This window comes from Marmota monax, unplaced genomic scaffold, assembly GCF_021218885.2.
Source record: "Marmota monax isolate L192 unplaced genomic scaffold, Marmota_monax_Labrador192_F-V1.1 WCK01_AAM20220418_F8-fsc00021, whole genome shotgun sequence".
NCBI lineage: Eukaryota > Metazoa > Chordata > Mammalia > Rodentia > Sciuridae > Marmota > Marmota monax.
Window position 1 is genome coordinate 12,645,904 of NW_026695228.1, and position 72,089 is coordinate 12,717,992.

At 39.9% G+C, this 72,089-nt stretch overlaps 1 protein-coding gene and 1 non-coding gene across 3 annotated transcripts; one reads left to right on the forward strand and one right to left on the reverse strand.

Moving 5' to 3' along the window:
* Window positions 1-8,425: 8,425 nt before the first annotated feature.
* Mobp (myelin associated oligodendrocyte basic protein) lies at window positions 8,426-55,416 on the forward strand. 2 transcript variants are annotated; one of them, XR_009226038.1, is made up of 7 exons: window positions 8,431-8,581; window positions 18,441-18,518; window positions 34,694-34,903; window positions 44,604-44,820; window positions 52,472-52,574; window positions 54,882-54,961; window positions 55,074-55,416. XR_009226038.1 is itself a non-coding variant. In XM_058576600.1 (4 exons), the coding sequence occupies exons 3-4, from the start codon at window positions 34,698-34,700 to the stop codon at window positions 35,470-35,472; spliced, it is 462 nt and encodes a 153-aa protein (XP_058432583.1). In that variant the 5' UTR covers window positions 8,426-8,581; window positions 18,441-18,518; window positions 34,694-34,697. The 2 variants fall into 2 exon arrangements, 1 of the variants encoding a protein (XP_058432583.1); XM_058576600.1 differs by lacking the exons at window positions 44,604-44,820; window positions 52,472-52,574; window positions 54,882-54,961; window positions 55,074-55,416 and adding an exon at window positions 35,217-35,472 and having other exon boundaries at window positions 8,426-8,581.
* LOC124088229 (U6 spliceosomal RNA) lies at window positions 31,639-31,746 on the reverse strand. The gene has a single exon (XR_006850300.1). It is a non-coding gene; the product is annotated as a U6 spliceosomal RNA (small nuclear RNA).
* Window positions 55,417-72,089: the final 16,673 nt, after the last annotated feature.

Sequence of the window (72,089 nt, forward strand, 5' to 3'; positions counted from 1 at the left end):
GTGATGGATATCTCAAACTTTGGAATCAGATTCTGACATAAAGGTTCTTGTTTCTTGTTCCATGTTGATTTTATTGTGTTGCATTCCTTGCGTCAAAAACACTCAGGGTCACTCCAGGGGAACTGGGCTGCACGAAATAACCACACAAGAGACAGAGATACCTTTTTCTTTGGAGGTCCTGTGACGGTTCCTCTGACCTTAAGCGTCCCCATAAAGAGAGAGCGAACCAGTGAGCAGGTGCTGAACCCTTTTATTGAGGAGAAGCCATTCAAATGAGTCCAGGGGTCAGGTTTCAGGGGGTTGAGTCTAGCTTCCTGATGTCTGCTGTCAGCAGGTTGACTGTGGCAACTAGGAAGGTCACACTCAAGGGCAGAGTAAGAGAAAGGGACACACAGAGTGTTTCCATGGAACATTCTATCCAAAACAGGGCAAAGGGGTAATACCACAAAGGAACAGGTGAGTGTAGCTCGATCCATGGGGCTGCAGGAAGGCATGCCCATGCATGAAGACATATTCTGCTACTTCAAGGATCGGGGAAGTATCCAGGCCACTATAAAAGTGACCAGGTCACTACGAAAGTGACCTACAGAGCTTCTTCCAATCATGGGAAGGAAAATGCTAGTCATTCAGTGCAACCGCCTCCCACATTCCTGCAATACTTGTTTTGCTTTTAAAAACAAGTAAACGTCTAAAAATTCAGCTTCATAAAAATTTGTCATCATCCAAAGAAACACCATATAACTTGCTGTTGAAATGCTGAACTATCTCAAGACAGTGGATCCGAGGGTCCTGGATAGAAGTTGGCTGTTCTGTTCTTCTTGCGTGGCATCCCAGGAGCTGGCTGTGCCACACCAGGACTTCTGGGCACCCCATAGCTGGTCTTGTTGGCTCCTACCATTAACCACGACAGTGTGGTTTAAAATGCGTCCAGCTTATACCTCTTTTAAAGATATGGTAAAGTTATTGGCTGGTAAAATAATTAACCAAACTTGGCAGATTTTGGGTCATACATGTCATACAGGCCAAAGTGCTGTATGACATGTCATCTGAGCTTCATCTTTGTGGCATATCATAGGGTGTTGGCTTAGGTGAAGGAAACACAGTACACAGGTCACCAAAGAGGGGTTGAGAGGAGGTGGTGTGATGGACCCACCTTTTTTTCTGAAATGTCTAACATAACTGTGAAATAGGATAGCCCCACTTGCCATGGTCACCGTGGGATATGGTATGGAACTTACATGTCCTCCCAAGGCTATGTGCTGAAAGCTTGATCTATCAGGGGGTGGTACAAACTTTAGGAGGTGGGGCCTAGTGGGAGAAAGTTAGGTTCTTGGGGGCATGACTTTGAAGTGGATATAGAGACCCAAGCCTCCTCCTCTCTCTTTTTGTTGCCCTCCCTCCACAAGGTGAGCAGCTTCCTTTGCCTCATGCTCCCACCACATTGCTCTGCCTCACCACAGTCCCCAAAGAAACAGAGCTAACTAACCATAGATTAAAACCTCTGAACTGTGAGCCAAAATAAATCTTTCCTGTTTTTAAGTTGTTTATCTCAGGTATTTTGTCACAGTAATGGACATCTAACTGATTGTGAAAATATGGATTGATCTGTGTGGAAAGGGCAGTGTCACAGAATGACATGATTCAACAGATGATACCTGAAACAAATTGAGACGTTTCCTTACAAAATAGCAGCTGGTTCTAACAAATGTTTAGTATATTGGTTTGATCAAGGACCAAATTTCATTCTTGTATTTTCATAAAGTGGAAAGATATTATTTTTTTTTCTTTACTTAAAATATGGGAAGTTTTCTTTATTGGTAAAGGCTTTCAAGTTATATGAATTAGGATTTTCAGAAAAGCCAGAACCAATAGGATATATGTATGATGATATATATGTATAGGAAGACATTCATTTTTAAGATATCAGCTCATTTGATGATAGAGGCTGAGAAATCCCCAGATCTGCCACCAGCAGCCAGGAGACCCAGCACAGCCTGGTGCAGCTAAAAAGGCCTGAGAACCGGGGAGCTGATGGGTAGATTCCAATCTGGGTCTGAAGGTCTGAGCTCCAGGTACTCAGAAGGCAGAAGATCCATGTCCCAGCTCAAGCTTCCAGGCAGAGGGAGTGCAGATCCAACCTCCTTTGCTTTTTTGTTCTAGTCAGGACTTCAGCAAGTGGATGATGCCCACCCAAATTGAAAAGGGAAGTCTTCTGTACTGGGTCTATTGACTCAAATGTTAATCTCCTCTTGGAAACACCCTCACAGACACATGCAGAAATAATGCCTAACCAGCCATCTGGGCACCCCATAGCTGGTCTTGTTGGCTCCTGCCATTAACCACGACAGGGTGGTTTAAAATGCTTCCAACTTATACCTCTCTTAAAGATATGGTAAAGTTATTGGCTGGTAAAATAATTAACTGTAAACTATCTGAGAGAAGTGATATAGCATTTTCCCTTCACACAGCCCTTTACAAGTGATGTTCCATGTGACTTTGTTCCCTGGAACCAATGATGAATCCTTCATGTAGATGTTGCTGAATTTGCCTGGAAAGAAAAGTCACTGGCTTGGAACTCTTGTGACAGTTTTACTTGGTTGGGACTGTTTTTATTAAAAAGAAATCTTGCAGGAGTTGTTGTGCTCAGGGCTATCTTTGAGAAATCTTTCCAATGCCAATGGAGCCAAGGAGGCAGGTGCTGTTGAGAGGAGCCATGTTGGCCCAGGAGAGAGCGAGCCTGAGCAAGGTGTGGGCTGGTTCTACCATGCCATAAACGGGATAGAGATCTTTCTAAAATCATCTTACCAGCTGAGAAACTCCTAGCAAATGGGAGAGAGTCATTGGCAAATTTGGATAAAAATAAAGAGTACATTAAAAACAGATCTGCATGAAGGATTCACCGTTGAGTCCCATAAAAGGAAATCACTTGTAAAGGGCTTTGTGAAGGAAACATGCTAAATCATTTCTCACAGAAAGTTTGCAACTAATTATTTTGCCAGTCAGTAATTACCATAGTCTAAGGGAGGTATAAACTGGAAGCAGGCTAAATCGTACTGCAATGGTTGATTGTAGGAACCGACAAGACCAGCCACAGGGTGCCTGGATAGCTGGTAAAGCATTAATTTCAGGTATGTCTGTGAGGCTTTTTTTCTAGAGGAGATTAACATTTGAGTCAATAGTTTGAACCAAGAAGACTTAGACACATATGCTGTCTATACCTTATTGTGCACCTCAGGTCAACAAGTTTAGAAATCAGATTTTTACTTTACCAGGGGTAATAACTTAGAGACAGCAGCTTCTATTTATAGATATCTGATTGTGTATAGGCCATGTATAGGTATAGTCTAAAACAACAGAATGTGGTCATTAGTTCCAATCTATTAACTCACATTGGCAGCATGTTTCTTGAGAAAGTTTTCTCAAGGCACTTTCTTAACTAAACACTAGATGTTTGGCTGCCTGGTAAACACAGAATTAAGACAACAATAATTCTTTTTTTTTTTTTTTTTACAAAGAGTCTTTCCATGAATGCTGGGTCCTGCTTCACGGTGCATATTTCTCTGGGTAACCGATGTCAGGAATGAGAGTCGGAGCTCCTTCCCTGAAGCATACCCACAGCACACTGGCACATTCTCTTTCTAGCTCTCTCCTTCTGCTAGAATCCTTGCATATTGCCACCCTGCATCCACATTTTCCTTCCCCAGTGGTAACATTAAACGAATCCAATACATGGATCGCGTGCTGGATGTTTAATAGCAGAGGTATGGCTGAGTGTGTTTCAACACAGCAAATTGGAAAAAACCCAGTCCCTTACTGAGGGAACACGGCGTCCATTCTTAATGCCAGTCATCACTGGCCAGAACACAATTGTGACTGGGCCCTAGCAGAACAGAGGGAGGCAGACAGAGACGTTGGGTGTGGAGCTCGGGAACACACAGAGGCTTTGTCTGGGTGACTGGCAGCTCAGTTGGTATCACATTCCCCTGTTTATCTTTGAAAGTGGGGAACCATGTAGCTACAAATCTGTAAAGTCAAGGTCAAAATCTTGGATGAGGCAGATTTATACCAAAAGTAAAGATGGAAGGGCAAACGAGGAACCATTTAGACTTGTTTCTCTCAGATTTGATCGACAGACTCATTATTATATACCTCCCAATCACTCAAAATGGCCTTATAGTTGCTTATTAAACAAAGCACTCATTTTGCTGTATTTATACAGCACAGCATGGTCGTTGAAAATCTCTGGCTTGTTTTTTATCTTTTTTGATCAGATGAGACTAGGCATTTCAAGGTAGTATGATTGTAGGATATTTTAAAATTTAAAAAACAAACCTTTTACAACATATATTTTGATATACAGTTTTTCTAGGTAAATGACCATTGACTAATTGCTGATATGACTTTATGTGTGTCCAGGGGTCCCCTTATCTTACCCGTGTCACACACATCTCCTTCCTTAAGGTAGTTTTCCTCTGTAGATCATTTATTCATTTATACTAATTTTCAATAATCTATCTGACAAAAGGTTTGCCTTTCCCTTATGCAATTGTGATTGTCCCACATTTTAGGGGGGAAACTATGTGCTTTAAAAAGAAGAGACACCAAACAAGAATGAAGTTTTAGAATTAAAAAATATGATTTTTCAAAACAAAGTGTTTCAAAATTCAGTAAGAGGGATATAATGAAGCAAATAGGAAAGTCTGATAAGAGAAAAACAGAGCTGGGAGCTTGGAATGAGTGAGAAGAATAAGAAACAATTCAGATCATCATTCGAGACAGTTAAAATGACAGAGATTTCAGAAAGAAAGAAGAAAGGAGAGGAACAAATCTATAAAAATATACAGAAAAAAAATTTCAAAATGGAATATTATGAATTTCCAAATGAAAATGGTCCCTCAAGTGGGAATGAAAAAACAAAACAAACAAAAACAAACCCCTCACATTGAAGAATAGCGTGGTAAAGTTTCAAAGGACTTCGGGTTAAAATAAGACCCTTAATATGCAGATGCTAATTCACAATAAGATGGTGGGGGGTCAGTAGGGAAGAATAGCATTACCTTAGATTAGGTAGAGGGAAGTGATGGGAGGGGAGGGGAGGGGATGTGGGGATAGGAAAGGTAGTAGAATGAAACAGACATTATTGCTGTATGAATATATGTGACTGCATGACCAATATGATTCTGCAACATGTACACTCAGAAAAATGAGAAATTATACCCCATCTATGTATGGTATAACAAAGTGCATAAATGCATTCTACTGTCACGTATAACTAATTAAAACAAATAAAAAATAAAAAAAGACCCTTAACATTTCCAAAGTTTTTGGAAAAAAAAAAGTTGTAGGCAAAAAAACAAAACAAAAACTAAACTACTCTCACACAAACAAAAACGAAGCCACAAAATAAAATAACTCAATATAAAATCCACTAAAAACTTAAAAAAAAAATAGACAAATGAGATTCCGAAAGGTCTAGAACTTCTCAAAACAGAAATGGAGAAAAAAAAATAGAGAAAAGAAATATATTCATAATACTGTTCAACCTAGAATTCCATATCCAAGTAGGCAACCAGTGTGAGGATAGAATACAGCAGCTTTCAGATAAGCAGGCACTTGGAAAAATCTTCTTTATATATACCCTTTCTTTCTAAGGAAGCCATTGGAGGGCTTATCTCAGAAGAATGGGCGGGGGCAAGCCACAGATGAGAATGTTCTAGAGTCCAGAACAAGGTGACTCCATCTTAGCAAAGCAATGGGAGGAAGAACCAGTGCCCCAGGACCAGAGAGCGGGTGGCCTAACACCAGAGAGGAGGACAGAGGATTACAGAAGACCAGAGACGTAAGAGATTAATGCATCCGAATGCCTGAAAATCACTAATCAGTATTTGACAGATCTGCTGGAGTATTTGGAAAAATGAGTGATAAGTAGATTTTAAAACCTAAGCAAATTAAAATAAATAAATGAAAGCAAAACCAGGACAATTATTAACTTCAGGGAAAAGAAAGTCATACAAAGAAAAGGAACAATTATGGTTTATCATAAGACTGTGGGCACGAACATTCACGTTTATAGTAATATAAACACTGACTGATGTAACTTCACTCAGTGGGGGAGGGGAAGGGAAAGGAAGAGGAAGAAGTGAAATGTAAGAAAAATAATCCTCAAAAGGAAGCCAATAGCCTTCAATAAATCAGCATATAAATGGCTGTGTGAATAACGTAGCAATATGGAAATACACAACTAAAAAATAGTTAAATGATGGAGTGGGATGAGGTGGCACCATGAACCGTTAGCATCTCTCTCTCTCTCTCTCTCTCTCTCTCTCTCTCTCTCTCTCTCTCTCTTTCTTCCACTGAGCTACATCCCTAGACCTTTTTATTTTTAAATTTTTAGACAGGGTCTTGCCAAGTTGCTGAGGCTGGCCTTGAACTTGCCATCCTCTTGCCCAGCCTCCTGAATCACTGGGATTACAGGTGACTATCCTGTGCCAGGTTTCACAAGTGTTTGATGAATATAGAAATTATATCAGCAGCAACATATTTTCTTACAATTGTCCAATTCAGAAGCCTGAGATCAGGGTTTTAGCAGTGTGGGTTCCTTCTGAGGACTGAGGGAGGAATCTGTTCCAAGCCTCTCTCTTTGGTTGTAGATGGCCATCTTCTCCCATCTGTCCATATATGTCCTCCCCACCCCCATGTGTGCAAATTTGTATAAAGACATGGATCATGGCCTACTTTAATGATTTATTTTAGCTTGACTACCTCTGTGAGGACTCTGTCTTTAAATAAGGTCACCCAGAGAGGTGTTGGGCATTAGGTTTTCAACACAGGAATCTGGAAGGCAAAGGGACACAGTTCAACCTTAACATGTGGGGATTGTCAGTTGCAGCCATAGATTCTATGAGGAAGTCTTCTGAAATGTTAGCAAGTTATAGCATTAATTTGGGCTGAGTCCACTTGAAGTCCTGGGAGGTCTTAATCCCATGTGGAGCACAAGGCTGCCATTCAACAGGAGTGACACTGACTCAGATGTGGCCTCCTAAGCAGTTTTTCTGGAACTGAGAATGCTGTTGCATGAAGGGCAGACAACAGAATTAAAGAGATAGTGTAATGAGCATTTTGTGGACCCTTCATAATTTGGTTGCATAAATGGTATATCACTCCATTTATTATGGGGTAGATTGAAGATGGGACTACAAAAATTTGCCATTAAGATTTGAGAAGCAGAGGAGTCCTTTAGTAAAGATGGGTTTTTATAATCTATGATCTTGCGTTTTTAAATACATCTTGATTTCCAGTAGTTTGGGGATCAGAAAGGAAGACTTTGCAAGTGCCACTCACTCTTGTTTGTAAGTTTCTTTAGGGCCCTGACCATGAGCGCTAACGTGGTGTGGCACTTACTACTACTCATGTGTGGGATGCACCATTTGAACAAGTGTACGCCTCTCAACTGATTTAATCCTCCCTCTGGTCCGATGAAATTTAATAGAGCACAGAGGGTTATGGGACTTGATAGCGTAGCTCCCTCATTTTAAGAAAAGGATAAGAACATATTGAAGATTGCAGTCAACGCCATCATGTTAATTGAATGATATTCACTATTTACCAAACCATTTACCATAATAGATGGTTTATAGAAGTTTTAATAAATTTGAATGCATAAAGGTGACTGTCACAGAATCTTCCAAATTCAATCTCAGTTGTGATTAGACTAGATTAGACTTTCGTTAAGTCAAGTGTGCAAAGATGTGTGTATGTGAGGGTTAGTCTTGGTGTGTATGTGTGTGTGTGTGTATGTGTGTGTGTGTGTGTAGGTGGGAAGGGAGTGTAAATGGGTATTTATCTGCCTAGAGTATAAAAATAGGAGCCCAAAGACAGGAATTTGTTGGTGTGACTCCAACACAGTTCATGGCGGAAGGCTATGACTTGGGATGTATGGGGTGAGGTATGATGTGCTGGGGTGAGGTGGTTACTGTGCTGTTGTGGGCGTGTGGGTAAGAGAGCTTGGTTGTGTGGGGTGAGCTGGTGCGTGGTGTGGATGGACTTAGCCTGTGCTTGCACACGGGCTAGAGCTGGTTGGAAGAGACCTTGGTGATGGGGGAGGTTTCTCATGGGTATTGATTACATGGGACGTGGGAGTTTGAGCCTGTGAGTGTGTGTGGCTTTAGTGTGGAGATGGGTTGTGGGTGCGTGCATGTGTGTGCATGTGCGATATAGCTGTAGCTTACTTTAGCTTTTGTTTAGGTTTTCTTTTGCTCTTTGTTTTGGTCATTGTTTTTGTCTTTGTTTGGCCTTTGTTTGTCTTTGTTTCACTCTTTGTTTTAAACTTTCTTTGGCTTTTGTTTGGTTTTTCTTTAGCCTTTTGTTTACACTTTGTGTGGCCTTTTTGTAGTCTTTGTGTAGCTTTTGTTTTAAAGTGCATCTTGGCCGGGAGGACCCATCAAAAACACCTTGTGTAATGAAAAAAACCCAGATATATAATCTCTCCCTATATATTCTGCATGCATTGAGGTAGCCTCAACCCCTCAGGGACCTTGGTACAGAAAAGGAACCTGTGACACACAGCAACTGCTATCTGAAGGTAAGAAAATGTCTCTGGCTTTTGTCTTTTACTTCCTTTTGTACCTCATCCTCAAGTGGCAAGTGAACGGTCGTATGGACCATTTTGTTACAGCGGATTGTAATAGCGGTCAAGGTTGGAAGGACAGAAAAGAATGGAGAAAACGAGACTGGAAGAAGGAGCAGCAAGTTGCTTTCTGATGTGGGCAGAGAGCCCTCCTGGAATGTTCGTGTTAATGTTTGGGATTTGTCTGAGCCTGGGGAGAGGCTCTGAATCCTAACTCAGGTTTCCTCAGATTCAAAGACCCCTGTTGTTGCAGTGAGATCAATGGTGCTACTGAGTTCTTTTTTTTAATCCCTATTTCTTCTTTGATACTTTGTCATGATTTGAAAATGAGGTTTTCTTTCTTATCTGAGTGCAACTGCTTCCCCCATACAGCTGAATTTATGTGTGTGGGATATTCATGGAGCAACAAAGACCAAATCTTAGCATTGTGCTCCCTGTAGACCAGCAAACTTAAATTGAAAGACATGGATGCCTTGTCACATACAGAATCTCTTAGAAATCACAGGGAGTCTTTCAGTTCTATAGTTGATTAAAAAAAAAAAAAAGCAAAGAAAAGATTATGTGTCAGGGGAATACAGTCATGAACTTGGCTACGGTACTAGGATGAAAATGGAGAAAAGGAGAATTTTTAATGCTCTGTGAATAAAATAGGGAGACAGAAAACAGATTGCAGCCAGATGTGCAGAGATGCTGGTTGGTGATTATTTAGAATGACAGGGGAATTGTTGGTGAGTGGATTTCAAAAATTGCTTCAGAGTTACAGAAAAATTGCAAACAGTATGAAAATTCCAGACTGCACCCAGTTTACCCAAATGTGAACATTGTACCAGATCTGCTTTAACATTCTCTTTCTATAGCAACAAATAATACATTTTATATTTTGCTGAGCCATTTGAGATTAAATTGCAGGCATCATCAAAATCAGAAAAATACTTTGATTTCCTCTAGAGATATCTAGACTTCATCAATTGTCTCTGCTGTCAATCCAGTGTGATTGACTGACTTCAGTTGTTCTGTCTTTTTGGTGTTCTTTAATCTGGAACTGTACCTGAGATAGCTATTCTCCTTCACTGACAGTGACAGTTTTGAAGTGTGTAGGCCAATTATTTTGTTAAATGTTCTTTCGTATGGTTTTGGTGTGAAGTTTTCCCATAATTGAGGTCACAGTTTTTGAAGGAATATGATTGCATTTTGACTGTGAATATTCAAATTGAACCATTTCTATCAATTTTTTTTTTTTTTGGTACTGGGAATTGAACCCAGGAGTGCTTTACCACTGAGCCATATCTCCAGTCCTTTTTATTTTTTAATTTTGAGACAGGATCTTTCTAAATTGTTAGGGCCTCACTGAATTACTGAGTCTCGCCCCAAACTTGCGATCCTCCTACTTCAGTCTCCAGAGTTGCTAGAATTATAGATGTGCCCCACAGTGCCCCACTGATCCTAAAAATTTTTAATTCAAGGTCTTATTTATCTGAGAGTCTCTCAGATTTTAAATCGTTGATTATCTATAATCTTTGTACATGAAATTACAAAAAGTTATAAATCCAGAAATTTTAGAGATAATTCCCAAGCATTTACCCTGAGTGTGTCAGAGCTGACCTTTGATTATAAATGGCAATTGCCATGATACGTCCATGAACTTGGTAAGCTTAGATTGGTATTTCATTTAAATTATTTTCATGTGTTGGGCTCATGTCTACTGCACTATGAGTGTTCCTTGCATAAATGTGGCCCTTCCTTCCTAAGCACAGCCAACTGCTGATACTGTTCAAGGAAGAGTTGTCCTGAGGAGCCACCCAGCTCGCTGGCATCCTTTAGCAGGTTGGCAGGGTGTCTGCAGTAATGGAGGAGGCATAGCTCTGCCAAGGTTGTGAGATACTGATCAAGTATCTCCTGTGTCCAAGAAACCACATACCAGCAAAGAACTCTCCCTTTGTATCACCAGGAGTCAAAATTCTGAGATCACCAGTCATTCTTAAAATATTCTCTACATAATCTGTGAGGTAGGAAATATTATCCACATTTTACAGATGAGAAAATTGAGATCCAGGGATCAGCCTATGATTGATTATACATGGCTAGCAAATGGCAGAGCCCACAACTCAAACTAAGATACTTACTGAATTTTATGGATGACAAGTATTATTATTATTATTATTATTATTTTACTAGTATATTGCACACATTAAAGTTACAAAAATTAAAATTAAAAAGGTGGGCTGAAAATAAACTACTTCAAAAATAACTTTATACCCTGATTTGGACATTACATGTAGACCTGATTTCCTTTCAGGCTTCCTTTATTTTTTTTTAAAGTTATTAAAACAAATTCCTTAGATATGCAAATAAAAGCATTCATTTCTCCCGGCCCCCTCAGGGAAGATCCAGGAGTTAACCAAAATCAGAATGTTGAGGTAGTTGATTACCCTGCTAAGTGAGCTTCCTAGTAAAGTTAACAGGACCGTTCCCTGAGGGAGATGAGGGAGATCAATGTCTTCTTACCTAACAATGAAATTAAAGGAAAATTTTTGGGGTTCTGCACAGTGTGCTATTTAAGGCTAAGAAGCTTGGCTAGTGGGAAAAGGAAGCATTAACTGTTACGACTGTCTTATCTGGGCCATGGAAGTCACCCTGTGGTTTGGTAAAGTGTTTTACATACTTAGAGGATTATGTTTTCCCAAGACGAATCATCTTGGGGAAAATGAAGGCATGAAGACCCCTTTTTTCTCTTTCAGTCAAAACAATTGGGGGTCAGGACGTGGAAGGCTCAGAAGGCCAGGAGGGAATTGTGGATGGGAGTTAATCTTCTGACAACCTAGAAGTCTGCTGGGCTGGGACCACAGAAGGAGGCTCTGTACCGTGGGCTCCAGCAGTGACTTCTTCCATTGGCACGGAGGCCACTCCTGCATCCGTTGTTTCTGTTATCTTTTAAGCATTAGAGTCAGCTGGGCTCTGGGTGGCTAAGGAAGCACCCTGTTTAAAAACATACTTGAGATTTTGTTATTGATCAGATATGGTGAGGCCAACAGATCAGGAGATGAGTGACATTGGAAAGTTTGTTACAGTTCCTGTTTTAGTCAGATTTTTCATTGCTATGACTAAAAGACCTGACCAGAACAATTTTACAGGAGTAAAAGAGGTCTCAGTCCATAGATAGCTGGCTCCATTCCTTGGCTTGAGGTGAGACAGAACATCATGGCATAAGAACGTGGCAGAGAGAAGCAGCTCACAAGATGATCAGAAGGGGGGGGGAGAGAGAGAGAGAGAGAGAGAAGAAGAAGAAGAAGAAGAAGAAGAAGAAGAAGAAGAGGAGGAGGAGGAGGAGGAGGAGGAGGAGGAGGAGGAGGAGGAGGAGGAGGAGGAGAGGAGAAGAGAAGAGAAGAGATTCAGAGACGGAGACACTCCACTTGCCAGATACCAAATATAAACCTCAAAGGCACGCCCCCAGTGACTCACCTCCTCCAGCCACACCCTACCTGCCTTCAGTTATCAACTCAGTTAATCCCATCAAGGGATTAATTCACTGATTGATGGATTAAGGCTCTCTTAACCCAATCATTTCTCCTCTAAAACTTTCATTGTTTCATCTGTGAGCTTTTGGGGGACACCTCACATTCAAACCATAACAGATCCCAAGAGGAGGGGGACATGGGGACATGAAATTAGAGGAAAGGGGCCACATGAGGAAGTACCAGTTTCCTTGGTCAGGAGTCAAGAGGAGAAAGGGGGAAGCAGGGGTGGAAGTCTTTATTGTGGTTTTGTGGGGAACAGTAGGAAATGCAGGATAAGGGACTAGGCAGGTTTAGGATTGGCTAGTGTGAATAATTTCTTGGGACTCTGGGATGTAGAATCTGTTCCAAGTTAACTGGGATCTGGCCCTGGGGACATCAGGACAGAGGAATATTTGTTCATCCTGTGAGAGCTTAATGAAGGAGGTAGTTGGAAAATCTGGGCTCTGGATTGGTTGATTTCCATATGAAAGGTGAGCTCACAAAGGAGTCACTGGCTATCTCTAGGAATTAACTAGTCCTGGGGAAGGCAGCCTCTCCAGGATCAGCAAGACCCCCAATGCCAGAGCATTATGAACACAGAAAATAAGAAAATACAGTTAATACAGTTAGTGTCCACATTTGGAGTGAATGAACATGGGAAAGGAGAGCAACATTTAGAGGCTGGAATAACAGCATTTAAGATCCAGGACATCGGATACAGAGGCCTTCATGGAAAGTGTAACTATTTTTTATGGGAGTTCAAAAATTAATAAGGAAGATAGAGGAATGGATTCTCAGAAATCTACAGAAGTGAGTTGTGTAGTAAACTATCATAAACATAGTTTCTTAAGACTGTTCCCATTTATTACCTCACTGTTCTGTAGATCAGAAGTCCTGTGGGCTTGTCTATATCTTCTGCTTTGGATCTCACAAGGACACGAAGTGGTTGTCTGCAGAGCTCCTGTCTAGAAGAAGCTCTGAAATCCAGGCTCAAGCAGGTTGTTGGCAGAACTCACTCCTTGTGGTTGTTGGGCTCAGGTCTCTGGTTTGCTCCAGTCAGTAATGGTGGGTTGAGCTCTTCTCAAGCTAGGAGTAACTCTGGCCTCGTCTTCTGTTGCATTTCTCTGACCCCAGCTAGAGAAAGTTCTTGGTTTTTAAGGGTTTATATTATCCGACTCACCCAAATCATCCAGAATAATCTCCCTGTAAAATCCTTGGCCTTCACTATGTCTGTAAAGTTTCTTTCGTTACATAACATAACATAAGGTATTCAGAAGTTTCAGTGATTAGGATTTGGAAATTTATGGGGCAGTCCATTCAGCCTACTGCAGGGGGCTTAGGGTCAATGCAAATGTGAATATTAAATATACAGTGAGCACATACATGTTCTATGTATAGTCTAGAGTTTGCATAGAAATCAGGGAGCAGTATAAGTAGCAGTTACCAATCAACCAAGGCATAAGACCTGGCTTAAAAAATCTGAAATAATACTCATATTATACTCATTTAAAGTTTCTCACATGGGATAATAATAACATTTACCCTCAGAGACATATTGAAGGGATCTTCACAATACCTTCATGCAAAATGTTTTCAAGAATAACTGAAGTCAATTACTTAAGTTTAGAAACTGGTTTATTATATTTTAAAAGCAAGGTATTAAAGGTCTAACGTGGAAGACAAACATTTTTTTTGAGGGGGGAAAGGGACTCCATCATGTTAGGTCCTTGATGTGGAACTTTGGTGACAGAATCTCACATTTCACTTCCCCTCTCTAGTCAGTAGCCAAGAACAACTGTCCAAGAATTCTGGGTAAACGCAGAGCCTCTTGGTTAAGGAGGCTGGAAGCTAACTTATGACATGGAGTTGTACTGAGACTTCCTTCTTCCTTTTCCAAATCCCCATTTACTACATCCCAAGTCTGAAGATCTGTTTGTTTTAGAGGAAAGGCCAAGAAGGTCCATCTATGTTGCCAGAGGAAATCGAGAGATACAGGAACAGGGAAGTGTGTGTTTTCTCCCAAGACTGGTGTGGGTCCTGAGCCTTGGCCACTTGGCTTGTGGTCTGGGAAGGCCAGGCTGTCCCAAATGGAATAAGGAACCATATCTCTGGAGAGAGAGAAGGTGAGGGAAAGAGAATAGGGAGAAGAAATGGTAAGATTCTGGCTCTCTTACTGATCCAAAGGCAAAAAGTAAATCATGAGCAGGAGAAAATATATGTACAGCCCACAGGCATAGGAGATCTTGCTGATTATGTTATAGAAAGTTGGCTCTGGCACTTGCACATGGAAACTTATGACTTAGAGGAGGCAAATATATCGGTATAGAAGGCTTAAGAAATTTTAACTAAAAGTAATAATGGACAAAACTGTAAGTTAAGCAGGTAAACCTCAAATATTAAATTCCAGTCAGAGGGAGTAACAATTGCCTTTTATATAATTAAGATAAATGGTGCATTCACAGTCTATTTCAGACTCCCTGTAGGAAACACAAGGGACCAGACACTGGTACTGAGAGACACGGAAAACCTTCTTAGGGCTTCAGTTCACTGGAAAACTAGACTGTACTTGGGCATCACCTTCTCTTTATAGTCAATATTTATTTAAGATAACTTGGTTCTCAGATAAAGCTACTAAGTTTTCAGAAGTGAATAGAATGGTAGAAGCTAACTAACTTATGTTGAATAAATTGGGGACTTCAGAACCACAATGTCTTCTGTAGTTGAAAAGCTTTTTTTTTTCTGTATGGTTCTGTCTTACATATAACTTTTTAAAATGAACATTCAAGTTTCCAAGTAGTTCCTTGGTGCCCACCAATGCTATTAGCTGATGTTCATTAATTATGAGTGTATAGATAACTTAGTGTCAACATCATGTTAAATAGAGGAAGTTGAGGAATTCTGAGTTAACTGGAAGCCTCCATTCAGGTATTTATTCTCAGTTCTTCACAAGCTTGTGACACATTTCATTCATTCATTCATTCACTCATTCACTCACTCATTTACTAACTCAAATATTTATTGAGAGTCCATGTGGCAGGCACTGAGCTAGCATCTGGAGAGTTTACATTTTTGTGGTAGTGGAAAAAAAATCGTATGCAACCCCAACAATAATAAAAGCAAATGAGAAGCACCCCAGGAAGCTATATAATTGTGAAATGATGGTGTTTATTGTTAATCTAACTAAATGACCAGAAATTTTTTTCTCTGAGAGAGGGGTGTTTGACTTGAAATTTTCTATTCTCAAACAGGCATTGCAAGAGGAGGGCATTTGTGGAAAAGAGACTATTATTATCAAGTGTCCAGGGTAGGCAGAACCATATTTTATGGTTATATTTGAATAAGGAGAAGCACAGAGAGCTAGGGGCTAAGTATCTTTTACAGCTCCCCTTTTCCTGACTTGGCTGGTTTTTAGGAATCCTCACAGATTAAATAAGTTATTATCATGAAACAGATGCTGACATTAAACAAAATGCAGACTCCGAAATTATCTGTACCACCTCCAGTATACGCATCGTTCCCTTAGGAGCCATTTATTCCCTAACTGCTTCTCCTTCTTCATGAAATTTTAATTCTGTAGATATACGACATATTGTTTATGCATTGTACATATCTCTATGCTTTGTTAATAAAAAGAACAAGATGTTTTTAGTCCCCTGCCCCACTTTTCATGCTTTTCACCCATCTTCCTTTAATGTTAACATTTTACACAACCATGCAGTTCAATTAATAAAACTGATAAGTTAACATCAATACAACATTATTAGCTAACTACGTCTCTCATCCACATTTCACAAGTTTTACCCACTAATATCCTTTGTCTATGTCAGGATCGAATCCGGGATGCCCCATTGCATTTATACTGTAAATTAAAAAGGAATCTTTAATTTTCTTTTTTCTGTGATGGTTCCTCAATCTTTCTTTTTCTTTTATGACCTTGAGACTTTTAAAGAACACGGATAAATGATTTGTAAAATGTATTTCCATTTGAATTTTTCTGGTGCCTTTTCACAATTAGATAGATCATGTTTATGAATTATTGAAAAGAATCCCAGAGATGATGTTCCCTTTCAGTGTGTTGCATCTGGGTAAATGATGATGATCTTTCTTATTACTGATAATGTTACCCTGCTTCATATTATTAAGGTGGTATTTTCCAAATTTCTCCACTATAAAATTATTATTTTTTATTTTTAATTAATAAATATTTCTGTGGGGAAGAGATATTTTAAGACTCTGCAAATATCCTGTTTTTCATTGACCTTTCACTTATTAAATTTAGCATTCATTAGTGAATGCTGCTTGAAGAAATTATTATTGTGTTCTAATGGTGGTTTATTACTTTCTCATTGCATATGCCTTCATTAATTGGAATTATCCTTTCAGAAATAATTTATTTCTTTTCTCTTTAGCATAGTTATATGACTAATTTTATATATTAGTCATAGTTATATGACTAATTTTCATTAATCACATTTATTTGTCACCATCTGCATTCCATCTTGAGTTCCCTCCTATTCCCTATATCGTGATTGGTTTTTTAAATGATGTATTTTTATTCCATATTGAAATTTCTCATCTTCTCATCCATTGTGCTCATCTTTTCTCTAATTTCTTTCACATATTGATAATGGTAATCTCTGGGTCTGCTTCCATTGATCATTTTGTCTCTTGATTTTTCAGTTTCCTTTTGTTTCTTCAAATGTCTAGTAATTTTGGTTTTCAGTTTATTTTTTGTAAGACGTTGTAAATAACAGATTGTAGAGTTTCTGGTTTATGTTAAATTACAGATGGATCACCTTGTTAGGACATGCCTATTTGATCTTTTCTTATTCCTAGGAGTGGTCCCTATCTGGGTGAAATCTCCTGGTGTCTCAACTGAAAGCTTGGGGTGTTCACTAAGGTCTTACAATGTTTCCCCAGTCGTGTGTGAACTCTGAAATCTCTTCTCAGTTATCAGCCTCTTCAGAGATTTTTATTCTTAGGTTTCACACAGTATCCACCTGCATTTGCACAATTTTGGATTTGGCCAAGTAGCTGAGAGAAAGTATAAATATCTCTCCCCCTTTCTGTTATTCTCTCCTTCACCCTTTTATGTCTTAGCATCCCCTAACTCTTGTGTCTGTTTCTTCCTCTCTCTGCATTGGCTCTTTCTCCCTGCATAACAGTTTGGAAAATATCTTTAGAGAAAAACCAGTATATGTGTGGTTCACCTCCTTTGCTTCCTTCCTCTCAAGGATTATATCCCTGATGTGTTTACTGTTCAGTGCTTGAAAAAATTCTTTCGTGTATTTTGTTGAGTTTTCTTGTTTTTCACTGGGAGTGTAAATTTGAGACCTGCTCCTATGTACTGTATCATGACTGACCTTGTTTTTTTTTTAAAAGAAAGTTTGCAGATTTAGAGCTAGGCATGATGGTGGTTACATGCCTGTAACACAGCAATTTGGGAGCTGAAGCAGAAGGATCACAACTCTGAGGCCAGCCTGGGCAACTTAATGAAACCCTGTTTAAAAACAAACAAACAGGCAACAAGAATTTCAATTATTCTACCAAGTAGGTGGTAGAACATACTAGTAATTCTTACCTGATTTGAGTTAAAACTCAGAAAGACATATGTGATTAGTCATTATACAGGGTTACCAATTACATCTTTATTACTAGAAGAGCAAATTATCTACAAAGATAATCAATCCACATTACAAATTTCTTTTGGGCATTATTTTTATGTCTAAAATCTTCATATTTTTTAAGACCCCCTTTGTTCAAATGAAACTTCCAAGATCTGCTATATATCAAGAGAGGAAGAGGATAAGTTTATGATTAATCACATTAATGTCCATGTTGCATAGGAAAACAAGACCGATACCTGTCAAAGTTTTCACATCTGTCTTCTCAGAGCTCTAAGGGAGAACTTTCCTTTAACCCATTACTGATTCCTTTGATTGTGAATATTTGCATTTTTAGAGCCAGACTCTAGAATTTTATTAATTAGTATAATAAGCAAAAACCAAGCTTGTGGAGCTCAAATTCACTAGAAGAAATGGAAAAAAGACTAAAAACGTTTTATTTAGTTATAGTAAATTAATTGGAAGTATGTCTTTTTTTTTTTCTTGATGGTAAGGTGGCTTTAAAAAGTTTGCATGTGATTTTGTGACTATGTCTTTCTCCCAACCCCGACTTTCAGATGACATCTAGATCAAACATCATGATCCTTCCTAGGATGGCGAGAGTGGAGCTCCATACAAAATCTACTTGAATTATTTACAACTTGAGTAACCAGAACACTAATTAACCAGAATGCATTCTACTGCTTCATTTTTTAGGACAAAAAGAAGCCAATGATACCAAGACAAGCTCATAACAGAGATTTAATCACCAGATGTGTACGCATGAAAATACAGGTACAAATGAATCTCTTCACCTTTGGATCTGCATCTAAATTGTTGCATAATGAGTACGAGTATTCAGAATTTCACAGTAGAATCAGCAAAAGAACTTGCAAGAAGAGTTAAACACTTTTGCAGTATGCCCAGGAGTCTCACAGCATTCTAGATTTGGGGAGTAGAAATAAAACAAACAAACAAACAAAAAGAAAACAACTCTGTATCAGAGTGTTTTTTGGCCCAAGCCACCATTTTTGTTCACACTTGACAAACCTATGTACTGTGCACGACAGTCATCCTATGAACAAGTCTAATTTTCCTTATGTCCTCAGACTCCACTCGGGGAAATTCCTTCCATTTCTTTGTCTTAACTGAATCTCCCCAGTCTTCTGAGAATAACATTCTCGAATGGGGCCGTGTTGTGCTTCACGTAGCTCCAGGTTTGAGAGTTTGGTCAGTGTCTTCCCCTGCCCCCTTTCAGGCTGCTAGACTTTCACTCTCTAGTTAAATCTCTACATTTTGAAGCTTGTCGTCCATTTCTTATGGGGGGCCTTCACCTGATCTCACTCGGTCACTTCTCCTCCTTATTCACTGATGGTTTTATTATCAGAGCCCTCACTTCTTTTCCACTGCCAACTCCATTTGTCAACTTGGATGACTTTAATAGTAATGCCAATGAGCTAACTCAACCCTCCAGTGAATTATATTCAGTCTCCTCCATCCATTGTCACTCTGTGGACCTTGTCAATACTTGAAACCACTGCATCCATCAAATAGCACAAACATCTAGCATTTCATTTGCAGCCTTCCTTTTTTTTCCAAATTGCTTTTTTAAGTGTCCCACTACAACCATTCTTCACTAGGTGCTTCTAGTTGACTTGCCTTTCCATTTCCCCTGTCTCTTTATGAATTTGTTCACCAATGTATTCATCAATCACTCTTTTATACCTTCTCTTTCTTTCTATTACTGGTAGATTCTAAGATTCATTGTTTCAATTATTCTCTTGCAAATTAACTGGCAAATCTCAGCCCTGGATCAACCTATCTATCTTCTCCATGTCTATGCAAACCGCTGAGAATAATTGGAGAGAAACGTGGTGGAGCAGACTACCCATCAGTGGCCAGTGAGCTCATCTAGACCCTGAAAACTTCCTGGTACCCTGGCACATTTCTACAAAATCTCTTTAAAACTTATTCAATTCTCAAATCTCCTCCTCTCATAGCTGTCACCCTTGCTTCCAATTTCACTGGAAAAAAATGAAGCTAATAGATAAGTACTTTGCTCAGCCAACTGTTTTCTCTCTTCTAACAAAGGCCAACCACTCTAGCTCCTCAAGGTTGTCCCTAGAACATTGATCATTCCCTCTTTCTGATTCAATTTCAATTTCCTCTTTTGTAGCTGGACCTTTTCCATCGGCATCTATGCCTGCTCTCAAGTGTCTCATTGCCTCAAACTAACCCATCACTATAACCAACCAATCACCCCTTTGCCCCCACAAAAAGCCTTCTGGAAACCACATGCATCTTCAGCTACCACACTCTCCCTTACTCCCTTCTCAAACTTCTGGCCCGCATTGTCTGTAGTTTCTCTCCAAATCTTTAGCCATTATTCCTTTAGCAAACCCTCAAATCGAACTCTTGTTTCCACTGCTCCATGTGAACAACTTTGGTTAATGTCACCAATTCTCTCCACACCACACAGTTAAATATGTTTTCCAGTCCTTACATCACCCCACCTCTTGGAATCATTCTACGAGGCTGTTGACTCCCTCTTTTGAAACATTCCTTCCCTTTGGTTCCCGTGATGACACATGTTCCCCACTTCCTTCCTACTCTTCTGACTCTTTTATCTTTTGCCATTCACTGTGCTGCAAACTTGGAGTGCCCCAAGGCTCAGTCATAGTTGTTTCTCATTCCACATCCTGCTCTCAAGACAGTGCCATCCACCCTCTAGGCTCAACTGGCACCCACACTCCATCAGCTTTCAAACTCCATATCCAGCTATACTTCCTCTCTGACTGTCCATCTAACATCTCCATTTGGATACCTTTGATCACTTCAGAAAGACCCTCCCACCTGCCAGCCCTGTAGAAAATCACGGGATTATTCATCCCACACAATAGCAATGTAAATGCTCATGTGCATAAACCAATCTTTTATATATAAGAAAACAAAGCATGTCATGTTATTTGTGTATCATTTAGCAGAGTACCATAATTATTGGGTGCTTTTCTGCCTCCACTATAATGCCTGAGGTTTTGACTCCTAAAACAGCTACTAAAATATATTATTTGTGTGCTTGGGACACCAATCTTTCATTCTTTCCCCAGAATGGCCAGAGTCAAGTAGATCTTATTTATCAGAAAGGGGTTCTGCTCGGTTCCAGGAAGTAGTTGTCTACAGGCCACTAAAAGTGGTCCCTGGACCACTTTAGTTTGTCCTCATTGCCCCAAAACAAAGCAAAGCAATGAGAGCATCCAACAAGCCTTTGTTTTGGGTCCCCAAATGGGTAGTGACCTCCAATATAATTAGAATCCTCTTATTCAATTACTTTTTCATAGTCTTGGCAGGTCCCCAAATCAGTATTGGATTTTTGGCATCTTGCTGTCCTCTGTGGAAAAGCACCCTGATTCCAAATAAATATTTGTAAGAAATTTTCCATTACCTGTCACTGGTTTGTTACCAATGATCTATTGTTCAACTTTTATTGTACTCATTTGTAAACATAATCATCGCCAAGGAGCCAAGTGAATAAGCAGGGACAAATGGAGAAGATGATCTTTAGAAACAGCATTTAGTAGTTAGGACCAATGTTCAGGTCCTGCCTTTTTGTATTTTTTTCTGTGCTGGACTGATTAACACAGAAGCCATTGTCATTACTGTGTAACTCTACACGCCTCCAAGGAAGGCATTAGCCTCTGGCCTGAGAGAAGATTAGCAAGGCTTTAGGGACTACCACAGGCCTCTAAGGGGGTTGGTGAATGTGGAATGAACTTCCTCTGCAGTGAAAATCAATTGCTTTTGTCACAGTTGGAGGCATTGGGGCTGAGCAGTTTTTAGAAGCCTGTAGTGGGGTCATGTAAAAGAAAACCAGAGCCTGGAGTGGAAGGTTTGAAGCACCCCCACCCCATGATCGTTCTGGAATAGCTCTTCTGCCATCACACCTGTGCGTTATTCCCCGACAGGAAGCCAGGGGTTTTATTGGCAGCCAGGGGCTCACCACCCTATGATGGTTCCTGGTGCCAAATGCAGAGGGCAATCAGTGTTTGCTGAACCGATGAGCCCCCTTAGGACTCTGACTTCTCCATCTCTCTCACTTGCAAAAAAGGAGCTATTGTGAGACTGGAGGTGAAAGGAAGTTAAGCCCTTGAATAGTGCTGGTTTGTGTTTCATGCCCTGTCTTTGCTCTTATGATTCTTACTGGGACCTTTGGTCTAATTTCACTTTGTCGTTCTTTTAAGTAGTCCATCCATCTCCTAATCTATTATGACAGGCCACACTCCATACGTGGATGTTTCTGAGCTTTCTATCCGGCTCCATTGATCTGCTGGGTTTTTTTTTTCCAAGCCAATATGCTATTATTTCAATGAGTGTAATTTATGGTGAGTGTTGATATTTGGTATGACAAGATTTTCTTCATGTTCAAAATTATCTCTGTTAATCTTGGTTCTTCATACTTTTATAAGACCCATGGGATCATCCTGTCAGTTGTGTGAATATCTGATTTCGATTAGAATTACATTAAATCTGTAGATTTACTTGCACTGTATTGATGGTGTTGCATATTTCTCTTTCGGCATTCAAAAATATTTTGTAAATTTTTTCACGAGGCTCTTGTGTTTCTTTTAGCTGATATATTTCTCTCTCTAGGTGCCCTGTGGTTTTATGGTATGATGGTCTCTTTTATTTTATATTTTCCGATTGGATCCTCCTGATCTATGAAAATGACAGTGATTTTTATATGTTGATCCATGTCCAAAAATCTTGTTGGATTCTTTTTTCTTCTTTTTAATTCTAATTTTTTTTATGGGTTTGTGTTGATGATGATTTCAAGAGCAGGGTTGACCAATAATAATAAATGGTAGGTGGTTTCCTTTTTGGAGAATCTGATTTGGATGGAGTGTTTCCAAGATTTTACCAGCAGAAGGCAATTCCTTCCCTTCCCACTATGCTAAGAATATTCATCATGAATGGATACTGAATTTCACGGAATGCTTTCTTAGTATTTAGTACTGATCATATTTTCCCCTTTCATTTATTAATATAGTAAATTATATTTACATGCCTTTCAAATTTAAACCAGTCTGAGATTGATGTCATCTGGTTTGTATTACAAAACGTTTTACCTGTTGGATTGGAAAAATGTTTGGGTTTGATAACCCACTTTATTGTGCCTTGGGGAAATGGTCATTTTCATATATTGCCCGTAGAATGATGATTTTGCAAACTCCATGGAGAGCAAGTTGGCAAATCTACCAAAATGCATGGTATTACTTTCTGTCACATAACAAACACACACAGATAAAGACATGGCAATTGACAGGGAGGAAAGCAACCAGCTTTAGAGATTTCAGTTCATGATCAGTTGGCCCTACTGTTTTAGTTCTGTGTGGCATATGGAATGGGGTGTTGGAGCAAAACTGCTCACTTCCTGAACATGAAGTGAAAGAGACAAGGAGAAATGGATTGAGGTCCCACTATGCCCTTTGAAGTCATGCCTCCCAATGACCTAAAGACCTCTCATGAGGCCCCGCCTCTTAAAATTTCCACCATCTATCAATAACACCAAACGGGGGACCAAGCCATCTTAGTGAAATGATTTGCCATCTACCTAGTTTCTCTTGGAAATTCCCTGGATGTCCTTGCTTCTCTACCTGTCCTGGTTAATCTATCTACATGTCCTGGTCATCACTGGGCTTCCTTCCTTGCTCACTTTATACTGAGAACCTTAGAAATTTTGAAGCGTATGCTGATGCTTCTAGCCGAGGCAAATCTACTGGGTGGTATCATCAGCACGTTAGGTCCTTAAAAACATCTTAGACTTAATATGTTTGGCATATAATAAGTGCTCAATTAATATTTGAATAAACAAATGTGTAAAACTGTACTTTCGCTCCCCTCACCCAGCCTTCCTCCCCTCAGCACACTTCTCCATTAGGCATTAAGCCCTGAGTCTGGCAGTCTTCCTGTCAAACCCCAGGGCCAATGCATCTTTAAGTCCTCTTAATTTGGCTTCCAAAATCCACCTTCACTGGCCATGCCCTAGTCAGATTCCCTGTCATTCTCCCTGATTTCCTTGCTTTCACTCCTGTCTCCCTCCAGTTTATGATGCAAGGAACCTGAGCCATCTTCACCGGATATAAATGGGAAGACATTCATCTTCTCTGGTCAGACCTTCTAGCACCTTCCTATTTGTTTTGCTGCTTAGCTCACCTTCGAGGCGCTGCTTGCTCTTGCTTGATGGACCCCCTCTACACACCCACCCCTTGTGCTCTAGTCATCCCCCTTCTTCCTGGCTTCTCAAGCACATCGGGTCTTAGGGATTCTGTCTGGAACTCTCTCCTCCCCCACATGTGAATGGTTCCCATTTATCCTCTGGATCTCAAATTAAATGTCACCACTCCAGGAATCCTTTCTTAGCCCCTCAATCTAAATTTGTCTCACTGTTGGATTTCCTCCTAGAGCCTGGTTCCTGTCCCCCAGAGCCCTAATCACTCTTCAGTTATATGTGCAGTAGACTAGTCATGAGGTGACAGATGAGCTGGTAGCACCTCCTTTTCAGTCGCCTAAGCTTCAAGAATATAGGCACCCTCTTTGTCTTGTCTACGGCTGGCGCGGCGCGTACAGGTACTCAGTACATCTTCCAGCAGGTGGCCGAGTGTTAGTACCCTACGTTGGCATTTGCTTTCAGTCATCTTATGAGTATATTCTTTACACGTGTAGCCCAATGTCATGGAGCTTTTTCTGTTAATGGGATCTGTTGTGGGGTCACAAAGAAGTTGTCTTAATGGCTCCTATCTGTAGAGGGCCTTCATCAGTCTTAAAATTAGTGCTGAGAATGGTTCTCCAGGGCACGAATGTCTCACCTATTTGAGGCAGGATCTGGGTGTGGCTCTTCCCTTGCTGAAGATCCTGGCTTCTGTCCCAGTCCCCTGCTGCAGATGCTACTCCTGGAGGTGCGTCAGGGTACCTGAGGGAGCTGAAAGCACTCTGGAGGTGGACCACCACCCTGACTCTGCTGGCTTTGGCTAGGATGGCTGGCTCTCCAGAGGTGCTGCCTGCAATAAGTGATCTAGCCTCCTGCTGCATTCAGTTGGTATTAGTAAAGGTATTTGTTAGGTCATTCCAACTCCCTCATAAGCACCCTTTAAGAGGGCTGCCTAATATCAAGTTAGTCTTCAAATGAGTATGGGGTATTTCCAGGACTAAGGACTTACAAGAAATGCTAACAATTAAATAAAGATCAAATTGTTACTGATTTCATTGCATCTTTATGGAAATGCACAGATTTCCCCACTCACCTTCTCTTCTTTGAAAAGCTAGGCTGATTTTAGGAAAGATAAAATATAATGAATACTTCACTTTTTTTTCCATTCTGGTCATTTCTTTACCATCTCTGTTTCTGGCAAGTATGCAGAAGTTAAGCTTGGGATTTTCCTACATCTTCCCTCTAGTAAGTAAAATTCCACTTACTGTTTTCCATGCATATTCTTCTATCATTACTGGAAATGCATTTCATTCCTGTGCCCCCTCACAGAATGAAAGGTTAAAAGATCAAGGGCATTGATTTTTCAGACAGTAAATATTAAATTGTGAAATGGAAACACGGCTTAGCAAAAATCCATTTGAGATTTATAAATATTTTAAGTGCTTGAAGTGAATTCTTTCATGCTTCAGGATGATTTGGTATTTTAAACGTTTGGCCTTTCAGCTTGCTCTTGCAACCAATATGTGGGACTTGCAATTCCTAGTTACTTTCCCTCCCTTTGCAGTTATTCCTAATCATCTGAATGCACAGAGGGTGGTAGTGTGGGCGTTAAAGAGAAGTTGCTGTCATGGACAGGAAGGACTCAGAAAAAAGAAAAGGGAATACTTTGGGAAGAACATGATCTCATTTGCTCAAGCTTTATGCACTTTGTAAATTTATGGGGGATTTTGTGCCCCACGGAGCACCTTCTTAGTTGTTGAGGGGTGACTCCTTTATTATCTGTCTCTTAAAGTGGGAGCAAAGGAAGAGGCCTGGGATAGATAATTTATTATAACCATCCTCACCCTTTCTCTAGTGTTAGGTATGCTGTGATACTGTCATTCTCTGGACTGTGAATGACCAGTCAAGTTGTTGCCAAGATCCCCCAAGCTGTATGGACAGGTGTGGGTCACCCTAGACAATTGGTCTCACTGGCCACTCATGAGTTATACTAGCTCTTATTCACTTATCTTCTCTGGACCTGTCTCCTTATCTGTTAAACAAAGATACTCGTGATAGTATCTAAGACTATTGTGAGGGTTAAATGGATTAATAAATGTCATGCACTGAGAAGAATGTCTGACTCACAGTGAGTTGTCAATTCAGAGTGCTATTATTAGCCATCATTAGTAACCCATGTTTCCCAATAGGTGTGATTTTAGGGATGTTAAAGTACATTTTTGTTCTTTGTTATCCTTAGTTCCAAATGGTCTGGCAGCTCACACATCAAGAATCATGCCAGGCTGGGCTTGGTGGTGCACACCTGTCATCCCAGCAACTTGGGAGGCTGAGACAGGAGGATTGCAGGTTCGAGGCCAGCCTCAGCAACTTAGAGAGGCCCTAAGCAACTCAGGGAGACCCTGATTCAAAATAAGAAAATAAAAAGGGCTGGGGATGTGGCTCCGTGGTAAAGAGCCCCTGGATTTAATCCCCAGTATCAGAGAAAGAGCCCAGTATCAGAGAGAGAGAGAGAGAGAGAGATCCATGTCTTAGAATTTCCTTTACAGTGTAAATGATTATCCCTTCTGCCAAGAAAACCAAGTCTTATGCTTTGTGTCCTCAGGTAGAAAAAGAACATGTTGGAAGGGAGTTTTTGCCAAAGAGAGGGAGGAGGAAGTGGAGACAGTCCTTCTAGCTCAAAGGAAAGGGGAGGGAGAGAGCGAAAGCTAAAGAGGCAGATGTTCAGCCCTGGGGCTGAAAAAGATTCTGTGTACCATTTACTGATCCCAAAGAAAGAGCTTAGGGGACTCAACAGAGGGGTATTGGACATTTCATTACTCATGCATTCTTTTGGGGGCAGTCAGCTGGGACGAAACGGAGGGCCATATCATGCCTACAAGCAGGGGGAATGTATGCAAGCTTAGGAATATACCAGCAGGTGGTGTGCCCACTGTGAAGATGGATTTCTTTCATTTTAAACCAGATTTGCTCTGCTTTGATCAAGGAGACAAGGGAAATGGCCAGTTCCCCTCTCCATTTCCTTCACTGTCACATTCTGAGGAGTCCTTCTTATCTCAACACCAGCAACAACACCGCTCCCTGCACACTGACTTGGGTTTACCCCCAAAGTAGATGTGCATGTTTTCTCTTTCCTCCAGATAAAACCTCAAAACCATGGTGAAGATGTGCTCAGTGTGGTAGAGTCATCCGGATGGGTTTGCAATCGTGTGCATGTGTGCAAGAGGGATTGACGCACCTCAATGGAATAGTGTGGCTGGGCTGCAAGCCCCTGGGGGGAGGTCTGTCCTCAGCCCCATCTGGCATGGCCTATGAGTGAGGGCACAGTGTGGCTGGATGAGGTCTAGGCCAGTGGCCCCAAGATACAGCTCTTCATTCCCTATGAGCAGTACATGGCTTGCATGGGGACCAGAGGTTTCCTCGAGTGGATGTGGAAACTATTGAGGAGGAAGCCTGTTGACCAGTGGCCTTGGTCAGGTCAAATGGTTAGCAGTGTATGTCATTTACGCCAAGTGAGGCCCGACAAGACTCCCAATGGCAGAGTCCAGCAGAGAAGACCACCACCCAGAATGGCCACCCCTTTGCTTATTGTCTTGAGTACACTCAGGTATCTCCATACTCTGTTCTACTTTGAGAAGAAATGGAGGGAGGTGAGAAATAGTCCTTTTAGGGAATTGAATTCTAGCTACTCACTAGGAACAGATGGTTTAAACCAGACGTGATCAAGGCACCATAAATTCAGAGGTGCAACTCTCTCCCTTCCCCTTCCTTTCCCAACCACGAGATGAGTTGTAATCATCACTGCATTGATTTTATAATAAGGAAATTTAAAAGTTACATCCCTTTTTTGTATATTCAAGCTGAGTTTGAATATATTTGATATTTCTTGCTTCATTTGTCTACTTAAAATTTTTTCCCTCAGTATAAATTAAACATTCAATCCATTCTTTTCTTAATTCATGAAATTCATTCATTTCTTAATCCATAATATATTAAGAAGCATTGCAACTCACCGTGGCTCCATTTGTCAGCCACGATCCAAGATGGCAGCCACACCCATAAATAAATTGCTAGACTGTAAATTGTGCACATTAAAACAACAACAACAACAAAACTTCATCAGATAACTAGCAAATTTTTCCAGAAAAAGCAATCTTTAATCACACGTGGAACATTAAAAAAAATTGACTAGGTACTAGGCCATAAAGCAAGTCTCAAAAAATACCAGTCAAATTATCAAACATTATTTTCTCTAAATGCACTGAAACTTAAAGTTAATGTAACAAAAATAACTGTATTCATTTGGAAATTTTACAACAGATTTTACAGATTCATTGATGAATTCAAGGAGAACTCATCCATATTTGAAAGGAAGCAATTTAATATTTGGGGAAGAGGAAAATTTAATATTTGTGGTGGGCTGCTTAAGTTGTACTGAAGGGAAAAGTTGTAGCCATAAATGCATGTGTGAGAAACACTTATTCAAGAATGAAGAAGAACAAGAACATAAACCTAAAGAAAATCCAAGAAGAAAAGAAATAATGAGCATATAAAGAAATTAACAACCAGAAAAGAGAAAAAAGAGAAGACATGAAAACCAAGAACTTGTTTTTGAAAAAAATAACAAAGTAGATATCCCCTGTCAAGATTGCACAAGAAAAATGGGAGAAGATATAATAAAATAACTATAAAGGAGGTTATAATTATAAATTTATCGTGGCTGGGGTTATGGCTCAGTGGTAGAGCACTTGCTTTGCATGTGTGAGGCACTGGTTTCGATCCTCAGCACCATACAAGATGAATACATAAAATAAAGTATTGTTTCCATCTACAACTAAAAAACATAATAAATTTATCATAGATTTAAGCAACTATAAGAAAATACCACAGATAACATTTTGTCTATAATTGAACACTTAAAAGAATGATTTTCCAACTCTAGTAGATAAATTTGAACAATAGGTAAGTTATAGCCTACTTTCTATTAACTATGTATTTACATGTAAATATTCATAAAGAAATAGTTGTTCAAATAATTTCAAGAGGTTAACTATGGGGTAAGAATCCAGGAGTTTGTATTATCTTATCCATTCAAGTTTTCTGAGTTTCAGCAGTGAATGTAGATTTTTAAAAATTCTACTAAAGGACTGGAATACAAGGAGCTGTGAGAGCACCTCCAAGCTCCATTCCAAGTTCACATCCTAGTCCTGCAAGTTGAGCCTTCTCGCCCTGGTAGGAAGGTCCTGGCCACCATATTGTTGTGAAGTCTCCAACTCCATTTTCCATTTTTCCCTTCCTGTGTGAAGTCTTTCTCCAGCTTTCAGTCTTCTTCATTTTAGGACACTGAGCCATGAGTCTCTGCAGCCTTAACCCATCTCCAGGTCCTGGGAGTCCAGTCTGGGCCTCCCACTTGAACATCTGCTCCACAGAGAGTGGGGTTGAGGAGAAGGAGTACAGATCAGTGTTGGAACTAATTTAAGAATTAGGAAGGCGGAGTCCACCATTGTGGACTCAAATCCCCTGCCTCTTACTGGCTTTTTGAACTTAGTCATGTTCCTTAGATTCTCATTTTGAGTTTATTGATCATAATTCCACATTATGAAAAATAAAATATATAAAACAACCACCATACAGTAGGTGTTCAGTAAATGCTACCTCTTTTCTCTGCTGTTAGTTATATGCCTGTATTTGTAACTAACCTACTGGTTTGTTGGGAAAGAACGACTTGTGTATGTTGCTCTTGTTTAGCATGTAGAGCTTAACTTTTCTAAGCTGGAGGGTGGTGTGGGGTAGAGTTGGGAAGGAGTATACATAACCAATTAAGCATGTACCCACAAAATACCATATTTCTGCTACTGGGAGAAAGAGTTGGTATGCTAGAGCTTTCCACAGAATACAAACATTTGACTTAAGGAAGAGGAGGAATGTTCTTTTAAAAGCTGGATGAATTTCTAGCTGGTTGTCCTAGGACAATGGCAGTGTTCTTTTATTTATTTATTTTTTTTTATTTTTTATTTTTTTTCTGGTTACTTTTTTTTTTTAAATTTTTTATTGTTGGCTGTTCAAAACATTACATAGTTCTTGATATATCATATTTCACAATTTGATTCAAGTGGGTTATGAGCTCCCATTTTTACCCCATATACAGATTGCAGAATCACATCAGTTACACAGCCATTGATTTACATATTGCCATACTAGTGTCTGTTGTATTCTGCTGCCTTTCCTATCCTCTACTATCCCCCCTCCCCTCCCCTCCCCTGCCCTCCCCTCTTCTCTCTCTGCTCCCTCTACTGACATTCGTTTGTCCCCCTTATATTATTTTTCCCCTTCCCCTCACTTCCTCTTGTATGTACTTTTGTATAACCCTGAGGGTCTCCTTCCATTTCCATGCATTTTCCCTTCTCTCTCCCTTTCCCTCCCACCTCTCATCCCTGTTTAATGTTAATCTTCTTCTCATGCTCTTCGACCCTACTCTGTTCTTAGTTACTCTCCTTATATCAAAGAAGACATTTGGCATTTGTTTTTTAGGGATTGGCTAGCTTCACTTAGCATAATCTGCTCTAATGCCATCCATTTCCCTGTAAATTCTATGATTTTGTCATTTTTTAATGCAGAGTAATACTCCATTGTGTATAAATGATAAGATGATTTCTTTGTCCCAAATTTAGGACCATGCATTGATGGATAGCAAGAGGTGAGGCCTCCCCCTGCTGGACATGGTGGGGAAGGCAGGGGGTGAAGGAAGCCAGGAACTGAGAAACTGAGACCCCTCCCATGGTGTGCTGGGAGAAGAGATGGGCATAGAATGAGTGAGTCTACACTCGCCAGCCAATGGAGAATTCAGTAGGAATTCAGAGTCACAGCAGACTCAAAGTCTTCCTCTTCCCCCATGCCAGTCATTTTTTAGAAAGTTGGGGCACGTGCTCGATTTTCTGTTGTAATGGGTACCAGGGCCATTTGGGAAACGATGACCCCAAGAAGGCAGGGAGAATTGAGAATGTCTGAGATTCCTGTTGAAAGCACAGTGACAGTCCCTGTGTGCTTGGTACCTTCAGAAATTGCTACTGCAATGGCTAGACCTGAAGTGTTTTACTTTAGCAATTTTCATGGTGGGAGACACTTGATCTGAACTTTGCAACATGTATGAGATTTGGGTAGGATATGGCAGGTCTTTAGGATATGAAAAAGAATATACAAAAAATGTTTGGTTTTGACTTTTTAATTTTTTCATGCCTTTCTTTCTTAAAAACATTTTTCTTTTCTATTTATTTTGACATAATTGAAAAATCATTAAATATAATTTGCTCATATTCAGTCACCAGTATTTACCCTCTTCTCTCTTTCCCTGTTCTCTTCCCTCTACTCTACTGATCTTTCTGTTATTTACTTTTGGATTTTTTTTTTCTTTTTGATCAGTGTCTTGTGAATATACCTGATGGTGAGATTCACTGTGGTATATTCTTATATTTAAACAGGAAAGTTAGGTTAACTTCTCTGTTCTTCCCTTACCCCATCTCTTCCCCTTCAGTTCCCTTCATCTAGCCTACCTGTCTTCCTCCTTTTTGATAGAACCTTCCACCCACTTCCCTCTCTCTCTCTCTCTCTCTCTCTCTCTCTCTCTCTCTCTCTCTCTCTTTTCCTCCTTATTTTGGACTAGCTTCCATATATATGAGAGGAAACATTGGACTTTGGCTTTCTGAGTCTGGCTTTAAAAATATGGAATGATTTATGAATTTGCAGGTCCTCCTTGTCCAGGGGGCCATGCTCATCTTCTCTGTATCATTCCAACTTTAGTATTTGTGCTGCCAAAGTGAGCACTCTTCAGAAGATGTATAAGGAATTAGATGCTGTAAATAAGCTAGAGTTTCTTGTTGGTCTATGAATGCCTGTTGGGATAAAGGGCTTCTTTGGATATTGCTGGCTAGCTCCTCCTTCTGAAAATGGGGGAATTTCTGAGAGGTTATGGATCGTCCTTCCCCTCTGAACATCCCTGCTACTTCTTCCTTGGCTCCTCTTCTTAGCTTGAGGGTTGACCCACCTCTCTTCCAGGGAGCCTTCCCTTGTCTGGCTCCTCACTTACTTCATGAGCATCTCATCCATCCCAAGGTTGTGCCTCTTTTTTTTTTTTTTAATAGGTGAAGGATCTCAAGATGGCAGCTTAGCTCCCCACTGTTGGATGCCCATCTCTTCATGCACGTCCTGGACACTTTAAACTCAGGGTGTCCCAGACTGATGGGATGATTTCAATCATTAGGGTTTGACACTTTAGAGTGACAGGTTGGTCCTTTCCTTCCTCATCACCTGCACCTTGGTGCTATTCCCTTGCTTACACTCCACTCTGCATTTCAGGGAAAAGGCTCTCAGAGATACTACAATTCATCCCTATGTGTCTTTGCTTAGGTGACCAACATTTCCATCCCTCCACAAGATTTTATGTCTGATTGACACAAATCTTAAGGCCAGATGAAATGTTTCTTTCCATGAAGTTTTATCTGGTTCTGTTGCCCAGTATGTTACCTATTGCTGTGCCAGGTTTATCTGCATATTCTCATGTTCCGGAGCATTCTGTCTTTTCTATTGCTTTTCTTGATATCTGTGTTACATTCTTCCCTCAATGCTCTGAGCTCATTGTGAGCAGGATGTTTACCTGATTCATTCCCTTACACTTCTCAATGATATTTACATATTTGGGGTCAATAAATTAGTTTTGTGGTCACTAACATACTATGTGCATCCTAGTCACAAATTTGTCTATATCTCCAGCTGATGGAGAAATTTCTTGAGGTTGTGACTAAACATGATTTAACTTTGTGTCTGCTACATCAACTGAGCACTGTGCCTGGAGCAACCTAAATATACAATAAATGTTGAATTGAATGGTTGATGGGAACTCCACTAATGATTTAGTATTTATTACACCTTGAAGATGGGACATTAAATTTTTGCATAAAGCAGGTGAACCTATAAGGGATATTAAGAAGGGGTTTGGGACAGAAATCTAGGAGAACATGGTATCACAGAAAAGGGAAGAATTTATGTGGAGAGAGGACCAAATAAGGAGACAACTGTCTTAGCAGTTGGAGGTCTTTGGGGATCCATTTCTTTTGAGAAAGGAACAGAAGCCAGAGTGGAATGTATTGAGAAATGAATGAGAGCTATAGACATCTCTCATTGGTGATTTTAAGAGAAAAAATGATGATTTTGGGAGAAAAACAGTATTGATCATTTTGCCTACTGAAAGGAGGAAAGTAATAGGGAAGGCAAATAGATGTTGGAGTGGGATCCAGAGATATTTTTTCTTTTAAAATGGAAATATACAGCAGGGCATTGTGGTGCACACCTGTAATCCCAGCAGCTCAGAGGGCTGAGGCAGGAGGATCACAAGTTTCAGCCTCAGCAATTTAGCGAGGCACTAAGCAACTTAATAAGGTCCTGTCTCTAAATAAAATATAAAAAAAAAATCTGGGGATGTGGCTCAGTGATTGAGTGCTCCTGAGTTCAATGCCACTTCTCAAAAAAAAAAAAAAAAAATTAGGGAAGAAGACCTTCCTAAGAGAAAATATAAAAAGCTGAATAAGAGCTAATAAATTTATTTACACAATAATTATTTTTGCATGATAAAGGCATATGAAACATCAGGGAAGAGCATTTGTAACCTATGTAACAGATGTAATGCATAACTTGGATTATCATAAACTAAAGTGAAAAAACATATTTTTTACCTAGATGTTATTTGTTTCTCAGCCCTCCTTCCTGTCTGTAGCAGAAGATCTCACATTAAAGAACAAAAATACGAAAAAAAATCTCCTTAATGTAGTTTAGTTGTCCTTAAAAACCCAGATCACACTTTCTGTCTTCATCCTTCTCTGCTGCCCTTGAACTTTTGTATCAATTTCTGTTGGCCCACAATTCACTGTTTTGTAATTACACACTGCACATCTCTTCCAACGTGACCTTGAGTTTGTCAAGAGCAGGAGTGTTCTCAGTGCCCAACACATTCTTATCACCCACCATAGTTGCTGACTCTTGTTGATAAATAGTCACTTAAGTTCCTGGTGTGCTTCAGTGTTTGGAGTGTTAGTTGGGACATTTTCTGCAATTTTCTCACTTTGAGAAGGAACATTTTCAGCCCTTTGCAGGCTCTATTGGACCTCTGCTTAGTCAGATCCCACCTTCTCCAAGAATGACTATGCTGATTTCTAGCGTCATAGATTAGTTTTACCTATTTTAAAACCTCATGTAAAGTGAATCCTACAGCTCACATCCTCTGGTGTCTGACTTCTTTTTGCTCAGCATTATATTTGTGAGATTCAAATGTGTGTATCAGTTTATTCTTTTTCATTGCTGTGTAGTATTTTATTGTATGAATAGTGATTATAGTTTTAATAATAAACTATTTTTTTTTTTGCTTTTTAGACAAATGGCCTTTCCTAAATCTATAATATTATTTAGCCAAAATATGTTTGGCTTTGTAATATTCTTCCTATCCTGTATAGATTTCTGAAACATAAGGAATAGTCAGATGCATACTTTTCTTTTTTCTATAAAGCATGACTTTAAAATTTTGAAAATAAACATCAATTTAGTTTCCTTCTGTAGAGTTGGGCAAGACGTTGAGTTTCTAGGCTTTCGTTCTGTAGGGCCACCCTGAATATTAACTGGGACAGTGGGAGTCACAGGGGGGTGGCCTCCTTGGGTGGAAACCTCCCTTTCCTGACAGCTCTGTTTGATGTCTCCCCATCTCTCCCACGTGGACGATTTCCAGTGAGATGAGTCAGAAAATGGGTAAGGAGGGTCCCAGACTCTCCAAGAACCAGAAGTTCTCCGAGCACTTCAGCATCCACTGCTGCCCGCCCTTCACCTTCCTCAACTCCAAGCGGGAGATCGTGGATCGGAAATACAGCCTCTGCAAGAGCGGCTGCTTCTACCAGAAGAAAGAGGAGGACTGGATCTGCTGCGCCTGCCAGAAGACCAGGTGAGTGAGTGGCCCCGCTGCCCCTGGCGCCGGCGCTGGGCACCCGCCTGTCGTCTCTGGGCTCCGAGCGCGCCCTGCCTCCTCGCTCCGTGATGCCGGGGTTGGGGCTCCGCGAACCGCTCTCGGGGATCCTGACAGTTAGCTCCCTGCTAGGTCCGGACACTGGAAGGCACTCGAGGGCGATCGGAAGGTGGGAGGGGGAGCAGGGCCTTCCCCCCTGTTTCCAGCTCCCGTCAGCAGCCCTTAAGCAGCAGAGGAGAGCCTTGGCTGCAGCCTCCAGCCTCCAGCCTCCAGCTTCTTTTGGCCCTCTCAGACCCAGCCGTCGTGCCACGTCCCCTCAGAGGCCCAAGCCACAGCCAGCGGCGCCCCCCGCGGTGGTCAGAGCACCAGCCAAGCCACGGTCCCCTCCGAGGTCCGAGCGTCCGCCGCGTCCCCGCCCAGAGGTCCGACCACCTCCAGCCAAGCAGCGTCCCCCTCAGAAGGCCAAGCAACCACCACGCAGCAGCCCCCTCAGAGGGCCAGGCGCCAGCCGCGGGGGGTCTCCCATCAAAGCTTCTAGGTTCTGGTAACACCATCTCTTCCCTTTTGTTTCCCCCAGCCCTAAGGTTAGTAGCTGTTGCCTGTCCTTATAGACCAGGGGGCTCTCTGGATGGCCCCCTCTCAGCCTTACCCAACGTGTGTAACCAATGCCCTGCGTTAAATCCCCTCTGTTGGCAAAACCTGGTGTGGCTTCTGCTTTCCTCCTAGACACTCACTGTTGGTCCGTATTTCACGTGGCTGGGTCCTTTGTCTAGTAGAACTGGAAATCATGAAGTGACCAATTAAGGTTACTGACCACAGTAACAGACTGAATAAATGATTACCTCCAGGCTTATGCCTCAGAGAGGAGGAAGGGTGACTATTGGAATATCTGTGTTTGTGTAAAAGGAGAAATTCAGTGGGATCCTTCTCCCATCCTGATCAGGGGTCAATCTCAGTGGCAATGCTACTCATTAGTTCATCTGTTTAGTCATAGGAGCAAACTTTACTGCATACCCATAGGATTTTACGCTCTGTAGTAGGGAAGAGAATATGGAGGTGAATAAGCAAGGGAATCTGTGATTCACCAGGACCAAGTAAGAGAATAATTAGTCAGGTATAGAGTGTAAGTGCTCTAGTATTTCCATAATAAGAGTGTATATTGGACCTTGAGGTCCTTTGAGTAGGGAGTATTGGCACAGGAATTTGGGGGATCCAAGGAGGAAATTAGGTTAGGGTGAATGAATAGAGGGTTAGAAGAAGGTGATTCATTGGGCTGGGCATGTGACTCAAGCGGTAGCGCACTCGCCTGGCATGCGTGTGGCCCAGGTTCGATCCTCAGCACCACATACAAACAAAGATGTTGTGTCTGCCGAAAAAAGCTAAAAAATAAATATTAAAAAATTTTCTCTCTCTCTTAAAAAAAAAAAAAAGAAGAAGAAGAAGAAGGTGATTCATATAGAGGAACAAGAGATCCAGAGGGGTGCATGTCCATTGCTCTTAGGAGGTTGGCTTTTTCCTTTTTTAAAAAATAGATGTTAATTTTTTGGAATAGTTTTAGGTTTATAATAAAATTGAGGGAAGACACAAAGATTTTCCCTGGATCCCCCTGAGCTTACTTTCACATGGCCCGCCAACTTTTTAGTCCTTTTATAATTTTGGAAAGTTAATCTGTTTTATAAGATGGTAGTGGGTGTTAATTGTATTTGATATTCTCTTATCAACTCTGATACCTGGCACCTGTATAGCCCGTGGCTGGGTGCAGATGTTACATGATGTTTACTAATTTAGTAAGAAGAAGAATCCATGGGGAAGCATGTTCACTGGATTACCAGTGAAGCTGGGGAATCTGCATTTTCAACGAACAGCCTTTCCTACAACTGTAGTGATAAAGAACAAAGAGTACATAATGAATCACCCTGACCTAAATCATCTATAAATTAATGATCCAGATTATCTGTGATATGTAGTAAAAGATGTGAGAAGTACCAAATTTATGGTATCCAAAGTGAAAGCATTACAAAGATGCAGGATCAGGTGAGTTTAATTTGCAAAGCAAATAACAGGCTAGTCACTAAAACTTCAGTAGCAAGTTGTATTCAGGATACCCAGTCATTCACTTGGTCCCTCCAAGGGGCTGGAGTAAAAGGTAGCAAGGCCAGGTAAGTTTTAATATGCAGAATTGGTTAGGAAAGGTGGGGAGCAGAAGAAATTAATTTTCTAAGAGGTATGTCAGCTGCAGTAAGTTCAGTGCTGGCTCTTTGCTGGAGAGGGCTTGGAGAGGAATGTTAAGACAATGAAAGCAAAACTAGCCATGCATTTGTCTGGATCCAGCTTTGCTCATTGTGTTCACCTGAATTCAAGACATCCTGGTGTTGGTGGGTCTTGACTCCCTTGGTTAACTTGTCTTAGTGAGTGTCAGAGAAGGTGCCTCCACAGACTACCATTGCCTTCTCAGCCATGGCCCTGTACCTGGGGACAGAGGACCCCAAAAGCTACCTTCATAATGTCTCATAACTTTGCTTGTGTGCTATCTGAACCCTACCTGAGAGACTTATTTTCTTTTCTTAGCATCTCAAAGGTCCTAAGGTAATGTATTAAATATGTTTCATTGCCATATAATATATTTCCTTTATTGATACCAGTTGACTATTGCAAATCAAAGGAGTAGGAGGTGGGTTAATGGGAAAAATTCACTCGTAAGCAGAGCTACTAAGGCATGCTTTAAAAAAGGATAGAAAAAGCTTCTCTGAAGCAGACTTGCCTTCTGAAACGGTCCCACCCAGGAGGCTTTGCCTTGAGAGGTTAGGCAATTCTGACAGAGGACTTTTGGGTTTGTAATAACTCCCTTGAATAGGTCTTCTCAAAAACCAGAGCATAATTTAATCTTAGAAACCAATTGGAATGATTCCTAGAATCCTGACTGAATACAGTAGTGTTCCTGAATTTGATAAGAGGAAACTCTGGAATTTCCCATTTAGTTTATCTTGCTTTCTCAGTTTTTGGAAAAGATTTTAGTACTTCACAAGTTTTCCCTTGCTTTTAATGTTCATGCATTTTCTGGGCTGAATTTCTTTTGGTTCCTCAGTGTTCTGCTTTGGGTAGCTGGAGATCTGTGGTTCTTTGAAAACCACCATGGTCATCATTTGGAGCCCATCAATCACACACATGGGGGCAGTGCTGTGTGCCTTTGACTCATTGTTTGACAACATGTCTTATATTGCACCAAACCAAGCCCTGCACCTTAGTAGCCTGGAAGACCAATGTATTCTGCATGTATTTATCAAGCCTTTTTGTCAAAACCATGTGAACAGGACTGTACTAAGCTCTAAAAATAAAGGGAAATGAAGTAGGCCCTGGGTTGAGCTGCTCAAATGATATTTATGAGTGGTCTATCCCTCAGTGATGCTGCTGTTAACTCCAAGGGCAGCCCTTGGTCACCTCTAACCTCAGCCCACATCCAGTGATTCTATCTCCTAGATCTCTCTCCTTTAGTCATTTATTTATTTCTTCATCTCACTTTATCAGATAATAAGATCAAAACCTAGGAAAGATAATGGTTAGAGGAAAAGTTAAGTAGATTTAAGTTCTCCATGGGATTTATTCTCTAGGAAACAGAGAATGCTGTATGTAGTCTTGAGTCTCAAAATTGAAGCAAGCCCCAGTTTGGTGGTTGGTTGACTACTCACTATCTTGGGCCAGGCACGGAAACACAGTGCTTCTAAAGTTTAGTAAAGCACCGCTAGCTGGATAATCCATGATAGTTCCATTAGCAATGGGGTAGAAACTACTGTACTTTCTTTTTGCAACTATGGAAGGAGAGATTCATATTTTTATGTTATTTTGAGTTTGGAATTATCAAGACTTACAAAGAATAGTACAGTTATAAGTGGTTCTTTAATTGTCAATTATAATTGAAGACTAGAATTTGCTTTGGAATAAGGATGACTAATAATCAGTTACTATTGGGGTTCTGAGAGTGCATGACAGTACCAGCCATCGGATCCAGCTACAAAGGTCCAGACTATTGGGTAGAGATTGCCTTCCTGTCTTTCAGGCATGCAAACTCCAACTTTCTCTGGACACCTTCTATAACATAATTTGTCTTCTTTTGTCTTTTCTGATGCTGAAGAGGTTGACTCTGCAATTTCTTTGTCTTCCAGAGAACCAGAGAACACTCTCCCTTTCTTTGTGCAGGATTGTGTAAACTAGCTCTTCCAGTTCTTTTTCTGGATCCTGCCTCTGTTTCCCTGAGAGAAAATCATGAACTCTGTAGTCATGTCTTGGAAAGAATTTTCTTCTTACATGTTTGAAGGAAAACTGGAATGTGTTATACCTAATTTCATCCTAGTGATTATGTCTTGGCATTCTATTTTTAAATTCTTGAGCCAAAAACAAGATCAGAAATTCATCTATTTTTTTCCCTAGATACTTGCAGAGCTAGGGAAAGGACCTGAGCTTTTGCTTTGTTGAGGTTCTTGCCCTACCTGCCTCCCAAGGTTGCATTATTGTTTTTATGAGTTTGAGTGACTTAACTCTTGGATTTGCTCCACCTGCGCCACATAGTCTTCCCATAGAGAGCAGGCCTATGTGCATCCTGTGGTCCTGGTAGCACAGAGCCTATGCAGAGCAGGAGCTGGTACCAAAACCTGGGCAAGGATATGTGTGGTTCCTCAGTGTGACAGTCCCTGCCTGGTGATATATCCTTAGCTGATCTGAGCCACATGGGTAGCCATCCCCTCTCTAATAGCCTTAACTCTGTTGACCTCCACCTCCCATAACACTTGCACGTCCCCAGTTCTAGATTAGGCTCATGACCTGCCTATACTGCTCTGGTTTCACAGCTGTTGAGCACAGTCATGTATGCACAGAGCTGCTGAGCACAGTTGACAAGAGCTTTATAGCTCCAAGGGCTGGTGTCACTACAGATGGCACCAACCCCTAGACCAGCCTGCATCCACCAGCCCCACGTGTGTATCAGGCCACGTGTCTGCCTTCAGATCCTTCCTCTCGGCCTCAGAGGATGAAGCGTTGGTTCCTCCTCCCCAATGCACACACCTGTGATCTTCCTCCCTTGGCTTGTGTCTTCTTGGTCTCACTGCTGCACAATTTATCTACCTTCCCACTCACTTCAGCCTTTTATTAATCTTTCTTTTTAACTTTTAACACATTTAGCTGTCTCCTGGAGGCTGAGTTTCCTTCTGGCTCTGTCTCATCTTTTTTCTTCCCTTCTCTGACCAATTTAAAAAAGAACAATGTAAACTTATCATCTTTACTTCCTCAAATTCCCTTTATATTTCAGTTGATGGTGCTCTGATTTCTTCCCATAGCCCCAAACAGGAATTTCTTTTGTGCAGATTTCCTCCAGAAATGTCAATGCGAGGGCAAGCAGTTTATTTGGGAGATGAAGCAAAGACTGGGGAACAGAAGGAAATGGGACAAAAAAATGAGGCATCCAATTAAAAAAATATGCTTTATACAACTGGCTTCTGCTGTGGGAAGTAGAGTAACTTTTAATAAGCCTGTAGATAATCTACCAAAGACACTTATCTAGTGAAGTGTTTCCTCAAATATATTGCATATTTTAAAAATTGGGTCATTGTCTTCTAATTATTTTGTTTTGAGATGTTTACAAATATTCTGGATACAAGCATTTTATTAAAAAATTCTTTTGAATATTTTCTCCAAGTTTGTGACTTTCATTTCATTTTGAGAAGAACTGAAAATTTAAGTTTTGACAAAGCCAAACTTATCAAGTTCTTTTATGGGTCAGTTTTTGTGTTGTGTGTAAAAGATCTTTTCCCAGCACAAGCTCACATTTTTATCCTGTTTTGTTCTAGAAATTTAAAAATTTAGGTTTTACATTTACATTATTATCCATTTGGAGTTAGTTATTTTGTAAAGGGACTGAGGTATGGTTGAAGTGTAAATTTTTAATATATGTTTATCCAGTTGTTCCAGCATTATTTGTTGAAATTACCTTTGCAGTTTTACCAAAATCAGCTGATCTCACATGTTTTGGTTTATTCCTAGATTTCCTATTCTACTTTATTAATTTATGTATCTTTCCTTTCACCAATATACCACTTCATTACTGTAGCTTACTAGTAAGTATTGAAATAAGTTAGTGTGAATCTCCAACATTTTTCTTAATTTTTAAAAATGTTTTGGCTGTTCTTTACTTATCCATATGAATTTTCACCATGTCAAATTCTACAAATATATCCTGGAAAGATTTTGAAAAGGGTTTTGTTGAGTTAGTAGATCAACTTGGGGACAACTGTAGCAATACTGAGACTTTTGACCCATGAACATGGTATACTTCTCCATTTATTTAGGTATTTTTGTTTTTATAATATTTAGCATATAAACCTTGCATGTATTTTATTTGTTTTAAAACCATTTTATGCTTTTTGGTGCTATTACAATAGTACTATTTCTATGTCAATTTCCAATTTATAGTATATAAAACATAATTTACTTTGTTATATTGATCTTGTATCCTGTAATATTGCTAAACTCACTTATTCCAGCTTTTTGTTTTTGTAGAATCTGGAGTTATCTATAGTGATAATCATGTTGTCTTTGAATAGATGCAGCTTTGTATTTTCCTTTTCAATCTGTATGCCTATGTTTTCTATATGTTTTAAGCTGCTGTTTTGGTTAAAATATTTGCAATTTAGAGAAATAGTTTGACAAGATTAAATTCTTGCTAATTTGACTTTGTGAATCATTAAAAGGGATTAAACCTGAGCCTAACCAGATTAAGATGCTTGGGTTGAATTATCAGTTCATTCCTGTGCTTTCTTCAAAACCTCATTTAAGGATATGGCTCAACTTTCCTATGTGCCATTGATTGATATTTTCTATCATCAAACTAGAGAATAGGCACCAACATGCTTTGGGTTTACAGAATCATAGAGGTTTTTATTACTATTAGAATGACTATGGCAGTATTTGTCTAGGATCATCAGGTACTGATGTCATCTTGATGCTTATGACAGATAGTTACCAAAACTCTAAATACATGATGGATTCAATTCCAATTCATTTTTTAGGGCTAGTCACTTATTGGAAGAAGCTAATGCCTTGAACAGCAGTCACATAATAATCATCCACATATGGATTAAACAATTGTGACACTTTCTTCCCTAATTCTACATGGGCCTGAGTTGTTTCTTTTGTTTTGCTACATGGACAGTCTCGGAAATTTAGCCTTTCAAAGCTATGATATTTATTTATTTATGATACAATAAAGTTAGGACATTTTATATAGATGTTAGCTTTTATATAATAGTGAACTGTTTTTTTCCTATTTGGTGTTGGTCAGTGGGAATGGTGCATGGAGTATTTTGTGGAGGCAGAGAACTCCTTCTTTGTATTTAGAGAATTGTAATTATTGTCAGTAATAAGGAGCCCTGAGATAATGACCCTTTGACTTAAGAGGCTTCACGCTCCTTGCTAAGTAGATAGGTGCCCTATTCCTGTGCTCTCTTAAAGCTTCTACCCTTGTTCACCAGTCCATTTACTGTGCATATCTTTGCAGGAGAGCACATGAATCAGGATCAGGGAATCTTACATTCATATCTCTAGGGCCTGACTCAGGGCTTGGCTGATGTTATCAACTGAATGAGGCCTATAAATTTACCTAGCAATAAGTCTGGAACAGTGGAAAGGGCAAAGTCTCTGGCATCAGGTTTAAGGCTAAGCTTTGCTGCCTGTGAATTCCTTTTGTTCAGGTTTCTTTTTCAAAGTCCTATCTTTTTTTTTAATCTGTAAGATAAAGATATTATCTACCCTATTAGTATTATTAAATACTTAGCTCATTATTTTGCTGTACTCAGTAAGTGTATACTATTAGAACTGTTATTTAATGAATATCTTGTCATCTTGTCATTGAATCCTAACTACTAGCAGATCCTCTCCAACTCAGTCTCCTCCCCTGGTTGATTTGGAGTTTAGGGGATATTGCTGAATAATTTGGCCAGCCCATTGCCATCAGGGTGGCTGCCAATGCCAGTGAAGTGCCAAGTAGATAATTAGATGCTCATATTATCAAAGATGCCACAGTGACTGATTGCAGTGATACCTGTGGGTGTTCATGCTAATCTCAGCATCTGAGTTTTATATTCAGCAGTATCTATGGCAAATACTAGTATATGTAGGTTGCTCCATGTTTAAAGGTCATAGAGGCAACCCAGAAGGTACTATTGTTTATACTTGAATATAATTTTATTTCTCTCTCTCCCTTCTCTCTCTATATATTTGTTGAACCAAAGTTCTCTATCACTGGATTACATCCCCAGCCCTTTTTATTTATTTTTATTATTTTATACTGGGGATTGAACCCAGGGATGCTTAACCACTGAGCAACATCCCTAGCCATTTTTTACTTTTTATTTTGAGACAGGGTCTTGCTAAGTTGCTCAGGATCTTGCTAAATTGCTGAGGTTGGTTTTGAATTTGTGATCCTCCTGCCTCAACCTCATGAGCCACTGGGATTACAGGCACCTGTCACTGTGCCTAGCTTATTTTTTATTTTGAGACAGGGTCTTGCTAAGTTTCCCAGGCTGGCCTCAGATTTGCTCTCCTTCTGTCTCATCCTCTCATGTAGCTGGGATTACAGGTGTGTGCCGCCACTCCCAGCTCATTTTATTTCTAATTTTAAAAGCCTCCCAAATTATAAGAAAAGCCATACAAATTTGGTTCTAGAATAAAAGTGTGCTACATTTCTAATGCATGGTCCTTGTTGTTTGTTTCTTTGATTCTTTTAATCAAGAACTTTGAGGATGCTCTGAAGGTATTCAAATGACATTAGTTTCAAAGACAGTCACAAAGTGTTCTGCTCTCTAATAAACTGAGGGAGACGTCATATGACACTTTAGTTAGAAAGAATGTGAGCAATCCTTTTCTGGGGCTACATATTTATAATGAATTTGTTGGATGTTATTTATCTCTTTCCTAAACACAATGTAGTCTGTTCCCCATCAAGTTAGGAATTTGTGAACATGACCACAATTTCATAATGTGAGTGCATATATTCTGTGTCAATTCTTTATGTCAATGGGTAGGAGAACATTTTTCTAGGCTTGGGATGCACTTGAATTCCATTTGTGTATTTTTATGTTTTAAAATTATCTGCAACAAGTAACCAGAAAAGCAACAATTGCTATTATATGCAAATAGGAGAATTTTTTTTTGTACTGGGGATTGAACCCAGAGATGCTCTTCTATTGAGCTACATACCCAATCTTTTTATTTTATTTTATTTTATTTTTTGAGACAGGATCTCACTAAGTTGCCAAGCCTGGCCTCAAACTTGTGATTCTCCTGCCTACATCTCCCATCTCTCATCACTGGGATTAGAGGCATGAGCCACTCCACCTAGAAAATAGGAGAATTTTTTAAACAATATTTTTCCCAGGCTCAGTCCAGGAAAAAAAAAATCATATTAATTTAGACCACAGACAGAATTGATAACTAAAGAGGGGGAGTAAAAGACTGGATTTCTTAGAAGAAAAAGACTACTCAAAAGTAGTTTACAAATAAATAATTATAATAACTGAGTGTGGTAGTGGAGGTGGGAGTAGAGAGAAAGAGAGAGAGAGAGAGAGAGAGAGAGAGAGAGAGAGAACCTCACTTACCAATGTTATGAATTTCTCTTTTTCTCTTTGTAAAATAGATTGAGAAGAAGAACCAAGCCAACTCCAAGAAAGAAGTGATAAAGGAGTTTCAAGTGAATGGATGGCCTCAGCGGGACTCACTGCTTTGCAACCCATCTGCCCTTGGACCAATTATCTGGCTTTGAATATGATGCAGGGGCAGACACCTGCTCATATAGCAACTGCCATTGCCCCAAATTCCCATGATATGGGAGTTTCAGGGCAGCCTGCCTGGAGGTGAGAAGGGGCATCTCTGTGTATTCTGCCCCCATTTTAGTGGGTCCCAGCAGCTCCTTGGATTCCAGAACTCAGTTGGTTTCACCTTCAGTCCTTTCCTCCCCATGATGCCTTAGGTCTCCAGGATCTTTGAGTAAGCATGGCTCATGTGCCAGCCTACATATTACCCTCCAAACCTCTATTCTCCCCATCCCTGGTATCTTGTTGCTGAGCCTGACTTTGAGCCTTGACCTTCTTTGTAATGAATTCTTCATCTGGATTCCTCTCTTCCCCTGTGCCATCTGTTTCCCATTTGAACACCTTAACCAGTTCCCTGCACGGAGAGGCACAATTGACTCTGGGGAAGATGTGAGTTATTTTCTGAGTAAGATATCAGGCTTTCATATAATTCAGAAATGCAAAGAAATCCTGACAGGTTAGGAGTTATCAGATATAGCTAGCATGCTGTGTCAGAAGCAGAGAGAAAAGGCATGAGTGAGTACCCACTCTCCCCCAGACCTGTCTCCAACCTCATGCAGGGCTAGTGAACACTTTGTGGTCCCAGTTTAAATGAGAACAAACACTCTAAAATATTGTTTTAAAAATTTTCCTATTTTCTGGGTGCCATGGCTCATGCCTGTAACCCCAGTGCTGGGAGATGGGAGACGTAGGCAGAGTGTTTGAGCTTTGTCTGGCCCAGCTGGACATTTTCAACTGAGAATCAACTGTGGCCTTGGGCATTACTTGGTTTAAACCATGTTGTCTTATTGCCATCCTCTCCTGCTGCCCACCTGTCCCTCCTAACTTCAGGACATAGACATATGGCCCCAGGGCACTTTCGTGGGACTAGAATGAGTGCTCAGAGGGTTCTACTTCCATATGATAATCCCCCATTTCCTAGAGAGAGCTGGGCCTGGTGCCTCAGTGCCTTCCCTGCCTGGCCCCTTGTCTGTCTCATTGTGTGGTGGGATTAAGAAAAATAGAGGAGTTTAGCTTGGATGGAGAGGAGAGATAGGTGAGGGTGGGATGTGGGTAGTTAGGGGAGGTTAAGCCGTCCAAGTCTTCCCTTGCTGTGTAGGAGGCCACTCCATGGTGTGTGTGTAGCGGGGGGGATGCTGAACTCAATTGTAGTGGTCAGGGCTGGGGGTTGACTTCCCATCTCTTCATTCTGTTTTGCTCCCACTGTCTGCAGCCCCAAAATCTTGGGAAGGACTTTGATCTCAAGTATGAGCTCCTGATCAGGGTCTTAAGAACTAACCCTCACTCCCACTCCACCTGGTCCCTACATATCCCCTACACACAAACACTTGCTGTGGGAAGAGAGATTGTCCCTGAGTCAAATGGAAGGCCCTCAGATCAGCTTTGTGCTCCTGTGGACTAGGGTGTGTGTGTGTGTGTGTGTGTGTGTGTGTGTTAGCTTTGGGAAAATATCGTGTGAGAATTTAGCTTTGGGAGAATATCTTTGGGTTCTCATTTTCTTTCCCTTCCTTACCCATGTCACCCTGAGGAACCTGACCACTGAAGCTCATTGAAAAAAGACCACACTAACACTCCTCCTTCAGGGATCTGGCCTGGATTTAGGGTTCTAATGTATCCAAAGCCTAAGAGGCCCTGGTCTCTTGGGCCACTCTCTCTACTCAGTCCATAGTTGCAGGAAGAGGGGGGTGGAAAGAGAGGGGTTGGATTAGATGCATCTCTATTCAGGCTCCATCTGGGTCAGCTCTAGAAGCAATTTCAGCTTGTTTTTTTTTTTTTAAATTTTTTATTGTGGGTTGTTCAAAACATTACAAATTTCTTGACATATCATATTCCACACTTTGATTCAAGTGGGTTATGAACTCCCACCTTCACCCCATACACAGATTGCAGATTCACATCAGTTACACATCCATTGATTTACAAATTGCCATACTAGTGTCTGTTGTGCTCTGCTGCCTTTCCCATCCTCCACCCTCCCCCCTCCCCACCTCTCCCCTCCCCTCCCCTCCTCTCTCTCTACCCCCTCCACTGTATAACCCTGAGGGTCTCCTTCCATTACCGTGCAATTTCCCTTCTCTCTCCCTTTCCCTCCCACCTCTCATCCCTGTTTAATGTTAATCTTCTTCTCCTGCTCTCTTCTTCTCCTGCTCTTCGTCCCTACTCTGTTCTTAGTTACTCTCCTTATATCAAAGAAGACATTTGGCAGTTTTTAAGGCCAAATTTAGATGATTTGTTTATTGGATCCCAAAGATGGGACAGAAGGGTGAAAAATGCCAGCAGCAGAGTCATTCCCCTACTCCTTCCCAATCTCTCCATCATTTCTTTTCTACTTAGGAGGCCATTGGAAGGTCAGGGAGGCCATACCTTAGCCCACTGGGTACAAGGATCATTGTTCTACGAGGAGCGGTTCATCCTGCTTATGATTCAGAGGCCTTGTACTTTCCTTCCCAGCATGACCATGTTTTCTTTTTGTTCTCTCCTCTTGTGCATGTGAACAATTTGTGGTCCTGTATACCTGGTGTTTGGCCTATTCCAGGGCTGTGTTCTTGCTCTTCATTCTGGCTCTGATTCTGTGGCCCACAGTCTTTGTCCAGGTGCATCCAGCTCAAACATCATCTCGGAGATGCTTCCCTTAAAAACACAGTGCCATTTCTGTAGTTATTCTATCACTCCAAGATTTGTCCACTTTTTTCTTAGTCTCTACCACTGTGTCTTGTTCATCTGTTTACTTGTTTAGTGCTGGACTCCTTTCCCTTTTCTAATGTAAACCACAGGATCATCAGCATCGACTTAACTGCTACATCCTAAGTTTCTGGCATTAGTAAGAATTCAAAATAAAACTTGTTAACTGAATGGATGTTTGATTGTTGTTGTTTTTTTAAATAGGAATAACTTTTCAATAGTCTATTTTTTTTTTTTTGAGAAGTCAAAGGCATCTATTGTATTTAACAAGGAACCTGTAGGGCTCTCTGTGTGGAGTGAATGGAAGGTAGGGAAGAGAATTCATGAATGGAGATGCAGTTCCCTCAACCTTGCTTGACCATGAGAGGGTGTGGCAGAATAAGTCAATGGCTTGAGTGCTGACCGAGGAGACACTTGTGCATGTTGCAATGCTACTGGGAAGGAAGCAGCAGAGTGGGTGTGTGAAGAAAGAGGAGAATATAGTTGAAGGAAGTAATAACCTAAGAGATTTGAAGTAAGAATTGGGGGTACAGATGAGGGGAATGGATACAGAACAGGGGGAACTTTTCACTGGAAAAGGGGGAAGGAAGGTATAAATTCTGGTGGTTTTGCAGGGTCAATGGTAGGAGTTTGGAGTGGTTCCTGCCTGTGGCTTTGATTTTTCTCTATAAAGTAGGAGATGAGGTAGCCTTCTCGCAATGGTGGTGATGGTAGTGTTGGGAGCCAAAGATTTGAGAACAGAGGAAAGAATTATAGAGAAATCATTTCAACCCACATCTTTGAAATCTTCTAGAATAATTCTTTTCCTGGATGAATTTTAATTTCTTTTTATTTATTAATTTAAAATTCAAGCCAATATTTTGTCACTCTATACTTGCCCACAACTTCATATTTAGACCTAAGTGATAGATCTAAACTTGGGACCAACATGGTTTCTCATGAAAGATAAAAGAGAGAAATAAAGTCACAGTTTAATCTTCCCAAGGAATAAATATTCATGGGGAAAATTTGACTATGGGAATTTATAAAAATTTTACCAGATTATATAGTCAAAGATAATAATTTATTTGGGATGCAGTTCTAACACCAGAGGGATATGGAAGCTCAGGGCTGGAAGGGTCCTGGGAGGGCTTCCTGCTTGACTCCATAGCTGATGTCCCAGTCCTGCTAACACCATTAACAGGTACTTACTGCCTGCTTAAGTAGAATATAGTGAATGAATAAAGACAGTAGTGACTCAACTCAATAGGTTGTATAATTATTATTTGGATAGATTTTTTATATTCTTCTTATGTGTGAAATAAGTACACACTTGCCTGAATTGTTGCTTAAGGGTAGTGATAATAACGATTTTTAAAATCAAGTATCAACTATGTATCATCTTATACCATATAAGTATCATATAAGTATCATATAAGTATCATATAAGTATCATATAAGTATCATCTTATACCATAGGGTATTTTGCACTTGTAAATTGGAGAGGTAGTTACAGCCCCCAGGGTGATTGAAACCATGACCTTGATCTTACTTCCATCATGTTGCAAATTATAAGCTTCTAAACCAAGCTTGATGGAGCCCTGAGATACTTGGAAATGCCATTTTATGAGGGAGGTGTAGACAACCTAGGTCACTCCTCTTTATCAAACAAAGTGTATTTTAGTATCCATGTTGACTTTTGATTTTACATAGATAAAGGATCCCACTGGAGTAAAAGAATCTGACAATATACACCTTCATAGCTGAAAGCAAATACTGATATCATCCTTCTTAAAGTCATTTTCTAAATAATTTTCTGAATTGAAGAGTTTAATGCTTGGTATTACATCATAGGTTTGGGTTTAGTAGACCGGTATTTCAGTGACTACTTATATCCTCTTAGGGAACAATCCACCTATTGCCATTTTGGTGATTTGACTTTGGTCAACTAGCTAGGTTTATCCAAAGTACAGGTGTGCAAAAGAGCATAGATTAGCAAATACTGATGATAATTATTCCTATAACTTTAAAACAAATTTATGCAAAAGATTATATTCAACATGGCACTAAAAATCCGTTCCAGTTGCATAAGCTACATTAACTATACAAACTAAATTAAAAACAAACAAAATAGGGCTAAGGAAAGTAGAGAAAAGGGTGGGGGCTATAGCTTGAGTAGTGGCTTTACTTCACAGTAAATCAAATATCTATCGGATTTGAATCATTTGGCTCAAAATTTTTCTTAAAATTAAATTCTAAAACAATGTTAAGTCTAATTACCAAAGTAACATTTTGATTGGATTTTTTCCATATATCCTTGTGATTTTATTTTTTTAACTTTAAAAAAAAATTTCTTACATGACAATAGTGGAATGCATTAACATAATTATCCATTCACAACACCATTGATGGATTTTGAAGCACATGAACTGTCCCAAGAGTTCAAGAGTCCATTCATAATCTGAGACTGGAAGCCTCTGGAGTAAGTGGCAGTGGCTGGAGAGGCTGGTGGGATCCTCTCTAGAATACAAAAGCTATAAGGATTTCGCAGAAAAAAAGAAAGGTAGATATTCCTAATTAATTAAACATCTAGAAAAGAGGTACGCTCTTATGGTAAGAGGGTCAGAATTTCAAAGTCCCTTCAGCAGGTTCGTTTGTCTTGTGAAGTGATATAAAATCACAAGGAAGAAAAATTGGGAAAGTGTCTTGAGTCCATGTTTGAGAAGGTGGCTGCAGGCGGCAGAATTCCGTTCTGTATGAGTTCATGACAGGCATTCCTGATAAAGATGGGAAATTATTTGCATCAACATTAACCAAACCTTCCCTTAATGCAGAAAGAGCTTATTAGGCCACTCATTACTAACCAAGTCATACCCGGGTCAATATAGAGACAGACATTTTATGACATATTAAAAATATTTCCTTAGCCCAGGTGGTGGACCAAGTACAACCCAGATTGAGCTTTAAGCAAATATATTTGATAAAGTGGAGATAGCTTATTGTGTCCATCATCAAGACGGTGGGGTATCCTATCATCTAAAGGGCATAGGACTGAATAGACATTCTGGAAATTTTTTATTCATCAAATCACATTTGTATAAAAATCAGGGGTTAGCTTTCCCAACAACTCGTATGTCCATTTCTTTCCAGATGGAAGCCCATTCACAACTAAACAGGAGTAGGCATGGGTGTGTCTTCCACAACAAGATCAAGATAAATGCCATCATGAGGGACAGAGCATCTCAACTTCACATGGAGTGTCCCAGGGAGCTAGCCTGCCTTCCAGCTCCTCTGATTGGTTGGGAGTTGTTTATAGAGTTTCCTGGATTTGGCTTTATTTCTCTGGTTCCTGAAGCACATCAATCTTTGGGTTTACTATCTCCAACTTCTGCCTCAGGTAGAACAGCCTCTGTCTTCGCTCCAGAAAGAAATCTTGTTGCATTAAGAAGAAAAAAGTCTGGTGATCTAGTCTGTTTTTGTTCTCACCATGATCCAGCAAATTTTTACATCCTCTGTTTTCACTATCATTCTCTATTTCTTCAATTCTTTGAGAACACCCGCTTTTCCCTTCGCTGACAGCTTCTGTTCTTTCTTTTCGAAAGCTTTTTCTTCAGCTTCCTGAGTCAGATCTTCAGCAGACCTTGGTTTCTTGCTGATGGGGATCATTAAGAATCTCTACTGCCAGCTGCGGGTTCTTTGCATTTATTTTCATCTGCAGCTTCGGCTGCAAACTAAAAAAAAAATAATCATTTCCCAAGTTCAACACTTTTTTTCTGCCAGCTGACGCCTTGCCTCATTATTTGACTTAAGAGTATAAATGGTGTGGGTTTTTCTTGTTAGTGTGGATTTTGATATCATCGGACTTCCCTGATGTTTTGTCTTGTTACTATGGCAATCTGTCCACTCACTCGTTATTTTCAAAAATAATCCTGTCCATTTCTTTCCCTATGAATTTTCTCCTCTGATTCAAATATCAAGATCAAGCAAGTTTGGGTCACATAGGGTATTTATTCAAAACTTCAAGTCCATTATTTTCCTGAGCTTCTCTCTGAGACTTGAGATCTTATCTGATTTGCTCACTGATTTTGGTAGGTGGAAGGTGGGGGCAGGAGCAGTTAGGGACAAAGAGAGACCATGGCCTTCTATCTACTCCAGGGTTCCCTGTACCCCTCAAATCAATCTATACTGCCACCCCTTTCCCTCCTTCCAGGTCCCATCTTCCATTTCGTGCCTTCATTCATCATCCAACACGTTCACCTCTCACCATAATCTATTCTTCTACAACTTAAAACTCACAGAATATATCGGTTCACAGATTTTTTTTTTAAAGCAGATCTGCTAACAATCTTTCTACATTTTCATTGCTCTGGACTTTATCCACATTTCACTGTCTTCTCTCTCCAGATTTGGTCCTTGGTTGCTAATTGAGTGAAACATCCACAACCCAATTGTGCTTAATGCAGTGGGATAGTCTCCAAGAGACCAAAGAAGACACCTGGAGATGGGATAGGAGACATAAGGTTTATTGAGAAAGGCATACAAAGAAGATCCTGTGACGATGAGCTGGACAGGTGCTTCCCCAGAAAGTCCAGTGGCAATGGGCTGGACAGGGGCACCTCCATTTCACACAGTGCCTCGAGTATTTCACCAGAAAACAGCACCTCCACTCCCCCATGACCGTGTCCAGGGGTGGCTGTCTGGATGAGCACTTCTCTCTCCACAGTGCTCTGATCTGCACCAGTTACCATAGGCAGGGAGGTTTACAGGTTAGGTGACAGAAGCAGCATCAACGTAGCTTGCTTTGGCCCACTGTTTCTTGGTCAGCACCCCCAAGGAACTTGGTGCACATGCAAGAAAGTAGTTTTCTATAGATAGCACTAACTTGCCCTGATTCCTAGCATACACGAGAGAAAGCCGGGGTCCTGGCCCATACTCACTCTCATTATTCTCTTAATTGGCTAGGTTTTGGGGAATAGAAAGGGACATTTTAGGGACATGGTGATTCACTGTCCTTTTTTTTTTTTTTTTTAAGGAAGACACACAGATTCTGCCTAAAACAGTACCATCCTGACTCAGCAGTTGTTCACCACCAGGCAACCTGCATTGGCCCCATCCGAATTGCTGACCCACAACAGGTACCTTCTAGCTCCAGATCTCTCCAAGCCCCAGAGACCTGATGCCACAGTTCCCAACATGCCCTCCAGGTCTCCTTAGGACCATGACATCACTGCTGAATCCACCTTCTTAACTTGCTTTCACTGATTTCTAAAAGATGTTTCAGATTGACAGGTTAGAAGTATACATATTTACGGGGTATAGTATGATAATTTGACACATACGTACAGTATAGATGAAATCCTGGGATAAAATCAAGGGCACTGGGCCAAAAGAAGGTAGAAACTACCAAAATATAAGATGTGAGGAAGCAGGGTGCTGTGGTGCCCACCTGTAACTGCAGCTACTTGGGAGGTTGAGGCAGGAGGATCCTAAGTTCAAAGCCAGCCTGGGCAACTGAGTAAGACCCTAAAAATAAAGGAAAAAAGGGTTGGGGATGTAGCTCAGTGTAGAATATTTGTCTAGCATGTGTGAGATCCCCCTGAGTGCAAATCCAAGTGTAATACCACACACACACCAAAAATAAACAAACAAACAAACAAGCAAACAAACAAACAAAAAGACTTGGGGGAAGAGAATAGAAAAGATCTTGTATCAAGTTTTACCATGTGGATTGTGAGATATTTCATTCTTCAATGCCTTTTGAAGGCTTCGTTGTTTTTTTTTTTTTTTTTTTTCAGAGTCTGATTTCTTTTGGGGGAGATGCTGAAGTTCTAACTGAACTCAAGGAAGGCTTAGGTTAGGAGCAGACTCTACCCCAAATTGCCTGGTCACATTTGATTCTCATATGTCAGTGTACTGTCTCCTCTAAGCCACCTTCCCTTGCTCCATTTGAGTATGGAGTGCTGTGAGGTATGGCTAACATTTCTGGTGCCCAGTGGGTGTTGTCTCCCACTGCAAGGGCAGGGTTTTAAGATAGCAGCTTTATCATCAAATCCAAGAACCTCCTCATAGAGGAAAAATGGAGAGGAGAGAGAAAAGGAAAGAAAATCCCATTAGATAGACAACATTTAATAAGTGCCTGCTATAGGCAGATCATTATATTAGATATTTAGCAAAATCACTCCAAATGTTTAGTTCATTTGGATGCAGAGATACTGTGGTGAGAGGAAGTAGAAGTGACTCAGGAGTTAGGAGGTCCAGGTTCTCTCTCCAGGTCTGTCACTAGTTAGTGAGGTCATTCTAAACAACTCAACCTGTGGTCTTTTGATTCACTAATCTATTCAATGAAGGAATTGGATTAAAGGGACTTCAAGAAGCTTTCAGGTTCAGAAATTCCATGATTTAAATGGACTACGTTGTCTGTATTTTTAATAAAAATAATGGAAGACGTGTACCATAAGGACACTCATAAGATCCACATGGTTTCTGTGTTGTGGTAGGAGTATCTACAGAGAAATTGAGGTACTCTGTTTCCTGAGCTAGAGAGTGTTGGTATATGGGTCTATTCAGGTTTACCCACTGATGGGAAATGGTTTTATCTGTTGCTTTTTTTGTGGCTGCCTCTGTCTCTCATCTTTCACAGTGGTTGATCTATATACGCCACCTGCCCTCTATGACTTCTACAACTCTAGTCAGTTAAAAATGTGATCTCTGACTAGAACCCTTTAAATTGTTTTTCTCTTTCTCTCTCTGTCATTTTCTCTAAGTCCCATTTGACTCTTTTTCTTCAGTCATTTTTAATCTCAGAAAAAGCTTCCCTCAGCTCTCTCAGATACAAGGGATAGAAGCAAAGATGATGCATCTTCAAGGATTGGAGAGATTGGGGTTGAGCTGGTCTCAGGGATGAGCAAATTGACATTCTTCCTGTCTCTACTTGCTTATATGCAGACTCTGGATCAGTGATAATGCTGGGGGCATGAAGTTCTAGGATTTGCCTTGCTTCAGATATTGCTTTTCCCTTTTGGTCAAATGCAATATATATATATATATATATATATATATATATATATATATATATATATATATATATATATATATATATATTTAATATTTTTTAGTTGTATATGGACAGAATGTCTTTATTTATTTATTTTTATGTGGTGCTGAGGATTGAACCCAGTGCCTCACACATGCCAGACAAGTGCTCTACCACTAAGCCATAACCCCAGCCTGCAATATATATTTTTTAAAAAGCTAGGGAGGCCAATTGGGGAATGCATGGTTATGATCATTGGTAGAATAACTGAAGGTTCAACCCAGAAGTATACATATTTATGGGTTATAGTATGATAATTTGACACATACATACAATATAGATGAAATCCTGGGATAAAAGGCAATGAGCCCTTGACTCATTATGGTCTGAAAGTGTTTTCTTTCCTTAGCACATTGAAGATCTCACCCCATTGTCTTCCTCTGTAATTACCAATGAGAAATATACTACCAGTCTACTTGTTCTTCTATTGTAAGTAAATTATATTTTCCTTTTGGTTCTTTTTAAGATTTTTTTTTCTCTTTAGTGTTCTGACACTTTATCATGATATTACTAAGTGTGGATTTATCTCTATTCTGTTCAGGACTCAAGTTTCTTCAGTTTGAAGATTTATGCCTTTCTTCAGGGATATGAAAAAAATTTATGTTGCACAACCATCAAAATAGCAAAAATAAAAAAAAAATATATTATCAAGTGTTGGCAAGGATGTGAGGAAAATTCTCATAAGCTACTGATGAGAAATTATATATTATTACACCACCTGGGGGCTCAATCTGGGGCTACTAACTATTGTAATCAAACAACTATGATTTTAGGACTCCATCCTAGAGAAAACTTACACTTTTAGGAAAATGATATGTATATAAATCTATTCAATGAATCATTGTTTGCGATTTAAAAAAAAAAAAGAAAGAAATGTCCACCAACAGAGAATGAGTGAATCAATCAGCAGCTAAAAATCAGTGAATCAGACATACCCACACGAGGTAGATAAATTTGGAAAACAAAATGAGGAGTTTTAAAAAGCAAACAGTAAATGATAAATGCAACATGACACACTTTGTATACATTTTAACAACCCACAATACTGTATTGCATATTGCCCACTAATCAGAAGCCATATGATCTCATACTTTCCTTATAATGCAATAAAATAAGATTGACAACAAAATAAGAGGATATCAAAAAAATCATCATCTAGGAAATCAAAAAGAAGATTAGAAATAATTCCTGATTTGAAGAAATAACTGAAACTAAACACTGCGTGGTTAACAGAATTAGCCAGATGGAGGGAGAAGTGGGTGACTGATGAAAAAATCTGAGGTGTCTCCCAAGGTTATAAATCTTAGGAAACAAAAATGTCTGTCTTGAATCAATATTGTATCTGGGTTTGTGACTGTGATGTGTGATGACTTCTGACATGGGGAAAGAAAAGGAAAGAACTGGAATACAGCTCTCCCCTCCACCCAAACCTTCTCATTGTAATAGGTAGGAAACAGTAGAAGATAATAGAATGTTGCAGAGTGAGGAGGGATGTAAAATGGACAGTATTAGGGTGGAAGGAAACTCAGAGGATCGGAGAGAGAAGAGCATTAGGAGCAGTCTTGTGCTGGGAGCTGGTGTGGCCAAGCACAGGCGGATGCCTGAAGCTTCAAAAGGTCACAGCTCTGTGTCCTTGAATGAGCACAGCCAGACCTGGCCAAGCATAAGAAGCGAGAGTAAGTAGGAGGGCCATGTCAGCGGAAGTCTTGTTCAAGGCATGGGGTGGGGTAAGAGGAAAGTGCTAGAGGAGGGAGGAAGAGTAGTGGATTCAGATGAGATAAGGGGGTCAAAGTCATGGCTCAAGTACTGTTTGGAGGCAGCTGGAGGTTGAGGCCAGAGTGCCCTGATTTCCTCACTCTGGAAGTGCCAATAAAAAGACAGGGGAATTTAACTGTACAGAACCTTCAGGTAGAAATGTTCTTCTTGCCTAAACTCAGGTGCTAAATCAACAATAAATAGTTTACCTCTACTAGAACAATTTCCAGTGGTGTTATACCTGAGGCTAGTACATTCCTGAGAATAAATAACATGATTTATTTAGAGTGGACAGAGTGGAGGCAGGGAGGAAACACACGGCAGACCCCTGGTGAGTGAAACAGATTCCTGGTCCAGTCCCACCCGGATGCAGTAAGGAAGCCTAATATCCCTGTTGCCTGTTTGGATTTTGATAAAGCTAGACCATATATCCAGAGCTTGCTGGGCTTTGTCCTCCTCATCATCCAGAAAACACACAATGACCACGGAATGAACCAGGAAGGGAGAGAATAGTGTGTATTAACTCATGCAAAAAGTTGGATATTCTCCCAGTATTGTTAATAACCAGAAATTACTAAATTCTCTGTTTGTCTGTTGTGGAAATAAAACCTTCTGGGGATGGATCAAACATATCTGGAAATTACTTGAAACTGGTGGATAGCTAAATGTAACGTGCCTTGGATATCATAAGGAAAATGTGCTGTCATCCAATTACAATTTTTGTTTTTTAAAGATTGGTCCTGGGAAACTCAACCGGGTAAATACTGTAGAAATCACATGAAGCTTCAAATGCTATTTTATGTGAACTCCTTGAGTGGGAATTCACAACTTTAATGTCTGGCATATGACTGATATTTCTAGATGTTTAACTGATTTTATGTTCTGACAGTTTGAATGGTTGTGGGAAAACTGAGGTGTGTTGTCCTGGTACATGTTCAACAATGGGGTTTCTAGGTAGAAAGTCCTGATTTATAGTGCTTGCTATTTTCTTTTTTTAATTTTTATTTTAAAAAAATTTAAATTTTTTAACTACACAACAGCGGTGGAAAGCATTACAATTCTTATTGCACATATAGGAGTGCTTGCTATTTTCCCTGGTGTAAATATTTCCATGGTGCTGATTTTGAACTATGAACATGAAGTCCCTGAATGCAGACCTGGGAAGACAAGTTCACAGTTGATTCTCATGAATCAGCATAGACTGGTATAAAGGAACCACAGTATCTACCCAAGGGCCTCTGTGAAAGCAGAGTTTACCACTGTAAATTGTGATCCATAAATATACAAAGGCAGTGCTAAAACAAAAATTTATAAAATATACATTTTCAAATTGGGGAGCTCAAATGGAGAAAATTGACAGAGGATTTTTTTTAAAAAAAATTGAGAATTTGATTATTATTATTATTTTTAAGCAAGCAGGATATCTATGCATCATATCAAGTGTTCTGAACTCTTAGTTTCTTTGGGGTTCCCAAGATGGAGGCTGGGACTCTTTTCCTTTGATATTGGTGCTAAAGTGATGTTGACCAAAGAATCGATGGGACCTGCACATTGTGAAGCCAGCTTCAGGATGGCTGAGCTGAGGGTCAAGAAAGAAGAAACGATGTGGAGTCTCCTGAATTTGGGGAGAGGCAGCACTGAAATTTAGACCCATGATTTGGTATGACAATATATAACTTTTTATGGTTGTTAACATTAATGAAAAGGAGAAAAATAAGTTGTCCAAGAGTTGAAAAAAACAGATTAATAAACTTTCTAATTAGAATAAGGTGAAAGAACTTATTAAACTAAAGGTGAATTGGAAATGTCAATAGGACTCCATGGATGTTTCTTAAAGGGATGTTTTATGCTTACAATGATTTGTGCCGTTGGGTATTTTGCTGTCATCCTGCCAGTTGGAATGTGGAACAAGCTATTTGTAGCCCTAGTGCCTGTGGCTTCTAAAGTGATTCTCTGATAAAACGAACCAGCGTCCCTTGGGAGGACAGCTGATTCCACATCTCAGGACAAGGAAAAGAATCAGAATTAGTTTGTGAATTCTAGACGGAAGGAAGCAGGGCTGCATTAGGGCATTGGAGAATTGCAAGTTCATAATGATGCAAAAAAGATGATACAATGGAATTGTTTGAAACCCGAATTTCTGAAATCATTTTACTGAAAAGGATACATAATGATAGCTCAGATTATGTGAGGTCTATGCTTACATTTTTATAAGTGACTGCTTGAAAATGCAGGATGGTTTTCTTCCTATAAGGAGACAAACCCGTAGCCTAACATGGTCAGAAGAGGGTATCACAGGACATTGTCACAGTTCAAAAGATCTTTGTGAAGTGTGGTTTATTTGATAGAAAAGGGTACAAGCAGATTGAAGAGAATCGGGATTTGAGGCAATGCCAAGAATGACCTGGAAGGGTTGTTTCTCTTGTCTCACCAACAGTAAATGACCATCCTTCCTGAGTACTCTCAGTAGCATTTGCCTCCCGCCCTCTGAAACCAGGGTGAATTTTATCAACCACCAGCATAGGTGCACCATTGTAAGCTATGGTCACCTCTCCAACAATGACTTACTCTGTGCAGGGACTCAGCATCCTCATTCTGTACTATTTTTATTACCAAATGTCTCTGTGCTTCAGATGACAAATCAGAACCAGCTTTTCTACCATTGTGGGGCTCACTGTGCCTCTCTACAAGGAGAGGAAATCTAGACATCAGAAAATATTAATGAACAACGATGAGCAGAAAACATGGAGTGAATCACATCCAATGGGGAAAAAAACAGTATGTTGGCAAAAGAAAAGCATCAGAGCTACTTCTAAAAGTAAAAGGGAAAATAGGCCATAAAATATTAATTTTAACTGAGTTTCTCCTAAAGAGATTTTTTTTTTTTTTTAAAGTAAGAAAGCACAGGCAACAAGTGAAGAAATGTAAAATGAGGAGGAGGAAGTTTGCCCATGAACACACATGGAAAAAAAATGCTTGCACTGTGAGCAACCCAAAGCACAAAAATCAAATGGAAAAACAGGTTGATATAAAGAAAAATTATGTCTTTAAGAACTAAATGTGTGATCAGATGAGAAAATGTTCAGCTTATCACTCACTGGTGCCTATAAAAATATCTGGTTGTTTGCAAATCCGTATCACGGATTCTCAGTATGGTTTACATAAAATTGGAAAAAGCCCAACTAATGAGAGGTTTATCATCAAAAAGGATGTCACAGTGTCGAACACAGTGAAACTAGGAGGCAAAGCCACTTTCTTCAAAGGAGAAGGCAGTGGCGGCCACACGTGGGCAGGGCAGTGGGCAGCACTGTGGGCCTATCCCGGGTATGATGTGGTAGAGGTCTGTGGGGATGTGAGTGGGATCACAGGAGGAACCCAGAAGGAGGGATTGGTGCTTCATTAATACATGGATCCTGGAGAGACGTTTGGCAGGTCTGAGCACAAGGAATCAGTGTCCATTACTTGGAACTGGTAGGTTTGCTGGCTCAGTCTCTGTTGCTCTCCTGTGACATCATGAGCTGATGATGTCATCACTAGTTGCCCTGAGGCTTACAAGTTGAACTGGATGTGAGTGATAGAGACAGCCCAGGGCTCCACCCAAATCGTCCTTGTTCCTGCATCTGTGAAGAAAAGATGGGACCCCGGGAGAGAGGAAGCTGTCAACACAGGAGCATCCCTCCTCTCCTGGCTCTTTGAATCACTGAAACCTAATTTGGGGGTTTTGGGGGAGATCCTACCCTGGACCCTGTTGAATACCTATTACAGAGATGTAAATTAAAAAAACCAGAATGCTCTATGTCTAGATCTTAAATGAGTCGGAGAAACAGAGGCCTTGGAGGCTTCTTGCTTTACTAGACGGTGAATGTCATCCCGAGAACAATAGAAAGCAGACTTCCTGGGGAAGGCTGGCTGGTCAGACCCATATCCCCTCAAAAAAACTTAAGGGATATTTTGTGAAGTTCAAATACCTCCTGTTACAGTTGGAACCTGAAGTCATATCTAAATGCTATGCAATTTCTATAGTCACAGGCTGGAGGGCCCATAATCAAAATTACATTCTGCATATAGTTCACTCATACCAGTGACTCATTCTTCTACCCCCCACCCATTGCTTTCTCATTCAGACTTGATGGATTTTTATCATGTAATTTCTGATACTGCACTGCTTCTTCCTGGCTATTGCCAACCACTATTTGAAGTATAAGTAGCTCAGCCCATACTCCCCCTCTAGGTGGTAGGCAGTGGCTTCTTTTGGGTCACCTCCTGCTAGAGGCTTTCCTGCTCTAAATTCTAGTCCTTCAAATACTTCCATTCTGAAGTATAAGCACAGAATATTCATCATCTGTCTCCTCTTGTGGTCAACCTCTCTCTATTCTCCTGGGCATCAAGAACATTAATTAATTATTCATTGACATTAGTTGTACATAGGATATAATCCATAGTTTCTCCTAAGAGCAGGAGAAATGGTGGACAAGGAAATGTCCCCATAGGCATCACCTGAGTCCATAAGATGGTGAAGGCTATTAAAAGATCCCTTAGAATCACAGACCTGAAGAACAAACCCAGAAATGAGAGTTTATATAATCTACCACATCTAATGGACCCATGAAGATACTGAGTCCTGAGGGTAAATGAATCCCCATACTTTTTATCATTAAGGACAGTTTAGTAATGAAGGCTGAGGATAGATTTGAGTGGAGAGAGGCTGTCAGGAAAAATATCTGGAAGGCTGTTGTAAAAGTCCTGGAAAGAGTTGATGAGCGAATGGACTCTAATTGTTGAAGGAGTAGATCTTCATCTTTTGGACTTTGTGTTGATTTCCTCACCTACAAATGACAGCATGACTCAACTACCTCATCCCTTCACTTCTCAGGGAACAGACATTCCCAACTGAGGGAATGCTATACATGGTTATGCAGAGGCATGAACGGGGTCTCTAAATGGTTCATCAAGGATAGAAGGTAGGAGGGATATGGTGGGGGATCCCCAGCACCTGAAAAGGTACAGGCACAACTACCCATGGGTTTGGCCTGTGAACCAGGAGCCAGGGCAAGATGGAGCAATGGTGATCTCTGATAGAGGCTATGAGGTGACACCTGGAGCAGAGAGGAGCCAGGTTTCCTAAATTGTGGCTGAGCACTAGCTCTCTGGAAACACAAGGTTAGTGCTGTGGAAATGGGAGAAAAGCGCTCTGGGAAAAACCTCTAGGGAATGATGGCTCCCAAGGTGGCCTAGCTAAATGGTTTGCAACTTGCTCACCGGCTCTTACAGGCACTTTGCAGCACTGGAACCAACACCCCTACATGGGACAACATTCAGTGTTTAGTCTCAACCAATTGTGCTTCCAAGAGTGGTTCTTGGAATAAACTGGATTGTTCCCATGCCCAGACCAGCCCCTCAGCCCATCAACACAGATCATATAAATACCATTTCTCCCCTTCCACTGACATGTATTAAAGATTTATGGGCTGGGCCTAATCTCCATCATGTGAGATTAGGCCCTAACTTCCTTAATAAGACTCCTGTGGCACAAGAATTAAAATCAAGAATCCATAAATGGGATGGACTCAAACTAAAAAGTTTCTTCTCAGCAAAAGAAACAATCTGTGAGGTGAACAGAGAGCCTACATCTCGGGAGCAAATCTTTACCCCTCACACATCAGATAGAGCACTAATCTCCAGCACTAATCTCAAAAAGCTAAACACCAAAAATATAAATCACCCAATCAGTAAATGGGCCAAGGACCTGAAGAGACACTTCTCAGGAGATGATGTACAATCAATCAACAAATACATGAAAAAATGTTCAACATCTCTAGCAATTAGAAAAATGCAAATCAAAACTACTCTATGATTTCATCTCACTCCAGTCAGAATGGCAGCTATTATGCATACAAACAACAATAAGTGTTGACGAGGATGTGGGGAGAAAGGTATACTCATACATTGCTGATGGGACTGCAAATTGGTGCAGCCAGTATGGGAAGCAGTATGGAGATTTCTTGGAAAATTGGGAATGGAACCACCATTTGACCCAGCTATCCCTCTCTTCAGTCTATACCCAAAGGACTTAAAAACAGCGTACTACAGGGACACAGCCACATCAATGTTTATAGCAGCAATAAACACATTGTAAATAAATCCACAATAGCTAAATTGTGGAACCAACCTAGATGCCCTTCAATAGATGAATGGATTAAAAAATGTGGCATATATACACAATTGAATATTACTCAGCAATAAAAGAGAATAAAATTATGGCATTTGCAGGCAAATGGAGGGAGTTAGAGAAGATAATGCTAAGTGAAGTTAGCCAATTCCCAAAAACCAAATGCCGAATGTTTTCTTTGATATAAGGAGGCTGTTCATAGTGGGATAAGGAGAGGGAGCATGGGAGGAATAGACAAACTCTAGATAGGGCAGAGGGGTGGGAGGGGAAGGGAGGGAGCATGGGGCTATTAATGATGGCAGCATGTGATGATCATTATTAGCCAAAGTACATGTATGAAGACACAAATTGGTGTGAATATACTATGTATACAACCAGAGATATGAAAAATTGTGCTCTATATGTGTAATAAGAATTGTAATGCATTATTCTGTCATATATAAATAAAAAAAATAAAAAATAAAAATAAAAGATTTAGGGCTGGGGATATAGCTTAATGGTAGAGTACTGTCTAGCTTGCTTTAGGCCCTGGGTTCAATTCTCAGCCCTATCAAAAAAAATTGCTTTGTCCTATTAGGTATTTCATAAGATAACATGTTACCTTATTTGGTGATAATGTAGCTCTTAAATATGGTATTTTATAGAGGAGGAAAAAAAGGGTTTAGAGTATCTAAGAATCACACAGCTGATATTTAGAGGACGTGAGATTCTGACACCCATGCAAACTCTAGTCCTCAGCCTTAATTTATTACTAAATACAATGAATTTAGACTTCCTGGTATTCCCCTGCAGAGCTGGCAGGTCTTAGAGGTGCCTGGTCCCAGGGATGGCTGATTTCTGATGTTGCTATCTTCTCCACATTGTAAATCGTCAGGATGATCCCACATGCCATGTGGTCATGATGACCGTTGGTGATACGTCACAGGGGTGGTAGGGAAAGTGGCATTACTCCACACCTGGACCTTGCACATCCAAGTGGGATAAGACCATAGCTTCAGATGGGAATCCCAGAAATCCCTGGTTCTCCACCCCTTTCTGGCCAGACTCCTGGTTTATGCTGGATCATGATTTCCCCTGGATTTGCTCCATTATCCTTTTCATTCATCTTAATTAAATTGGCCACCAGTTATTGAGTGTTTACAATGTGCCAGAAACAGAACTAAGCCCTTTATTTCATATTCACAAATTTGAGACATATAGTTTTATTATTCAGGTTTTATGGAAGAATAAGTAAATTGACCATGAATATTAATAAATGGGAGACAAGCACTCCTTAGAGAATAATGATCCAAAGAGGTCCTATTGGATGGAGTGTGCACTTGCTCAGAGGCTCTTACAGGTACTTTACAGCACAAACCAACTCTCCCTGCCCCACACATGGCACACCATGCAGTGTTAAATCAGAACCAACGATGCTTCCAAGTGCCAGGCACTGAACTAAGACCTTTATGTCTACTTAATCTTCACAACTTTGAGATATGTAGCTTTTATTGTTCAGGTTTTATAATAGAAGAAATAAATTAGCCATGAACATTAATAAGTTACCCCAAATTTCATAACTGGTAAGAAGTAAAGTGGGGTTTGAATCCAGCAACTTGAATCACTGTGGTTTTTGATGTCCATATTGACCTGCTGTCCTCTGGAATTCTTGATCTTGACAACTTAACTGACTCTAGACACTCATCAAAACTCTTCTTCCTGTTTTCGACTCAGTGACTCACAGGCAATGTTGGCTTCTCAACTTCAAGGTACAGTCTTGTATTTTTTGAGCTGGTGATACCCTTCAGCTGGACATCTCCTGCCCCAGAAGTTTCCTGAGGTTCACTGGCAACCACCCAATGTTCAGAGCTTAACCCTTTGGAAAAAGAACCAACTCCTTGTTCCAGATGAGCCCCATTCCAATGTTGAAAGCTAGCACTATTTCAGTTCTGAAGTCAGGCATACCTTTATTTGCTATTTCTTGAGTGAATGTCTTTGTAGACCATTTCTCACCTGTTCAAAGACCCGATGAAATCCAAATATAAAACCTGGGTTTATTATGCTTTGTGTCAATCACGTGCATTAGGTGATGCTAGACTGAAGTTATAAATACACCCAAATTGATTAATGGGTCAAACACAATCAACATTTGTAACTAGGCTCAGATGACTGTCCTGGACAGGTGTGTGGGGTTTGCTGGGCATCTCTTCTCCAAATAGTCATTGAAGGATCTATGATGACTGAGCATCTGCCACTCTGGGTACAGGGCTTCCAATATCACCCTTGTCATGCCTTTATCAGTCAAGAAGAAGGAGAAAAGAGTCTTGAGAATGCACACAGGAAGTATTTATGGGTCACAGTCAGAAGCAGTATTAGTGAGTTCTGCTCAGATCCCATTGGCTGAGGTTCTAACAAAGGAACTCTAAATGCAAGGAGGCCTGGGAGGGGAGTACAGAACCTAGCTGTGTGTCCAAGAAGAAGGAAAGCCAATTTTGGTGCACAACACACTCCTTCTGTCACTCTTCATTTTTGATAAGATATAGTGTGCACTTGCATGTTTAACTTCTTCAGTAGGCTCTTCTGCATTTTCCTGGACTCAATTTTTATATATTGATCGTTTTTTTGCTTTATTGTTTATTATTAAAGTTTTCTATGGAAGGTGGCCATAAGGAAAGTGAATGATACAAACAATAATACAAACCAAGTAATAGAAAATGATAGTGCGTGAAATGACTTCTGCCTCTTCTTTTTTTTTTTCAGGTGAGTCATTTCCACAAATTATTAATCTATTTATTTTTTTATTAGTTGTTCAAAACATTACAAAGTTCTTGACATATCATATTTCATACATTTGATTCAAGCGGATTATGAACTCCCATTTTTACCCTATATACATATTGCAGATTCACATCGGTTACACATCCACTTTTTACCTACTGCCATACTAGTGTATGTTGTATTCTGCTGCCTTTCCTATCCTCTACTATCCCCCCTCCCCTCCCCTTCCCTCCCCTTCCCTCCCCTCCCTTCCCATCTTCTCTCCCTACCCCATCTACTGTAATTCATTTCTCTCTCTTGTTTTCTATGTACAAGTGGAAGAGAAAAATGGGGAAATGGCAGAACTTAAGAAAAGGCTTACATTTTGGTGACATTTGCCAACATTTTATAACTCTAGGTTGCACTTTGGACACCATTCCACTGTATATCCATATTCCTGTGATAGGAATAAGGGTAACCTGAGGTCTTTCCTGTAATAATTCACTTTCTTGGATAAGTATGCTGCCCTACTGGGGAGACACTTATGGCAAAGATCTGAGGGGACCCCTAATCAACAACCTCAAAGCTCCTGAGGCCCTCACTCCAACAGCCCTTGAATAGCTGTCTCCTGCCTACAATCATGAAAGTGAGCTTGGAAGTGAATCTTTCTCTGGTCTATCCATCACATGGGACATCTGGGCCTTCCTCACCCCAGTATGGTGATTGCAACTCCACAAGAAATCCTGAACCAAAGGGCCCAGCTAGGAACCTAGCCATACCAAGTCCATATTCCTAGTGTGCAATTGATACAAAAATAATAAATGAACTGATACACAGGAACTGTAAGATCATAAGTGCATTTTTTAAGCTGCTACGTTTTGTGGTAATTAGGATCAAAGGAAAAAAATAACAATTAATATGGCAGGCAATGCAAGTACACAAGAGAAGTAAATTAGTTATAAAAATTGGGATGGAGAGGAGAATGCTTCTATTTCTAGATGATTCCAGAACAACCAAGACTATTAAGTGAAATACTGTCAACAAAAAGATAATTCAAAATAGTTGGATGTAAACTTATTCTGTCAAAATCAATAACTTTCAAGTTGACATACCTTGATACAAAATAAAATAAAAATTACATTATAATACCATTTATAATAAAAGCAAAACAATAAGATAACTACAAATAAACTTAGCAAAAATTGTGTAAGAGGTATGTGAAGAATGTTTAAAAATATTACTGTTGGAAACAAAAGCACACTTGAACAAATTAAAGGATATTTTACATCTATTGATAGAAATACAGAACCTCATCAAAATATAAATCCTGGGGGCTGGGGATGTGGCTCAAGCGGTAACGCGCTCGCCTGGAATGTGTGGGGCACTGGGTTCGATCCTCAGCACCACATAAAAAATAAAATAAAATAAAATATTGTGTCCACTGAAAACTGAAAAATAAAAAAATATATATATAAATCCTGCCCTTGTTAAGAAATGCCTTCTTTTTTTATTTTTTTATTTATTTTTTAAATTTTTTATTGTTGGTTGTTCAAAACATTACATAGTTCTTGATATATCATATTTCACACTTTGATTCAAGTGGGTTATGAACTCCCATTTTTACCCCATATACAGATTGCAGAATCACATCAGTTACACATCCATTGATTTACATATTGCCATACTAGTGTCTGTTGTATTCTGCTGCCTTTCCTATCCTCTACTATCCCCCCTCCCCTCCCCTCCCCTCCCCTCTTCTCTCTCTACCCCCTCTACTGTCATTCATTTCTCCCCCTTGTATTATTTTCCCCTTTCCCCTCACTTCCTCTTGTATGAAATTTTGTATAACCCTGAGGGTCTCCTTCCATTTCCATGCAATTTCCCTTCTCTCTCCCTTTCCCTCCCACCTCTCATCCCAGTTTAATGTTAATCTTCTTCTCCTGCTCTTCGTCCCTACTCTGTTCTTAGTTACTCTCCTTATATCAAAGAAGACATTTGGCATTTGTTTTTTAGGGATTGGCTAGCTTCACTTAGCATAATCTGCTCTAATGCCATCCATTTCCCTGCAAATTCTATGATTTTGTCATTTTTTAATGCAGAGTAATACTCCATTGTGTATAAATGCCACATTTTTTTAATCCATTCATCTATTGAAGGGCATCTAGGTTGGTTCCACAGTCTTGCTATTGTGAATTGTGCTGCTATGAACATCGATGTAGCAGTGTCCCTGTAGCATGCTCTTTTTAGGTCTTTAGGGAATAGACCGAGAAGGGGAATAGCTGGGTCAAATGGTGGCTCCATTCCCAGCTTTCCAAGAAATCTCCATACTGCTTTCCAAATTGGCTGCACCAATTTGCAGTCCCACCAGCAATGAACAAGTGTACTCTTTTCCCCAGATCCTCGCCAGCACTTGTTGTTTGACTTCATAATGGCTGCCAATCTTACTGGAGTGAGATGGTATCTTAGGGTGGTTTTGATTTGCATTTCCCTGACTGCTAGAGATGGTGAGCATTTTTTCATGTACTTGTTGATTGATTGTATGTCCCCCTCTGAGAAGTGTCTGTTCAGGTCCTTGGCCCATTTGTTGATTGGGTTATTTGTTATCTTATTGTCTAATTTTTTGAGTTCTTTGTATACTCTAGATATTAGGGCTCTATCTGAAGTGTGAGGAGTAAATATTTGTTCCCAGGATGTAGGCTCCCTATTTACCTCTCTTATTGTTTCTTTTGCTGAGAAAAAACTTTTTAGTTTGAGTAAGTCCCATTTGTTGATTCTAGTTATTAACTTTTGTGCTATGGGTGTCCTATTGAGGAATTTGGAGCCCGACCCCACAGTATGTAGATCGTAGCCAACTTTTTCTTCTATCAGATGCCGTGTCTCTGATTTGATATCAAGCTCCTTGATCCATTTTGAATTAACTTTTGTGCATGGCGAGAGAAAGGGATTCAGTTTCATTTTGTTGCATATGGATTTCCAGTTTTCCCAGCACCATTTGTTGAAGATGCTATCCTTCCTCCATTGCATGCTTTTAGCCCCTTTATCAAATATAAGATAGTTGTAGTTTTGTGGATTGGTTTCTGTGTCCTCTATTCTGTACCATTGGTCCACCCGCCTGTTTTGGTACCAGTACCATGCTGTTTTTGTTACTATTGCTCTGTAGTATAGTTTGAAGTCTGGTATCGCTATACCTCCTGATTCACACTTCCTGCTTAGCATTGTTTTTGCTATTCTGGGTCTTTTATTTTTCCATATGAATTTCATGATTGCTTTCTCTATTTCTACAAGAAATGCCATTGGGATTTTGATTGGGATTGCATTAAACCTATAGAGAACTTTTGGTAATAACGCCATTTTGATGATGTTAGTTCTGCCTATCCATGAACAGGGTATATTTTTCCATCTTCTAAGATCTTCTTCTATTTCTCTCTTTAGGGTTCTGTAGTTTTCATTGTATAAGTCTTTCACCTCTTTTGTTAGGTTGATTCCCAAGTATTTTATTTTTTTTGAAGATATTGTGAATGGAGTGGTTGTCCTCATTTCCATTTCAGAGGATTTGTCGCTGATATACAGGAATGCCTTTGATTTATGCGTGTTGATTTTATAGCCTGCCACTTTGCTGAATTCATTTATTAGCTCTAATAGTTTCTTTGTAGACCCTTTTGGGTCTGCTAGGTATAGAATCATGTCTTCTGCAAATAGTGATAATTTAAGTTCTTCTTTTCCTATTTTTATGCCTTTAATTTCTTTCGTCTGTCTAATTGCTCTGGCCAGTGTTTCGAGAACTATGTTGAACAGAAGTGGAGAGAGAGGGCATCCCTGTCTTGTTCCAGATTTTAGAGGGAATGCCTTCAGTTTTTCTCCATTCAGAATGATGCTAGCCTGAGGCTTAGCATAGATTGCTTTTACAATATTGAGGTATGTTCCTGTTATCCCTAGTTTTTCTAGAGTTTTGAACATAAAGGGATGCTGTACTTTGTCGAATGCTTTTTCCGCATCTATCGAGATGATCATATGGTTCTTATTTTTAAGTCTATTGATGTGGTGAATAACATTTATTGATTTCCGTATATTGAATCAGCCTTGCATCCCAGGGATGAATCCTACTTGATCATGGTGCACAATTTTTTTGATATGTTTTTGTATCCGATTCGCCAGAATTTTATTGAGGATTTTTGCATCTAGGTTCATTAGAGATATTGGTCTGTAGTTTTCTTTCTTTGAAGTGTCTTTGTCTGGTTTAGGAATCAGGGTGACGTTGGCCTCATAGAATGAATTTGGAAGTTCTCCCTCTTTTTCTATTTCCTGAAGTAGCTTGAAAAGTATTGGTATTAGTTCCTCTTTAAAGGTTTTGTAAAACTCTGCTGTATACCCTTCCGGTCCTGGGCTTTTCTTAGTTGGTAGTCTTTTGATGGTTTCTTCTATTTCCTCAATTGATATTGGTCTGTTTAGGTTGTCTATATCCTCCTGACTCAATCTGGGCAGATCATATGACTTAAGAAATTTATCGATGCCTTCACTGTCTTCTAATTTATTGGAGTATAAGGATTCAAAATAATTTCTAATTATCTTCTGTATTTCTGAAGTGTCTGTTGTGATATTGCCTTTTTCATCCCGTATGCTAGTAATTTGAGTTCTCTCTCTTCTTCTCTTCACTAGCATCGCTAAGGGTCTGTCGATTTTGTTTATTTTTTCAAAGAACCAACTTTTAGTTTTGTCAATTTTTTCAATTGTTTCTTTTGTTTCGATTTCATTAATTTCAGCTCTGATTTTAATTATTTCTTGCCTTCTACTTCTTTTGCTGTTGTTTTGCTCTTCTTTTTCAAGGATTTTGAGATGAAGTATGAGATCATTTATTTGTTGGTTTTTTCTTTTTTTAAGGAATGAACTCCAAGCAATGAATTTTCCTCTTAGAACTGCTTTCAATGTGTCCCATAGATTCCGATATGTTGTGTCTGTGTTTTCATTTATCTCTAAGAATTTTTTAATTTCCTCCTTGATGTCTTCTATAACCCATTGATCATTCAGTAACCTATTGTTCATTCTCCAAGTGATGTATGCTTTTTCCTTCCTTCTTTTATCGTTGATTTTCAGTTTCATTCCATTATGATCAGATAAGATGCATGGTATTATCTCTACTCCTTTATATTGTCTAAGAGTTGCCCTGTGACATAATATATGATCTATTTTTGAGAAGGATCCATGTGCTGCTGAGAAAAAAGTGTAACTGCTTGATGTTGGGTGGTATACTCTATATATGTCAATTAGGTCTAGGTTATTAATTGTGTTATTGAGTTCTATAGTTTCCTTATTCAACTTTTGTTTGGAAGATCTGTCCAGTGGCGAGAGAGGTGTGTTGAAGTCTCCCATGATTATGGTGTGGTGGTCTATTAGACTCTTGAACTTGAGAAGAGTTTGTTTGACGAACATAGCTGCACCATTGTTTGGGGCATAAATATTTATGATTGTTATGTCTTGTTGGTGTATGGTTCCCTTAAGCAGTATGTAGTGTCCCTCTTTATCCTTTTTGATTAACTTTGGCTTGAAATCTATTTTATTTGATATGAGTATGGACACTCCTGCTTGTTTCCGAAGTCCATATGAGTGATATGATTTTTCCCAACCTTTCACCTTCAGCCTATGTATGTCTTTTCCTATCAAATGCGTCTCCTGTAGGCAGCATATTGTTGGGTCTTGTTTTGTGATCCATTCTACTAGCCTGTGTCTCTTAATTGGTGAGTTTAAGCCATTAACATTTAGGGTTATTATTGAGATATGGGTTGTTCTTCCAGCCATATTTGTTTATTTCTGTTACTAAACATGGTTTGTTTTCCTCTTTGATTATTTCCCCCCCTTTACTGTCCTACCTCCCACTGTTGGTTTTCATTGTTATTTTCCATTTCCTCTTCCTGTAATGCTTTGGCGAGGATGTTTTGAAGAGATGGTTTTCTAGCTGCGAATTCTTTAAACTTTTGTTTATCGTGGAAGGTTTTAATTTCATCTTCCATCCTGAAGCTTAATTTCGCTGGATACACAATTCTTGGTTGGAACCCATTTTCTTTCAGTGTTTGAAATATGTTATTCCAGGATCTTCTAGCTTTCAGAGTCTGTGTTGAAAGATCAGCTGTTATCCTGATTGGCTTACCCCTAAATGTAATCTGCTTCCTTTCTCTTGTAGCTTTTAAAATTCTCTCCTTATTCTGTATGTTGGGCATCTTCATTATAATGTGTCTAGGTGTGGATCTCTTATGATTTTGCACATTCGGCATCCTGTAGGCTTCTAGGATTTGGGATTCTGTCTCATTCTTCAAGTCTGGGAAGTTTTCTTGTATTATTTCATTGAATAGATTGCTCATTCCTTTGGTTTGAAACTCTATCCCTTCCTGTATCCCAATGACTCTTAAATTTGGTCTCTTGATGTTATCCCATATTTCTTGGATGTTCTGCTCATGGTTTCTTAACAGTCTTGCTGAGCTGTCTATGTTCTTTTCAAGTTGAAATACTTTGTCTTCATTGTCTGATGTTCTATCTTCTAAGTGTTCTACTCTGCTGGTAGTATTCTCAATTGAGTTTTTAAGTTGGTTTATTGCTTCCTGCATTTCTAGGATTTCTGTTTGTTTGTTTTTTATAACCTCTATCTCCCTGTATAGTTGATCTTTTGCTTCTTGGATTTGTTTATGTAATTCATTGTTGAAGTGATCTTTCATTGTCTGATTTTGCTGTCTGATGTCTTCCTTGAGACTCCAGATCATCTGAAGCATGTATATCCTGAATTCTTTATCTGACATTCCATCTGCTGCAGCTATTACCTCTTCTAACGTTGAGTTGACCTGCATTGCTTGTGGTCCTTTCTTTCCTTGTCTCTTCATACTGTTCGCGTTTCTTTCTGCTTGGTGAAAC

Bases quoted from the DNA above. Each gene is read 5' to 3' on its own strand.
- Mobp (XM_058576600.1), top strand. From the start codon at position 34,698: ATGAGTCAGAAAATGGGTAAGGAGGGTCCCAGACTCTCCAAGAACCAG. The intron at 34,904-35,216 runs GTGAGTGAGTGG...TGGCCCTCTCAG, and splicing joins TGCGCCTGCCAGAAGACCAG to ACCCAGCCGTCGTGCCACGT.